Source organism: Nyctibius grandis, chromosome W, assembly GCF_013368605.1.
Source record: "Nyctibius grandis isolate bNycGra1 chromosome W, bNycGra1.pri, whole genome shotgun sequence".
NCBI lineage: Eukaryota > Metazoa > Chordata > Aves > Nyctibiiformes > Nyctibiidae > Nyctibius > Nyctibius grandis.
In genome coordinates, this window is record NC_090694.1 from 16,411,455 (window position 1) to 16,483,543 (window position 72,089).

The window sequence follows — 72,089 nt, forward strand, 5'->3', positions numbered from 1 at the left end:
GTGTAGAAGGGCACTTCTGGTGTCACTGGGGGAGTTCTGGTATGGAGATAGAAATTTCCGGTTGGCAGAAGAATACTCCTGGCATCAGACAGCAACTTCTGGTGTACAGGCATCAACTTCCGATGTCAGGGAGGTCACTTCTGGTGGTGAGGGAGCAACTTCCCGTGATGTCATCTTTGATCTTTTAAATTTGCTTTGCTGAGGGACAAAGACTGATTTGCCAGATCCTACATGAGACATTATTAGAAGGTTTGTGAGATAGAACCAAGGTTTCCTGAACTAATCTACTTGATAATAATGCCTTAAAAATACTCTCACTAGTCTTTCTATTGCATAAATAATTATTTAACAAGGGGGTTAACAGGGGGGTTTGTCATGCTGTACTGCATCAACTAACTGTGAGACACATTCACTGCTTTTTTTCAATTGATTTCATCAGTTTTCCACCCACAGGAAGCCTCCTCAACAATCAGAAGAGCACTAATCTGCTCTGTTCCCCTCTCTTGCCCTACCACCACCTCCCTAGATCAACTTTTAAACCATTGATTCTCAGATCCAGCTCAAGGTCTCTTTTTGGGATAGGGAAAAATGTTACTGTCCCAAGGATGAGAATAATATAACTTCTTTTGCCCTCATTCTTGATGCCACAAAGTTCAGTTGTGCTCTAGCTGCATTGGGCCTACAGCTGGAAGAGATTAGTGGCATTTTGGGTTGCAGGGAGTGGGGAGATGATTAGGGCAGGCTTTTGGGAAAGCTGTAAGATGGGCAATTTTTGCATACGGAGATCTTCCTTCTCCACTAAACCTCCAAACCCTCAACCCATTTGATTTTAATCAACAGTAAGGGCCTATCCCTTGTGACTTCATTTGCAGTGGCTGCAAAGAAGGTGCCATTGGCCCAGGCCCCATGCCAGAGCATAGACTATATGCTACCTGCAAAAAAGGGCAGCTAGGACTTCAGGATGCTTTTGAGCCCAGAGTGAGTTTTGTGCAACAGACAGGAGCAAACATGATTCATGAAACTGGACAGTTTCTTTGCAATCATGTCTAATAATTATTTCATAGATCATTACAAGGAAGAAGACATATATGAAATCCTATGTGCATTCCTTTAAATGACCATACTGTGGGTTTTTTTTTAAGGTATGGTCCTTCTGTTACCCTTTCCCCCCCTCCCCCAATCTTATGAAGCTGATGGTTCATACATGCTACAGCCACTATTGGTGACCTTTGAATGGTTAGGAAGCCTCTATCAATCATAATCAATCATCCTTGGCAAATTTCAGTCTCTATAATTGTCGTGGTTTAACCCTGGCCAACAACTAAGCACCACGCAGCTGCTTGCTCAATTCCCCCACAGTGGGATGGGGGAGAGAATCGGAAGGGTAAAAGTGACAAAATTCATGGGTTGTGATAAAGACAGTTTAATAGGTAAAGCAAAAGCTGTGCATGCAGCAATGTAAAATAAGGACTTCATTCACTACTTCCCATCGTCAGGCAGGTGTTTAGAGCCATGTCCAGGAAAGCAGGGATCCATCACCTGTAACAGTTACTTGGGAAGACAAATGCCATCACTCCGAACGTCCCCCCGTCCTTCTTCCCTGCAGCTTTTATTGCTGAGCATGATGTCATATGGTATGGAATATCCCTTTGGTCAGTTGGGGTCAGCTGTCCCAGCTGTGTCCCCTCCCAACTTCTTGGGCACCCCCCAGCCTACTTGCTGGTGGGATGGTGTGAAAAGCAGAAAAGGCCTTGACTCTGTATAAGCACTGTTCAGCAATAACTAAAACATCCCTGTGTTATCATCACCATTTTCATCACAAGTCCAAAACATAGCACCATACAAGGTGCTATGAAGAAATTTAACTCTATCCCAGTCAAAACCAGCACAGACACAACCAAAGTCATCAAGCTAAACTCAATCTCTGTGTAAATTCACTTAGTGGGATAAACAATGGTGGCATATGTAATTGCATTCATTTGGTCTCATGACTGGAAAACCTCAGGGCAGACCTACATCTGCTGTTAATTGGTAGATCTCTGCTTGTGTTTTAAAAATATACTGCTAAATTTGTTTTCTATGCTAAAATGAAACCAATATACATTCTAAACCTAACAAATGCAGATATTAATGATAAAATTGCTTTTGAGAGAGATGCATATATCAACATTCTCTAAAACTAACTTACACATAATAGAAAAAAAGGCCTGTTAATTCAGTTTCTTTGCAGGGATGGAAAATGAAATGTATTGTACTTGCCATGCATATAACCCTACGGTCTCTTCCTAGGATTACTAAAAGTGGCATCAAGTATCACATCTGAACCAGCTACTCACAAATGTTAAAAGAGAGAGCTCTGGCAGCTATCATTATCCAGATCCAGATCTGGTATTTAGGTTATCTTAATAGCTATTTTTTAGCAGACAACAATTCAAAAGGAATCACCTTTTACATTACCAGATATTTCTGAAATAAACTCAGAAGTCATGTAAAGAACAGGTGCAAAGATATAGTAAAGGAGCCCTCTTTTACAGTAAGAAAACAGAGACATCATGGCTACCTTTAGAGCTTGCATATTTATTGAACAAATCCTACTAAAATAGCTAAAATACATTGAGTACTTACAGTGCATTATTAAACACCACATTGTTACAAAAGCCTGCATTTTCAGCGGTACACAACTGCAACTATACATAAATGCTACAAATGAATATTATTTCTTGTTCTATATACAGCACAGTAGATGTACCTAAACTATTGGAAAATAAAATATACATGAAGAGAGATATAGAAAGTGGGGAAAGGAAAGAAATCTAGGAAGTGCATTGTGTGAGCTGACACAGGCAGGATGCAGGAACAACCACAAAACCATGGATAAAATGCAAAGAGCAAATTTATTCCCGTTACCTTGTAAACCAGGGGATCTCCGAAGCAGCACCCGGGGCAAAGGCACGCAAGCGGGGACGCAGGCACCGTGGAGCTCGGTTCCTGCTAGAGAGAGAGCGAGGGATTCTGGGCCTGCTGCTTTCACCTGTATATTAGGGGTTTCTTTCAGGCGGTAGTTTTCCACTGTGCTTTGATCTTGCTCACAGCAGGGCAGGAATCTCAGGCATGAACAATTAGGTGCCCCTGAGCCTTATCACAGGCCTATGTTATCTGAATGCAGATGTCCTACTTGTCCAGCACACAAGACTAAACAACAGTTACTAGTATGATATACGTTTTTTTCGACACCCCAGGTGCAAGTCACTTGAGCGTGTTTACAATCCTCCTCGCCAATCTTCCATTATATTCCCACAGCATGCATGCATTGGTATTTAACAGTCAGAAGCTAAACCAGAACAAAGCTTGCCCTGTAAAAGGAAGAGATAAAAGACAAGAGTTACCTAAAAAATTAAGGTGGGCTTTCATACTGTGTCTAGCACAACAACATTCCATGAGTAGATGATACTATTTAGCTTTGTGTTGTTTTGTATTGTTAGTTCTCTGGGAGCAAGAACAAAAAAGTAAAATCCACATGTTGACAGTACTTTGGAAATGTACCCTTTCCCCCTATTATCATCTATTTTATGGATTTGAAGAAGACATTAAAACTTGTTCTTTCTTTCAAAAAGGCTTTAAAAAAAGACAAAAAAAAATAAAAGAAATTTGAAAAGTGATGAAAAATTATTGCTTGTCTTTCTCCAAGTTAGGTGGATAGGAATCAGAAAGGGAATTTTAAGTAAATTAGAGTTTTGTGATTGCTCCTGCTATAACTACGTTTGTGAGTGTACCCTGATAGGGAATCAGTTCCTTGCTTGTACACTTTAAGTAGTTACTCACCTACAGCACTGAATAAGAAAGCCACACTGAAGAAACAAGTAAACAAATCAGTCCAGTCTAAAGAACAACGTTCAGAAAAACAAAATACCAACACCTTCTCAGAACATGGAAATAAAAAAAATAATACAATCAGAGCTACCTTTCCAAGGAGCATATTTAACGTCTAAAATAGCACCATTCATCAGTGTCTCAAATCCTGTGGCAGCATCACAATCACTTACCACAAGGAAACCATGAGTTTCATGCTACTTCTATACATCAAAAGAGTACATGGATAAAATATAGAGATATACAGACAATCGATGAAAATAAACTACTAGAATTGTTACATCTAAATGAAAAAAAAAAGGGGGGGGACTCAGCCTCTGCAAGAAGCAGTTAGGGATGGTGGAAACAGAGAGGGCGAGCAGTTTACCAGTTGCATGTGAGCTGTGGAGTTTGAGTAGTGGAAGACGTTGCTGTGGTAGAACCAGGCCTGAAGGCCCATCTATAATGTTTGTAAACATGGATTCACAGTGTGAAATTCTGAGAGCTTTCACTTGAGTCAGAATGTTAAAAACTATTTTAAAGCTACACATTTATTCCACTATTATTCTTTAAAGCAAGGCTCAGAGTCCCATAGTTTCTTCTTACACTTGATGATTTACACAGAAACAATTACTGATATATGACAACATGACCTCATCAAACCCATAGAACCATATGTAATACAAATGGAAGAATTATGACAGAAAAGAGGAGAGGTAACTGATTTTGGTGAAATCATGTCCATAGCCATTTACTGGAGTCAGGAATGCCACTTCAGCCTCACTTCTTGCGATTTACTTCCTTTGAGATAGGAAGATATCCCTGCAGAGAGGAAAAACAATATTACTCTGCTTATACAAAAATCTGTCTGATGGGATCCTCCTTCCTTTTTCACATCCTAAAGTTTTTATAGTCCTTTAACTGTAGTTTAGAAGTAAACACCTACTAAACATAGCTTTATCAACTGTAAATATTAGTGGCATAGGGAGGAAAAGATTGTTTAAAAATTAGGCAAGCCTTGGAACATCTGAGGAAACGTCTTTACTTTGAGCTGAACAAGTGTGCCCTAGCAGCCGACATACAGCTGAGCTGGGGAATTCGGCCATTTGTTGCAGCTGGGGAAGACCCCAAAAATCCTATCAAAGCTACAGGGGAAGAAGTTATGGAGTGACAACCCTTTCCCCAGCTCACCATCAATTGTACATGCTACACTATTACTCAAAATGATGTTTCTTGCTACCACCAAACCAACCAATTTCTGTGCCCTTCACAAGAGCTGGGACGGCTCAGGCCTAAAACTGCACCTGCACACGTTGCATATGCAGTTATTTTGGCATACAAATATGGACAATAACTAGCAATTATCCATTTTTCACACATGAAGCACAAAACACAATCACAGTGTCTCAATATCATGAATGCAAAACTCATGGCCACAAATCTACAGATGGCATTGAGCCCTTTAAAAATATAACTCAGTACTAGCGTGAGTAGCCAAAAAAATAATGTTAATGGTATTATATACCAATGAATCACAGAATCACAGAATCAACTAGGTTGGAAGAGACCTCTGGGATCATCGAGTCCAACCTTTGACCTAACACCCCTGTGTCAACTAGACCATGGAACTAAGTGCCACATCTACTCTTTTCTTAAACACTTCCAGGGATGGTGACTCCACCACCTCCCTGGGTAGCCCATTCCAATGCCTAATAACCCTTTCTGTGAAGAAATTTTTCCTAATGTCTAACCTGAACCTCCCCTGGCGCAGCTTGAGGCTATGTCCTCTAGTCCTGCTGCTAGTTGCCTGTGAGAAGAGGCCGACCCCCACCCTGCTACAACCTCCTTTCAGATAGTTGTAGAGAGCAATAAGGTCTCCCCTGAGCCTTCTTTTCTCCAGGCTAAACAATCCCAGTTCCCTCAGCTGCTCCTCATAGGACATACCCTCTAGACCCTTCACCAGCTTTGTTGCCCTCCTCTGGACTCACTCCAGCACCTCAATGTCTTTCTTGAAGTGAAGGGCCCAGAACTGGACACAGTACTCGAGGTGTGGCCTCACCAGTGCTGAGTACAGGGGGACAATTACTTCCCTAGTCCTGCTGGCCACACTATTCCTGATACAAGCCAGGATGCTGTTGGCCTTCTTGGCCACCTGGGCACACTGCTGGCTCATGTTCAGCCGGCTGTCCACCAATACCCCCAGGTCCTTTTCCACTGGGCCGCTTTCCAACCACTCTTCCCCCAGCCTGTAGCACTACATGGGGTTAGTGTGGCCAAAGTGTAGGACCCAGCACTTGGCCTTGTTGAAATTCATGCCATTGGTCTCGGCCCATCTAACCTGTCCAGATCCCTCTGCAGAGCCTTCCTACCCTCAGGCAGATCAACACTCCCACCCAACTTAGTGTCGTCCGTGAATTTACTGAGGGTGCACTCGATACCCTCATCCAGATCATCAATAAAGATGTTAAACAGGACTGGGCCCAGTACTGAGCCCTGGGGGACACCACTAGTGACTGGATGCCAACTGGATGCGGTACCATTCACCACCACTCTCTGGGTCCGGCCATCCAGCCAGTTCTTAACTCAGCGAAGAGTGCACCTGTCCAAGCCGTGGGCTGCCAGCTTATCCAGGAGAATGCTGTGGGAGACAGTATCAAAGGCTTTGCTGAAGTCCAAGTATACTACATCCACAGCCTTTCCCTCATCCACGAGGCGGGTCACCTGGTCATAAGAAGAGATCAGGTTGGTCAGGCAGGACCTGCCTTTCCTAAACCCATGCTGACTAGGCTTGATCCCTTGGTTGTCCTCTGTGTAATTGCACTCAAGATGATCTGTTCCATGACCTTGCCAGGCACCGAGGTCAGGCTGACAGGCCTGTAGTTCCCAGGATACTCCTTCCAGCCTCCAGTCATCTGGGACCTCCCCGGTTAGCCAGGACTGCTAATAAATAATGGAGAGCAGCTTAGCAAGCTCTTCCGCCAGCTCCCTCAGTACCCTTGGGTGGATACCGTCCGGTCCCATAGACTTGTGAGCGTCCAAGTGGCACAGCAAGTTGCTAACTACTTCCTCTTGAATTACAGGGGGTCTATTCTGCTCCCTGTCCCTGTCTACTGGCTCAGGGGGGCAGTTGCCCTGAGGATAACCGGTCTTACTGTGAAAGACTGAGGCGAAGAAGGTATTAAGCACCTCAACCTTTTCCTCATCCCTGGTCACAATGTTCCCCCCCGCATCCAATAAAGAACGGAGATATTCCCTTGATCTCCTTTTGTTGTTTATGTATTTATAAAAACACTTTTTATTATCTTTTACTGCAGTGGCCAGATTGAGTTCTAGTTGAGCTTTCACCTTTCTAATTTTCCTTCTACATGAACTAGCGACATTCTTGTACTCTTCCTGAGTTGCCTGCCCCTTTTCCAAAGATCATAAACCTTTTTTCCCCTAAGTTCCTGCGAAAGCTCCCTGTTCAACCAGGCCGGACTTCTTCCCCCACAGCTCATCTTTCGGCTCATGGGGATGGCCTGCTCCCGCACCTTTAAGATTACTTTCTTAAAGTATGTCCAGCTTTCCTGAACCCCTTTTTTATCAAGAACTATTTCCCATGGGACTCTCTGAACCAGTGTCCTAAATAGGCCAAAGTCCGCCCTCCAGAAATCCAAGGTAGAGGTTTTGTTGACCCCCTTCCTTCTTTCCCCAAGAATTGAAAACTCTATCATTTCGTGGTCGCTGTGCCCAAGACGGCCAGCAACCACCACATCTCCCACCAGACCTTCTCTGTTTGTAAACAGCAGGTCTAGTGGGGCACCTCCCCTGGTGGGCTCACTAACCAGTTGTGTTAGGAAGTTATGTTCCACGCACTCCAGGAACCTCCTAGACTGCCTCCTTTCCGCTGAGTTGAGTTTCCAGCAGACATCCGGCAAATTAAAGTCTCCTACTAGAACAAGGGCTAGTGATCATGAGACATCAGCCAGCTGCTTGAAGAATAGTTCATCTGCCTTTTCATCCTGGTTGGGTGGTCTATAACAGACTCCCCACCAGGATAGCTGCCTTGCTGGCCTTCCCCCTGATTCTTACCCATAGGCACTCAACCTTATCATCACTATCCTTAAGCTCTGTACAATCAAAACTCTCCCTAATGTAAAGGGCCACCCCATCGCCTCTCTTTCCTCTCCTGTCCCTTCTGAAAAGCTTGTAGCCATCCATTGCAGCACTCCAGTCATGCAAGTCATCCCACCACGTTTCTGTGATGGTGACTACGTCATATCTTTCCTGCTGCACAATGACCTCCAGCTCCTCCTGTTTGTTACCCATGCTGCATGCGTTGGTGTAGATGCACTTCAGCTGGGCTATTGGTTTCTCCCCCAACTCTGGCATTCCTGGCATATACTTCGCTTAATTGCTTTTTTTATATCCCAAGGTCCATTTTGTGACTTCACTTGGCCTCCAATATGGCAAGTGTGTCTTAGTTATGAAAAACTGCCTCATTATTAAGAGAATCTTTCAGAGCTTAGACCTCTCACCTTTTAAACACCTTACATCTTAAGCAGCTAGCATACACTAATAAGTGACTTTGCTATAATACTTCATTGAAAAGAGCATTTATCCTTTTCCTATTGGCACTCTAAAGGTACTATAGTGTATTATCACGGTCTCTGGACAAGTAAAGAAATGGTGCCATGTTAGTTAGCTATCTCAGTTTTTTGTTAACCATACTTAAACATTCTGCACCACTGGCTAAAGTCTATGCTTATTTAGCAAAGCGCTTAAATATATGTTTTGGTTTAAGCATCAATAGGAGGACTAAAGGCTAAATGTGTGACTAAAATACTTTGCTGATGATATGTCACAATGGGATCTTAAAAAAATTGTGTTTAACTAGTAATATACTGTAAGTTGTTGAAAAAAATTTTAGTGACTGCACAAAGCATGTTCCCTCAGAACTCCAGAAAATTACATCCTTGCGATAATCATAGAATCATAGAATGGTTTGGGTTGGAAGGGACCTTAAAGATCATCTAGTTCCAACCCCCCTGCCACAGGCAGGGGCACCTTTCCACTAGACCAGGTTGCTCAAAGCCCCATCCAACCTGGCCTTGAACACTGCCAGGGAGGGGGCATCCACAACTTCTCTGAGCAACCTGGTCCAGTGTCTCACCACCCTCACAGTAAAGAATTTCTTCCTAATATCTATTCTAAATCTACCCTCTTTCAGTTTAAAACCATTACTCCTCATCCTATCACTACATGCCCTTGTAAAAAGTCCCTCTCCAGCTTTCTTGTAGGCCCCCTTCAGGTACTGGAAGGCTGCTAGAAGGTCTCCCCGGAGCCTTCTCTTCTCCAGGCTGAACAGCCCCAACTCTCTCAGCCTGTCTTCATAGGAGAGGTGCTCCAGCCCTCAGTAATATTTTTTGCTTTTTTGTTGACTAAATTTTCTACTTGTGTATCATTACAGGCATGTATTATAATTATGTATAATACTTGTGTATTATACATGCAAACAGGCATATCACACAGACCAAAGATCTGGGCTAATTTCCAAAAGCAGTGTTGGGTAGTTCATTTTCAGCTGTGAAAATGTCACGGTTTATAGCTGGGCCGGCTATTAAACCTGCGGCAGATGCTCTATGTTATCCCCCCCCCCCCCCGCCCCTCCCCCCAAAGGGAAAGGGAAAGGGAAAAGGGAGAGAGACTTACAGGTTGGAAAGTTAAAACAGTTTTAATAAACTATAATAATGGAAAAGAGTATAATAATAATAATAGAAATAATCAAATATATACAAATATATATACAAAACCAAGATCGAGCTCCCCTGAAGTCAGCCACGTCACCACCGGCACTGCAGGGCAGGCTCCGGGAAGGCCCAGGCTGGGCCTAGCGACGGTCGAGAGCTGGATTCAGGGATGCACAGATCAGGATCGGGGGCAGCAGGAAAACAGACGGAGTCCTCCTTGGACACCGGCCATAGCAGAAAGAGAGCGAGACCCTCGTGATCCCCCTGCTTTATACTGAGAATGACGTGTATGGGATGGAATACCCTCGTTGGTCAATTTTGGGTCACCTGCCCTGTCTGCTCCCCCCTGCAGCTGCGACCCCCCTTCGGCTCTTCACTCATAAGCAGTGAGGAATTCAGCAGTGACCTTGGTTTCTCTAAGACTAAGTACAGCAAGAGCCTTACTGCACAACATCCCTACCGGTGCCTCAGCGATAACTACAAACTTCGAGCGTTATCAGTCCTGGAAGCAGACACTGTCTGCAAAACATGCAGTTAGTTTCAGAAAGTGCAGTTACTTAGAAGAGACTTAGCTGAAAGTAAAAATCACTGAAAGGAAAATCGGCCTGGTTTAGGCCAAACCAGGACAGAAAACAATCTCAGTCCTGAAATTCTGCCATACAATCATAAGATAAAAAGTCCCCTATGACCCTTCTAGGTCTGGAAATAAGTTATTGCAAACTTTTTTGCATCTTTTATATGAAATTAAGAGTTTTAAAAAATCTATTCTTTTATTCTTTCAGTAGTTCAACCTGTTTAGATTAACAATGAGTACATAAAACTGTCGAACTCAAGGACTGAGTACTTTCTGAAGTTGTCTTCAGCAGTTTACCCTGATTAATTTTATAAGCTTGGTGAAAAAACAGACACTCAGTTGTTAAAGCTGGAAGCTGGATTGTGTGCAACTAATATTCAAGTTGCTTTTGAAACTCAATTATGAAAGAAAATTTGGAGCTAGTTCTAAAAACTGGTCCTCCTAAGCATATGCCAAATATCTTTTGAAAAATTACATAAAACCTAGAACAAATGCATGGAATTTAAAAAGCAGGAATCCAATCACTTTAAAGAAAAATGTATAATATTTTTCTGACTAGTTCAGAAACCATTATCCCTTTTGATATACTTTTTCAAAGCTATGTACAACACGAAAAACATGGCTATTCATAAATCCGATATAATGCAGCATTGTTACTAACTATGCTGCACTGTTCACAGCTTTATAGGAATAAATGTTTCAGGAGCAACTGTGTATAACGACGAATGACAACTCAGGAAAAACTGCTAACTTAAAAAGCGTGAATAAAAATTGACTAGTTAACACACAGCTGATTAGGAAATCCATTTAATATGTGTGACCATATATAGCACATTCATCTTAATCTAGCATTGCTATCAGCCTATTTAGCTGAACTTCTGAAATATTTTAAACGTCAAGAATGACAGTACTGTCATATACGTTAATTTAAAACTAAGCATGCTCACATGAATCTGCAAATCTGATACACACAAATGTAGCCTAGCTATGAATTTTAGGACTTAGTTTATAAAGAAAAAGTGTGGAAATTATAGTGTTATCCAGATCAAATAGCAAAATTTTGTTAACAGGGATCTACAGTCTAGATAGCAAATGAAATTTAATCAAAACAGTTTTCCATGTACTCTCTCCTTTGCTTACCTGCCAATATTTTTGCCAGATTTTGAGTCATTAATCAACAAGAATATGAGAATAAAACACACATGTTCTGAGTAATGGTTTTATTTTCCTATTCAAATTTCATGTCCAATTTGAGGTTTATGAAACCAGTTATGGTAACAAAACAAAACCTTATCAATGTTGTCTGATATGCCACATTTTCTGCATTTATGTTAACAGGGTACTTACTCCTTGTCAAACTCAAATGAAGACTGCCATCTCTGTATGCTTGCTACTCAAGCAGAAACAAAAAACTTAACAAAAGAAAAATAAAATAAAGAACAAATCACCCCTTCCCTCCTCCTGCATTATCATTGACTTTTTCCTCTATATTGCTACGTGAGAATTACTAAAATCAAGCATTCAAAACTCAGATGTCAAGCTGTTTAAAATCATGACACAGGCTTAAGAAACATGAGCTTTTGAAAATTAGCATGTTTTCTTTTTGGTATGTAAGACAGAAAGAGTCCATGTTTTCTGCAAGTCTGAAGGCTAAAAACATAATTTTAAAATGAAAGCTGAAATCCTCACTTAACTGTCAAGGCTTTAAGAAAAACATAATATCATGAAACTCATGATGAAATCATGAGAGCTGGCTACTCTCTTGAAGCAGTTATAAAATAAAATCTAATGAACTTTCACAGTGGGTTTTTTTTAGAGAAAACTTTCATCTTAATAAACTGTTTGTTAGATGAAAGAGATTACATAAATAACTTTACCTTTGGAAATTCCCCATTCCCAGGGCTGGTTGGAAAGAGTTTCTGGCTAACCCAAATCGTTAACCTTGGTTGATAAACCTGTAGTGACATAAATAAATATAATTTCTTACTTACAAAAGGATATCCATTAAATGCAATCAAATGGTGTTCATGTGACACATCACATTACTAGAACTGAAAGTCTAATGTCAGTTGAGTTTGGCCCAGAGACCTAGAGCTGTGTTTTATGCTCAGTATACATTTTTTGAGTACCCTTGACAAGATCTGTCCCTAGAGTATTTCAACTATATTGTATATGGCAATCTGCATTCAACAGGCTTTTTTAAACAGTATAGGATGCATCTTTTTGTAATATGGCTTTTAGAATCTCTTTAAGAAAATCTGTAATATGGCAGGATCTACACATATAAAAGGATGTCTGTTACTATTAAACTTATTTAGGATTTTGTGAGACCACATACATGCCCACTCTCTTCTGCCGACTCCTGTTATACAACATCCATGGTAAAGGACATTACAGACTACTGTCTTATTGAGGGTCTGGAGGAAGAAAAACCAGGATGAACAACTCCCACAATACACTCCTGAATTACAGCTGTGCACAGCACCACTAGCAGCCATAATTCACTGGCAAGACTAATGAAGATTATTAACTTTGCTGAAGACTGCAGGAGACAAGGGGAACACACCTTTGATAATCCTTTCACAGCGAACTATGAACTGGAACTTACTACTTTTTGAGGTCATTGAACGTAGTTATAATCCTGTGTTAGTACCTTATTTTTTTAGACATTAAAGGAATTCCAAAACATTATAAAGGACATGATAAAATAGCTGGCAGCAGGATTTAATGGTTATGGTACTGGCCTACAACTGCTCTGTGACAAAATGTACACGCAACCACAGGAGAGAGGATCTGGGCTGATACATTCTACCTGAGACACTAAGGAAAGAGCCCACTTTCCCTAGGTCTGCTCTGAAATCAAGAGACTCCCATCAGAAAAATGGGTGAGATTCAAAGCAGGCCACAGACTACAGTGGGAACCTAGAGTGAATAAATGCCAATTATGATGAATCTGAGCTGCAGACCTCCTGTGCTTCAGTTTCTCAGCTTCAGGATGAGGACTGGAGCATTTTTCCATCTCTCTCTCATTAAACACTGAAGTGCTCAGGTACAAGTTGCATATGACACTGAAGATTTTAAATTTATTTTCCTGCTGGGTCTGCCTACTGGGCCTTTGGTTTGTGAATTAAACTCTTTCTGTGCAGTGGCTGAATGTCAAACTGTTTCAAGCTGAACTACTTTATAAGTTACACCCTTCAAACTTGTTTGTACTTTGAGACTCAAAATTTACCTTGTCACTTAAATTCCTAGTGAACTGGCTTTTATTCACCTGCTTGCCATTGTATCTACATTGAAACCAGAGAAATGTTTTCATTTTTGCGGAGTTGCATGTTGACAATTACTAGTCACAACTGGACTAAATGAATCTTGAAGAAATTATTAGAGGATTATTTAAATCATCTTTTCAAAGAAAATCCTGAACTCTACTGTAAAGTAGGAAATAGAGGAGAGAAATTTAAAACACAGAGCCTAAGGTAGTGCCTATTCTGATAAACTCTCCTATGATTTTCCACAATATAAAATGCAGCACTGTCTCCTGATTAAAGCATCAAATTTTATGTTCTATTTTAGCTTACTATATGATCTCAAGCAAGTAAGTTAAGCTCTCTGGGTTTGGCTGACATAGGGATAACTACTACACAGCACAGAGTACTCTGTGAATTCATCAGTTAATGTTCACATTGAATCTTTGAGACACTCAAATGAAAGATACTAAGTAACCCCTAAGCTCTCCTGTTACTTATAATCACTGATTACCCATCCTGCAATTATGCCTTGATTTTGTTGTTTAGTCATATCCTTTGTATGAAAATGCATGATATGAATCAGCAATAATGGTTCAGTTCTACCACAGGACATGCTCAAACCTGTGAGTATACAAAAATGCATATTTTCCTATAGAAGGAATGAATTAGCAACAGAATACAGTATTACACATTATAATGAATATGAGCTTCTATATTTTCTGTGAAGTTTGAGATGGATTCAAGTTATCCTATAGACCTTGTCACCCCTATTAATAATTCACTAGGAATAAAATAAGCACCTGCAGTTAAATGATAAAAAGGAGCATCTAGACTTGAATTCATAAGAACTTCGAGGGACTACAGTTTGAGAACGGGTTTTTGGGGTGAGGTAAGGAAAAGGTGTAAACTGTAAAATATACTAAGAACTATGCTCCAGGGTTAAACAAACCAAACAAAAGAAAAAAAACAAATTATCTTTCACATTAATTTCCTCTATGGACAAAATATTCTGTTAATGTCCTCCTTTTTTTAATACCTTCTTCAAAAACATCTACTGTGGCCACCATTGGGAGATAATAATCACATGGACCTACTCCATGTGTAGTAACTGCTGTGGTATAACTGTATCAAAGTCCTTAACCGGGCAGCCAAAGGACTGTAATTACCTGCCTTTTGTACAACACTGAAAGGCTGGGTAATCATAGCTTGGATTTTGGCTAAATGAAGGAAGATTCTGGAATGGAAAAAAGATGCCAGTGTAGAAAAGTCCACTCAGGACTCACTACAGTCCACAAGGAAAAATAAAAAAAAAGGATGTCTTGTGCTACATCCTCTTTAAAATGCAGAAACTACTTAAATGTTCAGATATGCTGGTTACTAGGGTGTTATAAAGACCCAGTGAGAACTTTTAGTCAATTACAGCAGCTCAAAACAACTAATATTAATGTTTCATGATGAGCCATATGGAGCAAAAAATTGCAAAGCAATGTTCCATTACAGAGTAGGATGGAAGGCTTAAAATATTCCAGCTGTTAGCATGAAGCAAACACTTCTAGATAAATGCTTTCATTGATACACACCATATTTTCATTTCTCAGTATTTCCTGCATGATTACTATGAGAGTACAGGCTTGGATAATAACAATTAACAAAAATAACAATATTGGAAAATAACAACAAATAACAAAAATAATCAGGATTCAAAAAAGAATTGGACAGATGGACTGAAAACTAAAGTACCTGCAAGTCTAGATAATGTATAAGAGCAGTATGCTGACTCAAACTGGTAGCCTCAGTGTTTGATAATCATTAGTAAAAATCCAAGTTAGTAAACTTCATCCATAAGCTATTGGAGTAGAACACTCCTAAACATCTGACTAACAACATTATATGCCTTGGAAGCATTATTTTCTGGCAGAACATGTGATACACAAAAAAAAAATCACTCCCATTTTAATAAGGGGAAAAGGAACCCACTGATCTGGTAAATGCTGTGTGAGACTGTTCTGCAACAAGAAAGCAGTTCTGCCTGAGAAATTGAGGCCAACTTCAAACAGGGAAGATGGTTTTAACTTTTTTAGCCTCTGTTTTCTTAAAAGTCTAAAAAAAAAAATCAAAATTAAGAATAAAAATCAGAAAAAGCAAAGGTAAAGGAAATGTCCAATTGATTTACCACCTATAACAGCATCAGGACAGCAAAACTACTTACTGCTACTTTGTTCAAAATAAGAAGGATTTCTGAGAGTAGGGTCTTCTTTTCTCTGTTCAACAAACTGAAAATATTCTTTTTGCTATTGCAAGGGCTCTGTTTAACCAGCATTTCAAAACCCTAACACCTATCGCAGTCTACAACTTCCTCAAGGGGAGCAGTGGAGGGGGAGGTGCTTATCTCCTCTGGTGACCAGCAATAGGACATGAGGAAATTGAATGAAGTTGCGTCAGGGGAAGTTCAGATTGGACATTAGGAAAAGGTTCTTCACTGAGAGGGTAGTCGATCACTGGAACAGGCTCCCCAGGGAAGCGGTCATGGCACCAAGCCTATCAGAGTTCAAGGAGCACCTGGATGGTGCTTTTAGTCATATGGTTTAGTTTTATGCAGTCCTGTGAGGAGCATGGAGTTGGACTCGATGCTCCTTATGGGTCCCTTCCAACTTGAGATATTCTATGATTCTATGATTCTATTCTTCCATTTTGAGCTACTGGTCCTCTTATAAAGCTTCTTCCTCTTTATGAGCAATAGAAAGGGAGCACAAAGTTTTGCCCATCTTCAAAACTGATACGTAAAATAATTGTAAAAGAGCTGGACTAAATCTACTGTATCAGTCACAACAAAATGCTAAAATTAATTTCTTGCTCCCCGTTCTTCATTCATACACATCAAGAGCATCTTTCAAACAGTCAGATACAGCCATCAGGAAAAAGAACAGACTTAAGATATCACAAATGTAGGTTTTTAGTACAATGAGCACACTCCTGTTAAGCATTTCCAAGGTTTTTATATTTAAGAAACAAACAAGGAAAGCCCCCACAGTTACTTTTTCTATCTTTTTTTTTTTCTTTTTACCATGACTGAATTCCTGTTCATCAAGTCTCATTCTGATATTCAGGATTTCAATTCCACTGTAGTCTGGAATTCTGACCTATGAGCTTGACAAAGAAAACCAACTGCTACAATTCCAACAGAAACCACCTTTTGACAAGTTTCAGATAAGTTGTTTATCATGTAAACCAGTTCTTTCAAAAACAAAGAAACAAAAAAACTGATGAAAATTCTCAAGAAATTCCTAGTTCCAAAGAAAAGGTCACCAACCTTAGTAATCCTTCACTAGCCTACTTACTTAGAAAAAAAAGAAAAAAAAAGAGACAAGCTTTACTAGATGGATTAGTAGCTTAACAGCAGACACAAATGGCCATGTGCTGAGGAACAGAGGAGTAAAATGATACATGTATGTGTTGAAGAGAAGGAAAGAAAGTGTCAGCATACTTCTTTCATGGCATGCTCTTCCCCTCTGCAGTGCACTAAAATTTCACTGATGCAGTTCTGAGTACTGGGGGCCCTGCACTTCTGTAGCAGCGCATAATCCAGAATGGAGAGAAGTTGTCCTCATACCATGCTCCTGTGGGGACAAACCATATAGCTGGAAAGGAACACCACTCCTCATTTCCATATCTACATTCCTTTAAAGTAATTGTGAGAAGTGAAATATGACTCGTGTCAGAATAAAGGGGAAAAAGTAGAGACTTCTTGGCAATGTATAAGTAAGTGACCGCAAAATACTAAGCCGCTGTCATGAGGAGAAACTAACACTTAAGGGTTAATAGCAGAACCATCAGGACCATTGTTTAGCTTAAGCTATATATCTATAATCTTAGCCCCTAAGTAGGAACTAACTACTAACCACAGGAAAAACATAAGATACGATAGAGTAGAATGTATACAAGGAAGGGACTCGTCAAGGAAATCACATAACTGCTGTCAAAAGAAAGCTGGTCTCAGCAGGTTTTGCAGTTGGAGTAAAAAGTGCACAGCGAGGAAGACATACGGCCTTCATCCCTGAGACCCCAGCCCACGACCACCAGGAGAAACTGCGCGTGCGCAACCAGGAGGAATTAAAGGCGGAGACTATGGAAATGATTTCTCGGAGCTCATTATAATAAAGACCGCCTTTTGGGGGACAGTCATGAATATGTATAGGTGTCCTTGAAATTATGATGAATATGTAACACTTTACTACATAAATACAAGATGAATTACTGTGAAAGGTGCGCACGATTTTGGTGGGATTACCCCCCCGTGCTGCCCAGCGCTGTTTTGCCTTTGCTTTGCAATAAACCGAAATTATGATTGGCGTTTCAGACTGAGGCTCGTTTCTCACAGTAATTAAGAGATTTTTTTCATCACTGTTCCTCTGTGTTGCAATGACGCAAATCAATGGTATTAAAGCTCCTAGAGAAAAGGTTGTAGTTTTTTTCCTTTTTGGCTGGTCTCAGCATCACTGAAAGTGTCTAACAGATTTTCTTTCCCCGTTAAGTTGAGTCCTGATGCATTTTCTTGTGCAAAAATTATAATATAGTTGCCTGCTAAGTGGAAACAGATATTTCTTTGCAGTATCTTAAGTTTCTTAGTTACCAGCTGGTTTGAGCTGCAATGACTTTTCCCAGCATATAGTACCATCCACTTTTCAATCCCCCAAATGCATCCTACTACAGTAAAAAGTTCTATTTAAAACCAAGAGCCCACCATCACCATCTAAATGCATAAACAGAGCCTTCACTAAAAATCCTGTTTCACTGCTACTTGAATATCAGATAAATCATTCTGTTAAAAAACTAATTCATTTTAAAAAAATTGGAAGAAAAACTTGTGCTAGGATCAATGCATGTTTTATCATTAACTTCAGTGCAAGAGGTAAACTAGTGCTCCCATCTACAGTAGTTTATTTTTAACATTGTGAGAGGAACATTATGAAAGCATATGATTAACATCCACCATGTTCCAAACCTAGTGTGCAAGATTTAATCCATATAACAACTGTCAGCTGAATAGTTGCTGCTTCTCAGTTTAGTTCGATGGCAGTCTGCTCTCAATCAACTTCCACCTTCTGAATCTTCTGGAGAAACACACACCAGTATAACATCAAGAGTGGTCATCATTACTCCTTATTTCAAAGACTAAGTCACTGAAGTTTTGATTATTTATTATATTTAAGAAGCTGTAGTCACAATCAAGTGGGATGTTGCTATCTTGAAAGGCTGATTTAGAAACAGGCTCAGCGAGGAGGCTTTCCCTATTAAACTAACAGAAACCACAAGTTTCCCAAGTTAAAATGCATACTTAATTAACAATTTAAAAACAATGTGAACAACTGGTTTAGCAGGTGTGAGATCTCCCAACTTTGTTAACTTGATCGCTTTTTTTGTGTGGCTCTGCATCACAAGTCTGAGCTTGAGGTACAGCAAGTTATCTCAAAATAACCTGTCTTCACATTTTAAATATACTGTCAGGGTAGCTCTAGCAATGGAGAGTGGCCTAGCAATGACTTCCGCCAGCTCCCTCAGCACCCGCGGGTGCATCCCATCAGGGCCCATGGATTTATGGACATCCAGATTGCTTAATTGGTCCCTGACCCAGCCCTCATCAACCAAGACAGATTCCTCCTCTATCCTGACTTCTTCTGGGGCCTCAGGGGTCCGGGGCTCCTCAGGACAGCCTCCAGCAGTATAGACAGAGGCAAAGGCGGCATTCAGTAACTCCGCCTTCTTTTTATCCTCTGTCTCCAGGGCCCCCACCTCATTCATCAGTGGGCCTACATTGCCTCTAGTGTTGGCTTTACCTGCAATGTATTTGAAGAAGCCCTTTCTGTTGTCCTTGACCTCTCTTGCAAGGTTTAATTCCAAGGAGGCCTTAGCTTTCCTAGTTGCCTCCCTACATCCTCTGACAACAGACTTATATTCCTCCCAAGTGGCCAGCCCCTCCTTCCATGATCTGTACACCCTCTTCTTCCACTTGAGTTTGCCCAGCAGTTCCCTGTTTAACCATGCAGGTCTCCTGGTACCCTTCCTTGACTTCCTACCTGCTGGGATGCTCTGATCTTGAGCTCGGAAGAAGCAGTCCTTGAATGCTAACCAACTATCTTGGGCCCCCTTACCTTCTAGTACCCTGTCCCATGGGATTTCCCCTAGCAATTGCTTGAAAAGGCCAAAGTTGGCCCTCCTGAAGTCCAGGGTTGCGATTCTGCTAGCTATTCTGTTCCTGCCACATGAGATCCTGAACTCTATCATCTCATGGTCACTACAACCAAGGCTGCCCTCAACCTTCACCTCTTCAACCAGACCCTCCTTGTTAGCGAGGATAAGATCCAGCAGCACTCCTCTCCTAGTTGGCTCATCCACCATTTGCATCAGAAAGTTATCATCAATGCACTGGAGGAACCTCCTGGACTGAGGATGGCTGGCTGAGTAGGCCTTCCAGCAAATATCAGGGTAGTTGAAATCCCCCACAACAACCAGGCCCTGTAATTGAGAGACTGCTCTCAGCTGCCTGTAGAAGGCCTCATCACCCTCCTCATCCTGATCTGGTGGCCTGTAACAGACACCCACAACAGTATCACCCCTGCCAGCCTGCCCCTTAATTCATACCCACAAACTCTCAACTCGCTCCTGATCCGCCCCTGGACAGAACTCAATACATTCTAGCTGCTCACTCACATAAAGAGCATTGCTGGACTCTCTCCAGTATGTCCATGTCTCTCTTGAACTGGGGAGCCCATAACTGGACACAGTACTCCAGGTGTGGCCTCACCAGTGCTGAATAAAGGGGAAGGATCACCTCCCTTGACCTGCTGGCAATACTTTGTCTAATGCAGTCAACTGTCTAATGCAAACAACTGTGAACTACTTTATTCCACCAATAAATTTCAGTGTATAGACTCTGAAACTATAAAACATTACAAAAATCAAAATACAAATAAGTCAAACTCAAAAACCAGTGTAACCCAACACCTTTTTTTCTTCATTTTGTTTGTCTGTGTACTACAATGGCAGCTTTTCTTATTTTACTTGATATTAACATACACACACAGAAAAACAATAAGAGGCCTGAGTATTAAAACAATATTTAAGTTTTCAGTCAATTACTTGTGAGTTCATCATTTGCTCTTCAAACACAACCAGGTAATGAAATGTTTAATTAGTAACTATTTGTATTTACACTTAATGGCAACTGCAGAAGCAGATGCAGAACCAAGTCTCTTGTTACAAAGTTAGGTGAACACAGAGTATGGCAGCAAAATTCAGGACCAAAGGCTGCATGCTCAAGTTCTTAGGTAGTTTCATACTCAAGACTGACAAATTACTGGGTGCAACAGAGAAGGAAGAAAAAGCACTGTCAGAGTAGCCATAGGCTGACCAAAAGTCTGTTTAGCTCAGTATCCTTACTCCATTAAGTTTTGTTCCTAAGGGAAAGACCGGCAAGAACAGTGGCCAGCAGTATAATCCCAAAGAAAGAGTAAGAACAGAGAAAACCCAGACTAACGCTTTTCCTGTATGCTCTCCCAGTTCCCTACTGCCAATCTTGGGGTATACAAAACACATACACCAAACTAAATCCCAAAGTATGTTTCATTTTTTTCTGTTTTATTTCCTATAAATTTTCTAAATTAATAGCCTGAATATTGCAACTTACAGAAGAATTAATACACTGTTGTTGATTAAAACTTTTGTGGGTTTTTTTAAATTTTGTTTAAATTTCTCACACATACCAAAGATGACTAGAAATCCACAATGATGTTGTTCTCCAACTGGCAGCAAGCACACTACCTCTGATGACTACTTTCCTGCAGAGCCCAGCAGTTAGTCTTACCCCTCATGGGATACCAACCTCTTGCCCAATCAGCATATTTCAGGCAAGTATTAAAGACCCCAGTGGTACTCTTGGAAATGAGAGACGGAACCACAGCCAGTACTTATCACATTAAAAGAGATGTAACGGCCACAGGTGATGATATTGTAATGGATGCTTGAAAGCATTATGGCACATTTACCTGCACAGTCACCATATTACCATCATCTACATCATTTAACACATACTGCTTTACTGTTACTCAAAATATAAAAGCACAATCTAAATGGTATCATATATATTATGTATGTTATAAATAATAAAATACTTATGGATTCTGGAATTTATCTAATCAGGTGACATAAAGGAAAATAACTTTGCCTAGCAAGTATTATTTTGTATCTGTTCTTGTTTGTTTATTTAATTACTTAGCTGAGAAATTAAGGGTAAGATAATTCACCAATATTTCCAGAGGGCTTTTTTCCTGCCAGCAGTAATAGAGTTATTTACTTGTACCCTTTAATGTTGGAAGATTTGTCACAGATATATTCTTGTCAAAATAAAGAAAGATTTGTTCCTCTCTAACTTAATCATTTTGAGTAGCTGTATGATGGTAATGTGTGCTTTCTAAACATCAACGTTTTAAGAATTTAAGAATTCTTTCTGATAATGTGCATATTAAGCCAAGGCTTATACTACCTTCAGTGAGAATATACAAATTTCTTTGAACTTTTTTTAACATATATCCCACAAAGGTGTGCTATGCAAGTAGACAGACAAGAAGGTTACAGTTAACAAAATTAATCCAGAAACATTTCTTCTTGCAGGATGAAAAAAATATTACATATTTTGAAGGTGTTTTTTTAATGCAGTATTTACAGAAGGAAACATCAACAACTCACACAGGAACATCTACATAGGGATTCATTCAGTGGTGCTACAGTGAATTTGCCAGATCAGAAGCCTAAACTGAATTTCATGTAATATTCAAACAATGATTCATAGTATCATTCCACATTAAACATTTGAAAAGAACATTTTTGCACCTTTACAGATTGTACCCTCGACCAATATGGTTTAATAAAGCATCAGAGTGAAAAAATCTTTGAAATAAAAGGAAAATACAAACATTTAAAAATATTTTATTAAAATATCCTGTCCCAGTCAATGATGCTAACTGAATTATTTTATGAGATTGTTCTAGGACTGTTAGGTGTAGTCTCTCTTTCTTTAGGCATACACACAATGCTCAGAGCTCAGGTGTGGGATAGCAGTATTATGATGCAAAAAAATTGTTTATTGGTGAAAGCTTTTGCTCCCAACACTTGAAAAGCAGCATCATGACTGTGTACTATTATAAGTTGTATATGAATTCTTATTTCTGATTTTTCAAAGATTTCAGCCTTTGTGAAAAAGTTTCAATAAAGATTTGTCCTGGAAAAAGACAAAGTATTATTTAAATCTCCAATTCCATGTGTCAACACTGTCCTGTTCAGATACAGTATGCTGGTGCATGATTATAAAATGTTAGCATCTAGAGTGTGCATGTTTGTGACTGTATAGACTCCCATATATACAGCTACTTTGCTTTTAAATGTGCATATGAATTCTACCACAGAAATACCCACAGTATCTGCTTTGGACAATGACTTTTTTTTTAAACTCTACTTCAAATTGTTCTAGCCATAATCAAGTAAAGGCATTTTTTTTCTACACAATTGAACAGCTGAATTAGCAAAAGTATTGCAAAAAGTGAGCTTTTATTTCTGCTTATTTATTTTGTAAGTAAGTTGGGAAGGCCTTAATTCTCCCTAAGTTTTTCAGTAACCAAGTATTGTAGGACAAATTGCATAAAATGTATTCTTCATTTACAATACATAAGCACACTAAAAAAGCATAATATACACATTCAGATGGCCAAAACTGCTTAACTGTCATACCTCTCAGTAACTTCTCTTGACCAAATTCTCCCCATGGCTACATATAAACAGAAAAGGATCTGATCTATTCCTAAAGCTCCTATGCAGTTCTGAACTACCATAAAGGAGAATTCAATTCCAGTTCCAGACTCAGTAATAATCAACAAAGTAGTATAAGTTTTCTCATGCCAGAACCAGAAGTTACTTTTGGAGCGAGTCCAGAGGAGGGCCACAAAGATATTACTGAGGGCTGGAGCACCTCTCCTATGAAGACAGGCTGAGAGAGTTGGGGCTGTTCAGCCTGGAAAACGAGAAGGCTCTGGGGAGACCTCATAGCAGCCTTCCAGTACCTGAAGGGGGCCTACAAGAAAGCTGGAGAAGGACTTTTTACAAGGGCATGGAGTGATAGGATGAGGAGTAATGGTTTTAAACTGAAAGAGGGTAGATTTAGAATAGATATTAGGAAGAAATTCTTTCCTGTGAGGCTGATGAGACACTGAATCAGGTTGCCCAGAGAAGTTGTGGATGCCCCCTCCCTGGCAGTGTTTAAGGCCAGACTGGATGAGTCTTGAGCAACCTGGTCTAGTAGAAAGTTGTCCCTGCCTGTGGCAGGGGGGTTGGAACTAGATGATCTTTAAGGTCCCTTCCAACCCAAACCATTCTATGATTCTACATTTGTCCAGTGTTTATCTAGTATTCGATTGAACTTAAAGCCTCATCCTAGTATCGCATTCTTCTTATTCCTCAGAGCATATAAAAGGTACATAACAATGTTTGCCTCTGTCAGACCGATCCCAGGCTCCAATTTCCATAGATTATCCTAAAGCTATGAACAGTTGTTCCAACTAAAAGTCATTTTATAGACACAGAAAATTACAGAATGTGTAAAAGTATCTGCAGATAACCCACTGGAAAAAGGTTCTTAAATGGGTAAGTTGGGATGAAATCTTAAATATAAGCTTTCTCATATACACATCTTCAATTAACTTAAATGATTTTATACATTTCCTTGTGAACTGCAAAAAAGAAATGGGATGATGATTTTTTTCCCTTTATCCAATGCAGATTGTCATTTCTTTCTCTCACTTAATGAAAAAAAAGCTTTCCCCCAATTATCTTTCTCTCCAAGAGGCCATTTAGGAATAGTGTAGCCAGCCGGTCTAGGGAAGTAATCGTCCCTCTGTACTCGGCACTGGTGAGGCCGCACCTTGACTACTGTGTCCAGTTCTGGGCCCCGCACTTCAAGAAAGATGTTGAGGTGTTGGAGCGAGTCCAGAGGAGGGCGACCAAGCTGGTGAAGGGTCTGGAGGGTCTGACCTACGAGGAACGGCTGAGGGAGCTGGGGTTGTTTAGCCTGGAGAAGAGGAGGCTCCGAGGTGACCTTATTGCAGTCTACAACTACCTGAAGGGAGGTTGTAGTGGAGTGGGAGTCGGCCTCTTCTCCCAGGAAACTAGTGATAGGACAAGAGTACATAGCCTCAAGCTTCGCCAGGGGAGGTTCAGGTTGGACATTAGGAAGAATTTCTTCTCAGAAAGGGTTATTAGACATTGGAATGGGCTGCCCAGGGAGGTGGTGGAGTCTCCATCTCTGGATGTGTTTAAGAAAAGACTGGACATGGCACTTAGTGCCATGATCTAGTTGACAGGGTAGTGTCAGGGCAACAGTTGGGCTCGATGATCCCAGAGGTTTCTTTCTACCTGGTTGATTCTGTGATCCCATTTTTCTCTTTTTTTCCCAAGTAAGATTATAAAATGCAGAGAATGCAAATGATAAAATAACCTCATAACTGATTCAGTTCAGACAAGGATACACTACAGGAAATGTTCAACCCAAATGACCTCCCTTTAGGGTCTTTTCTTTGGGATGATGTAGCTATACTGTACAATAATTAGCCTCTGAGATTCCACAGCACTAGTGCTTTAGAAGAAAGCCATCTAATCATGGTGAGAAGTACAATAATGAGCTGCTCTAGAATTTTTTTTTCTTTATTTTCAAGTAGGTCAAAATTAAATTATAAGGGATGTATCCGTTTACTGATAGATGCTTTTATTAGTTAGTGATAAACCTGCCATTTAAATTCCTTAGCACCTGCACTGCAAACTCTCAGTATTAAACTTGAAGTCCAGAAATGAAATGCAATGGGAACAGGGGGGAAAGGACACACTGGAGTGCTTTAAAAGAAAAAAAAACAGATCACTTTGTTTTTAAAGAAAGAAATCAAACAGGCCTTTTATACAGTTCACAAAGTGTTTACCTTAAAAAAAAAAAAAGTCTTTTTGGTTTTGCTAAAGGTCTTCTTGGAGGTCACAGAAAACTGGACAGAAAACTGACTGGAGGTCACAGAAAACTTTGTACATTATGACATAGAGCACTTTCCAGGAAGGTGGTATACTGAAATTCTAACATTTTAAATTAAAAAAAAAAAGTTTTAAAAAATTATCTCAGGACTTTATAGATTGCAAAGAAATATAAAAGGTTCCTTCTTTCTTCAAGGGTCACTTTGTAAGCAAATAAATTTTATACAATTAAGGACAGATCCTTAAATGTCAGATGTTCTTGTGTAAGATGGCTCAAAATATCCATGCGTTAAAATTGTCAGAACAATACAAAGTACACTCTTTTGCCTTTTTATATTGATTATGTTAATATTATACAGCTCCAAGAAAGATTTATTAACCAGGTATGAGCAAATCATAATTCTAAGTCTAGGAAAAAGAGAAGCAGCATTGAAAACTAACCTTCTACGGTGCTCATTTTTACTTGTAAGGAGTTTAAGAAATATTTTATGGAATAAAAACGTTAAGAAACTGAAAAGTTAAAACAACGGAGTTAAACCAAGTATTAATTTGTTCTCACTCAACAAGCTTATTCTAGCCACTTTTAATTTTACTGTGTGACTAAATAATTAAGGTACCTTCAGTTTAGCAAAGGAAATAGTTTGATTTTTTCCCTTTCTAAAGTTTAGTTCAGCCTGGTGAAATGTAACAGCTAAATTCTCAATGACCAGTGAAAGCAGAATACAGCCTTTGCATATGTTGTTATATTTTTAAAAAGTAAAAACTTTGACAATTATGTATTTCAGTGTAGAAAGTGTTGATTACTTAAATATGCAGAGAAGAATTTTTCCTGCAAATTAGAATGGCTAAGGAGACACTTGGAATAAATACAAGAACTACGCCAAAGACAAGTGTGTCCACTACTGCAAAGAAAGTATGTCAGTGGTCTGAGTTCATTATATTTAGTATTATTGTGCTAAAAATGGTGGTAGGGGAAGAGAGTCTGCCAAGTCTCATATTTTAAGCAACCTTGTAAACTGGGGCAAAATCTAGTCTTAGATTGAAATTCTGATCAACAATCACATTTGGATAGTTTTAAGTTGTATTTTATCTTCTGGCCTGGAGGCTGGCTTTACAAAACTGATTTCACTGACTGCTGCAGAAACCTTGCTTTTGTAAAGCCAGCCTCCAGGCCAGAAGATAAAATACAACTTAAAACTATACAAATGCAGAAAATCAAATGTAATTACCCATTTATTTAATTTTCTTATTGTTAGTTCTGCAGTGTAACATAAATTAAAATTTCATTTGTCTGTTTTTGAAAAGTTTTCTATTTGTTGTGAAAATTCCTAATTCCACCTTTTTTTTTTGTGATTGTTGATCAGATTTTCAATCTAAGAACCATCTGCGGGTAAAAATCAATGTCTATTTTATGCCTAACAAAACCTGAAATAATATTTAATTCCATAGATTTTTCATATATTGCACATAACAGCCTCCATACCATCTCAAAATGTGGGCTCATTGTCACTTTGGCGTTGGTAGGAAAAATTTCCTTATCCAGTATTCCACAGCTGTGTGAACAGAATATATTTTAACATGATTTCTATTCACAGGGAATAGAAAATCAGAATCGGAAAATCAGAATAGAAAATTTAAGTGAATCATTTCCCTTTTAATTCCCCACCCCCAACTACTCATTTATATATGGATGAGCAAAGCATTTTGGTAAAAGTAGATTCCAAAATAGACTAAAACTCCAGGATTTGCAAGTTTATTTTTGCAGATAGGAATGCTATAAAGCAAGGAGCCAAACAGAAAAAAAGCTATATAATAGATTACATATTTTTTTTTTAAACATACTTTGCTTCATCCCCTCCCCCAAGTCAAAACAACTCCAAAGACTGAGACAATTTTAATAATTTATGCAATTAATTTAACCCCACCTTTATAAGACTATGTCCTTGAGAGCCTCACACTTTGTAAAACATTTTGTGCTAATACACACCCTATGCAATGCTACTTCAAACAAACTGTTACCCCTGTAGACATTAGCAGGTTTTTGACTATGAAAGTAGTATGATGTAGCACCCAAAATATATCACATTTATGTCAATATATGTATTCAGACATACTTCAGTAATAGTTGCATTTTCAATCAAGAACGTTATATGACTACAGAGCATCTAATCTACCTAATTCTGCTTACCTTACATACCCTTTTTGTAAAAAATTATTTTCTTTGTTCTGCTTACTGAGACATAAAACCATTCTCGGAGAATACCATGTATAGAGAATGTTTACATGTATAATATGTTTCATCATTAAAATTAGGTATTCATCAGTAGTAGTAGCTCACAGTATAAAAAATGGGACAGCAAATCAGTAAAAATATAAACATAATTAGTAGTGAAGGAAATGAATGACTGCTACAATACTGTTCAATAAATAAATTCCAACTAAGTGTTTATAAGTTCAGTTAGGCTGAGGCCTATCCTTTTTTTCTGGAACAGATTCCTACCACAAAGAAAGGCTATACTTCTGGAAAATTTATTAAATAATAAGAAAAATTAGTTGCCATCTTATTTACTTCCCTGACAGAATAACATTAAATCTGTTTCATTTACTAAATGCAATGACTTATTTCTTCTTTTTTGGGGGGGGGGGGAAGGTGGAGTTGAAATAATTGGATATTGCTTTGTCTGTATGTATTCCTACATGTGCTATGTGTATTTTTCATACTTTGCTAAACATTTTTCATTTTTTAAATAAGCTAATTAAATAAGCCTTAGTGCACAAAGAGGATTTCATTTTTTTTTTCAAAAAACCCATGAAAATCAAAGATCCAACATACGGAGGTTTCCAGAGTACATCAATCATTGTATGGCAAATCCCCATAATCTCAAAAAGTATTTCTTATGTGGGTCATATTTATAAATGGCTGTTGGGAATGGGGAAAGAAGGTTTGTATTTATATTTATATATTATTTGCTAAAGCAACTAACTCTTACCATTTTTAGATTCTGTTAAGTCTTTGGATTGAAGTTTCTCTCAAGTACCACAAGGAGAACAATCTGAAAATAATTTTTTTAAAAAAAAAAAGAAGAAAAAAACATGTAATTCCAAGTGTCACAACATTTTAAAGGCTTTTTGCCAGCATAATAGTGAATGAGCCAAGTATAAACTTCAGTGATTAAGATTAAAGTGATGCAAATTATTCTAACCAGATCTTCTGTCATGCTTATTTGCACTTCAGTGGTCTGTAGGCTTAAACATAGGACAAAGGAATCCCTGATACCTGGATTTGCAAACCCCTATGCTATTCTTAGCAGTTCCTACCTCTCTGAAGAGCACTATACCTAATGGTTAACACACTTACAAATCACCCAAGTGGACAAAAATCCACCATCCTAGGCTTATGGTAAAGGTGGTCCATTGTTCCCAGGCATACTACAAAGTGTTGGGGGTTTTGCAATGAAGAAACAAGTATAATAGCGTCAGGCTTTCACAATGCAATGGCCCAGAGCGTAGGCATTACACAACCTACAGTTTTCTCTCCCTTTATTCCACGCATACACACTCCTACTTTAAATAGGAAGGGAAAAAAAAAAAAAAAAAGAGTAGGCGCTATCTCATTTAAATGGCACCTTAAATTACTACTCTCTTAATTGACTGTATTTGTAGCATAACTCCTTTATCAGTTTTCATATAGTGACAAAAATTAAAGTTCTCTTCTACTGATTATATATTTCTTACCTATAGTGTGTATGTATGTATGTAATTAGGTATGAGTCATATATTTACATATAAACACATACATACAGATTGGATATAAAATTGCAAACTTATATCTATATGTGTACACAGAAACATTTGGAAGAAAGCACATCACTAAATGTACACCAAAATGCATTTGTTTTGTTGTTGTTGTTGCTTTTTCAAAAGAACCACCCAAAATTTAACTGCTGCAAATGCAAAAATGAAGAAGGCTGTTGCAAGAATGACTGCTTTCTAAAAATAAGCTCCAGCAGTTTGAGAGGAATCCAGAGATAGGGCAGAGAAGAGGGAGATTTGTTTTACAAGGGAGAAGAGACAGAAAACCAATCTGAGAGCCTTTCATGCATGCTAAAAAAGCAAAGTGCATTATGTTCAAAAATGCATTTTGGTGTTTTTGAAGTGCAATAGCGGGAAAAAAAAAAAATCCCAACGGATTTAGAAAACCACTTCACATCTGCCCTTGAATGTGTGCAGAAAAATCCCCAGCCTAGAAATCCAGCCTTAAAGGATAAAGACAGTTAAATATATATACACTGCACATTTCTCATCTTCTTTAAGAAAGCCTATTTGAAAATGTGTACTGAATGGGGGGGGGGGAAGTCAAGCTGCAGTAAAGTCCAGCTAAGGGCGAAAGGAAAAGAAACAAAGATAGATAGAATTAATTTTAAAAAGAAAACAAACACAAAAAAATCCCCAAACACAACTGTAGATTGGAATTGCATATACTTACAGACAAAAGCCCCAGCTCCCTGCTCACTTTCTGTCCTTTCTACATGATCTGAAACACAAATGTGGATTAAAAAAAAAGGCAGCATGCTACAGAATGGAATTTATAGTTGGGGGAGTGGAGAGAGGGTAGGGGGTGTGGGAAGAATGACTGCACCTCTTCCAAAGTGCAGCCTTCAAGAAAAAAAGAAAAAGGAGTGGGGGTGACTGGAGGAAAGCCTGTCTCCCTCTCTCTCAGGATAGGTTTTGGCTGCCAGTGCTGGTTATATTGAACAATGAGCTAATTCTGATGGTAGCTGGCTGGCTGTCAACTCACCCCCCTCTCCTCCCATCCCCTCCTTACACATACACACTCCCGCTACTTGCCTGCCTGCTTCCCCCCGCCCACTGCTGCTAAAACAGACTGCTTAGTCTGCAATAATCCTCAACCCCACGTTCCCCAGCTGTCTGGGAGCCAGGGCAGCACCGCCCCGCCGCGGGCCGTGCTCCGCCGGCCGCCGCAGCCACAGGCAGGGCCGGGGTCGGGCGGCGTTAGCGCCTCCCAAGGAGTAGAGCTGCCATTGCCTGCGGCGCTGAGGGGCGGAGGGGAAATCGTTGGTGTGCCCGTCTGTTGGTGTGCTGGCCGTTAGTGTCCCCCCGCGCGGGCGGGGCCTGGCGCTCCCCTCACAGCAGGGACTTGGGCGGCGGCCAGGTGCGGAGCAGTGAGCGGCGCCGGGGGAAGTAGCAGCCATATACTATAATAATAACCTTGCAGCAGCAGCAGCAGCAAGGGGCATCTGAGGAGAAGGGGAGGGAGACAGAGGCAGCTGCCCGCCGCTTCGCCTCATGGCTCCTCGCCTCACCTCAACTGAGAGGAGAGAAAATAGTGGGCGGGAAGGACGGGATGCTGTGCCATGGCACAGACACGCAGGGACTGCAGCGAGGACAAGCCTCCTAGCCCCCTCAGCAGCATGGGCAGATGCTGAGGAGGCTGCCCAGGGAATCGAGCTAGCGGGGTGGGCAGGGTGCTGGGTCCCTTGACAAGCTGCTCCCTGGAAAGGTGGGTGCCACAGGGAACCTAAGACCACTGGGCACAGTCAGCCTGGAAGTGAAGGTGCACACAGGGAAAAAACCTGTCTGCAATGCCCACTATGAAAAGGCACACATCCAAGTGTGGAGAAGTTCAATAAAACCAGGGAGAGAGACTGGAGAGGCCTGTGGCCACCCAAAAGTGCAAGTCCAGTACACACAGAAGTGAGCATTAAGTGCCCATGCAGCAGTGCCTGCAGCCCCGGAGAGCTCAGAGGGATGCACAGCACAATCACACGAGTACACTGAGCCCCAGGCAAAATGGCCTAAAAGCTGGGGACTGGGAGAGACATCTGGGGGCCTGATGGGATCCACCTCTTCCAATGGGGGAAACAATTCTTTGCTTGTAAACTGGCAGGACTGATTGAGAGGGCTTTAAACTAGAATCAGTGGGGGAAGGGGATACCAACAGGAGAGCTGAAGGTAAGCCAAAGGTTGGCATGGCATTGCCTGAGGGTGGCAATGCTAATAGGAGCATTTATGCTGCTCCAGGGAGCACTGAGGGCTTAGGAGCACATCTGAAATGCTTGTACACCCACACACACAGTATGAGAAACAAACAGGATGAACTGGAAGCGTTGGTCAGTTCCCAGAGCTATGATGTCTTTGGTATTAGTGAGACTTGGCAGAATGTCCCATGACTGGAGTGCTGGGATGGAGGGCTATAGGCTGTTCAGGAGGGATAGGCAGGGCAGGCGAGGTGGAGGAGCTGCACTATATGTAAGGGAGAGGTTAGACTGTACAGCCCTTACAGTTAGAGATGATGTGGGTGAGAGCCTCTGGGTGAGGATTAGGGGGGTGGAAAACAAAGGAGATGTTGTAGTGGGTGTCTACTACCGATTGCCCAGCCAGGATGTTAGCACTGAGGAGTTATTATATAGGCAATTAGGATAAATTTCTGGATCAGTAGCCCTTGTCCTTATGGGAGATTTCAACTTCCCAGACATCAGTCATTTTAGTAAGGCTTTTGATACTGTCCCTCACAGTATCCTTCTGGACAAGTTGTCCAGCTGTGAGATCAGCAGGTACACGGTGCACTGGGTGAAGAACTGACTGAATGGCAGGGCTCAAAGGCTTCTAGTGAATGGGGCTACATCTGGCTGGTGATCGGTCACCAGTGGTGTTCCTCAGGGCTCAATTCTAGGGCCTGTTCTGTTCAGAATCACTCTGTGTAAGCACTGCTCAGCAATAACTAAAACATAGTATTATCAACACTATTTTCAGCACAAATCCAAAATATAGCCCCATACTAGTTACTATGAAGAAATTTAACTCTATCCCAGCCAAAATCAGTACATTCTCCACCCCTTATTCCATACCATTTCCGTCATGTTCAGGTCCCACACTATCCAATACATCCTCATTAACCACCCCTTCCCCTGTAAAATGTTTGTAAAATGTCCATAAATTTTCTTAAAATGTTCATTTAGTTCATTTGGTCTATGACTTTGGGCTCCATCTGTTATGGTATTCACTCAGGACAGGAGAGGTGGTGTGTTGTGTGGAGTTTTTGGGCACCAAAACCAGTTCAAATGGGGTCACTGCTGCACTTGCACTGCTTCTTGTGAGGCTTGTCCTCCATTGGTTCAGGTGGTTCCTGCTATAGTAATTCCTATAACATGCAATTCAAATCACGGGTTACAACAATTTAAAGGTATATCCATTACAGTCTCCATCCCTGATCCCTTTGGACTAGGCCATAAGGTTTAACATTGCAATGAATTCCTCCTCTTGCCTCTAGGCTGGCTAGCAGCAAGAGGTTCCTGCTATAATACCTTTTACATATGGCAGCTACAGCAGTAGTGACAAGTCTGATGCTTCCACCCAGATGGAACCGGTAAGGAAGGAGACCTCAGTACAGGTGGTAGGTTGCAATGAATGCCCCAACCCTTCTCCTGGAGAAAAGGTAAGTATCTGCATAAGGTGTGCATGGGTTGAAGATCTGTTACATGAAGTGGCCGAGTTGCAGGAAACAGTTAAAAGGCTGCGCAGTGTTAGAGGGGCCGAGACAGAGATAGGTAGGTGATTTCAGTACCATGCTCCAGTAGAGGACACCACTGAGAAAGATGCACCTTGGACCCTGGTGACCCACAAAAGCAAGACTCTGCTTCAGTCTCCAACCTCCAGTATCACAACCAAAAACAGATATGAAGCTTTAACAGCTATAGATACCCACGAGCAAGGTATACAAGGAGAAACTGTACCAGCAGCACACAGTGGATACCGTAAAAAGAAGCTACGAGTGCTTGTAGTGGGTGACTCTCTGTTGAGGGGCACTGAGGCACCCATCTGCTGGCCTGGCAGGGAGTCACGAGAGGTATGCTGCCTTCCGGGTGCTAAGGTCCGAGACATTCCTGAGCTGGTGCCACAACTTGTCAAGAGCACAGACTACTATCTGCTGCTTCTCTTTCATGTGGGCACGAATGGCACCACAAGCCAGAACCTGGGCAGAATCAAGGAAGACTACAAAGCCCTGGGGGTGCAAGTGGAAAATATTGGTGCCCAAGTTATCTTTTCCTCCATTTTACCAGTTAGAGGAAAGGGGGCAGCCAGAAATAGACGCATAACGGAAATCAACTCTTGGCTTCGTGGCTGGTGCCATCATGAGGGTTTTGGCTTTTATGATAACGGGACATTCTTTGATGACTATAACCTGTTAGGGTGGGATGGGATCCACCTGTCTAGAAGAGGCAAGGGAATCTTTGGCAGCAGGCTGGCCAACTTGGTGAGGCAGGCTTTAAACTGAAGGACTTGGGGGGGGCGGGATCCAGAGTGGCAATGCTCATGCCATGGCATCCAATTGGGGAATAAGCCAGGCCAACCAGAGCAGTGACAAATGTTCCTTAGCTGCTTCCCAAGATGAGAACCAGAAGGCCAACTACCTCAAGGATGTGTATAGCTATGGTGGATCCTCTTGCACCCCTCCTGGGAAACCTGCATGCTTGACTACCTCTCTGAAATGCCTGTACACCAATGCACGCAGCATGGGGAATAAATAGGAAGAACTGGAGATCTATGTGCAGTCGCAGGGCCATGATCTCATTGCAATCATGGAGACATGGTGGTGTGGAAGATCCTCGGTCTGCAAGCAGCTGTGCTTTACTTGGGGAGCAGAAGATTCGCTTGGGAACGATGCATTGAAAATAGTTTTTGCTTGCCTTTAAGATAAAGGAGCCGAGACCAGTTCACAGGGCCTTTTGAGGCATGAAAGAAGTAAACGTGTTGAAGGTCAGTTCTGAACACAGAGCTGAAAACAAGGAATGGTTGTTGATGTTTTGAGCCCAGAACAATGTGGCTCTTCCCAGAATGGGTGATGAGTGCTTAGTGTGTGAATGTTGATGTTATCTTGAACTGCATAGTCCGGCTCCTGCATTGTAGCAGTTAAATAGGGTAGTAGAATAATAACAAAAAAGCCTTAGGCCTTTCGGCTTCAGGCCCTTGCATCCTCAGTCTCAGAGTTCGTACCTTCTTTTCCGCCCGCTGCATGGTGGGATAGATCACATGACTGGAATGCTGTCGTGGATGGCTATGTACTTTGTAGGAAGGACGGGCCAGCAAGGCTAGGTGGTGGAATTGCCCTTTATGTGAGAGAGCAACTGGAATGTATCAAGCTCTGCCTAGGGGTGGACGAAGAACGAGTTGAGAGCCTATGGATAAGAATTAAGGGGCAGACTAATATGGGTGACACTGTTGTAGGGGTTTACTACAGGCCACCTGGTCAGGAAGAGGAAGTAGATGAGGCCTTCTACAGACAGCTGAAAGTAGTCTCATGATCGCAGGCCCTGGTTCTCATGGGGGATTTCAACCACCCTGATATCTGCTGGAAAGACAACACAGTTACGCACACACAGTCCAGGAGGCTCCTGCAGAGCACAGATGATAGCTTTTTGACACGGGTGGTGGATGAGCCAACGAGGAGAGGTGTGCTACTGGACCTTGTCCTAACAAGCAAAGACAGTCTGGTTGGGGGTGTGAAGGTTGCGGGCAGCCTTGGCTGCAGTGACCATGAGATGGTAGAGTTCAGGATCCTGCATGGAGGAAGCAGGGCAATACAGGCCCGCTTGGAACTAAATCTGGCAAGGGACATCAAGGACAACAAGAAGGGCTTCTTCAGGGATATCAGTAGCAAAAGGAAGACTAGGGAAAATGTGGGCCCACTGCTGAATGAGGTGGGTGCCCTGGTGATGGAGGATACAGAGAAGGTGGAGTTACTGAATGCCACCTTTGTTTTAGTCTTTACTGCTAAGGCCAACCCTCAGGAATCCCAGGCCCTGGAGTATCAGACGACGTCTGGAGAAAGGAAGACTTTCCCTTGTTCGAGAAAGATCCTGTTAGAGATCATTTAGGCAAACCGGACGCTCACAAATCCATGGGCCCCAATGGGATGCACCCACGAGTGCTGAGGGAGCTGGCAAATGTTATTGCCAAGCCACTCTCCATCATCTTTGAAAGGTCATGGAGAACAGGAGAGATGCCTGAGGACTGGAGGAAGGCCAATGTCACTCCAGTCTTCAAAAAGGGCAAGAAGGAGGACCCAGGAAACTACAAGCCAGTCAGCCTCATCTCCATCCCTGGAAAGGTGATGAAACAGCTCATCCTGGATGTCATCTCTAAGCATGTGGAGGAAAAGAATGTTATCAAGAGTAGTCAACATGGATTCATCAAGGGGAAATCATGCTTGACCAATCTGCTAGCCTTCTATGATGGCATGACTGGCTGGGTAGATGAGGGGAGAGCAGTGGATGTTGTCTACCTTGACTTCAGCAAGGCTTTGACACTGTCTCCCATAGCATCCTCATAGGAAAGCTCAGGAAGTGTGGCTTAGAAGAGTGGACAGTGAGGTGGACTGAGACCTGGCTGAATGGCAGAGCTCAGAGGGTTGTGATCAGTGGTGCATAGTCTAGTTGGAGGCCTGTAGCTAGTGGTGTTCCCCAGGGGTCAGTACTGGGTCCAGTCCTGTTTAACTTATTCATCAATGACCTGGATGAAGGGACAGAATGTACCCTCATCAAGTTTGCTGATGACACAAACCTGTGAGGAGTGGCCGATACACCAGAAGGCTGTGCTGCCATTCAGCATGACCTGGACAGGCTAGAGTTGGGTGGAGAGGAACCTCATGAAGTTCAACAAAGGCAAGTGTAGGGTCCTGCACCTAGGGAGGAATAACCCCATGCACCAGTACAGGCTGGGGGTTGACCTGCTGGAAAGCAGCTCTGTGGAGAAGGATCTGGGAGTCCTGGTGGACAACACGTTCACCATGAGCCAGCAATGTGCCCTTGTGGCCAAGAAGGCCAATGATATCCTGGGGTTCATTAGGAAGAGTGTGGCCAGCAGGTGGAGGGAGGTTATCCTCCCCCTCTACACTGCCCTAGTGAGGCCACATCTGGAGTACTGTGTCCAGTTCTGGGCCCCCCAGTTCAAGAAAGACAAGGAACTACTGGAGATATTCCAGTGGAGGGCTACGAAGATGATTAGAGGACTGGAGCATCTCTTACAAGGAAAGGGTGAGGGAGCTGGGTCTGTTTAGCCTGGAGAAGAGAAGACTGAGAGGGGATTTATCAATGCTTACAAATACCTTAGGGGCGGGTGTCAAGAGAATGGGCCCAGACTCTTCTCAGTGGTGCCCAGCAACAGGACAAGGGGCAACAGGCACAAACTGAAACACAGGAAGTTCCATCTGAATATGAGGAAAAACTTCTTTACTTTGAGGGTGACAGAGCCCTGAAAAAGGCTGCCCAGGGAGGTTGTGGAGTCTCCTTCTCTGGAGATATTCAAAACCTACCTGGACGCAACCCTGTGCAATGCGCTCTAGGTGAACCTGTTTTAGCAGGTTGGACTAGATGACCCCCAGAGGTCCCTTCCAACCCTAACCATTTTGTGATTCTGTGGCATACAAAATCATGTAACACTGCCATCATACAACTGAAATCATGGCTTATTTTTCACCCAGGATTAAATCACCATTAGGAGAAAATGCCCTCCTACAGGACCGGCTCAAAGGAAACGGAACATGTCACGAGGTATCCTGTGGTTTGCCCTGTGTGATTATGGGGAGGACATGAGCAGATGGCATGGACAACCTACCAGTACCCTACAGGCACGAGTACGTGAGTTGCAAGCTAAAAGAAATACCAGAGAGAATTTTCCTAGGAGGATGGCTGCTCCAGTTACCAGTGAGCAGGACTCCAGTCAGGGTAGATGGGCCTCAGATCCCTTTTTTCCAAGAGTGAATAGGGGAAATGAAGGTCCAATCCCCATGAGCAGCACGAATCCATTCCTTAATTAGGGGGGCCCTGCCTCCAGCCAGGTGGAGGAGAGGGACAACCAAGTTTATTGGACTGTGTGGATTCGATGGCCTGGCACATCAAAACCACAAAGGTATCGAGCCCTGGTACACACTGGTGCACAGTGCACCCTAATGCCATCGAATCATAAAGGGACAGAATCTGTCAGTATTTCGGGAGTAACAGGGGGATCTCAGGAGTTATCTGTATTGGAGGCCGAAGTGAGCCTAACTGAAAATGAATGGAAAAAGCACCCCATTGTGACTGGTCCAGATGCTCCATGCATCCTTGGCATAGACTACCTTAAGAGAGGGTATTTTAAGGACCCAAAAGGGTATAGATGGGCCTTTGGTATAGCAGCTGTAGAGACTGAGGACATTCAGAAGCTGTCTGCCTTGCCTGGCCTCTCAGAGGATCCTTCTCTTGTGGAGTTGCTGAAGGTTGAAGAACAACAGGTGCCAATTGCTACAGCCACGGTGCACTGACGACAATATCGCACCAATCGAGACTCCCTGATCCCCATTCATAAACTGATTAGACAATTAGAAAATCAAGGAGTGATTAGTAAGACTCGCTCACCCTTTAATAGTCCTGTATGGCCAGTGCGAAAGTCTAATGGAGAATGGAGATTAACTGTGGACTATCGTGGCCTAAATGAAGTTACGCCACCGCTGAGTGCTGCCGTGCCAGACATGCTAGAACTTCAATACGAACTGGAGTCAAAGGCAGCCAAGTGGTACGCTGTTGGGGATTGGCTGCATGACAAAGGTCATGGCTCATTGGAACAACTGTACGAGCAGAGCAGATTCTGAGGCGAGCAAGACTAGGCCTCAGGCCCTGGCCGAAACTGCAATTCATGCTGATGATAGCAGAACGGCAAGGATACTGAGACCTTGACAGGGATAGTAAACAACTAACTAAAGGGGGAGTGAGAGCCGTGAGAATGAGAAGGAAGCACAGCTGGCTAACCGCAAGTAGGAGGGATATGCAAAAGTAACTTGTAGAGCTTCAGCCAATCAATAGTTGACTAGTAGGCATAATTAAAATCCACTGTATAAATAGATGCTGTCTGGGCTAATAAAGTGACGCATGCTTTATCACTCATAATGAGTTGTCTGCGTGTTGTTCCTCCGCTACTCGCAGTACGCCACCATAGACATTGCTAATGCATTTTTCTCTATTCCTTTGGCATCAAAGTGCAGGCCACAGTTTGCTTTTACCTGGAGAGGTATCCAGTACACCTGGAATCGACTGCCCCAGGGGTGGAAACACAGTCCTACTATTTGCCATGGACTGATCCAGACTGCACTGGAAAAGGGTGGAGCTCCAGAACATTTGCAATATATTGATGACATCATTGTATGGGGTGATACAGCAGCAGAAGTTTTTGACAAAGGGGAGAAAATAATCCAAATTCTTCTGAAAGCTGGTTTTGCTATAAAAAGAGGCAAGGTCAAGGGACCTGCCCGGGAGATCCAGGTTTTAGGGATTAAATGGCAAGATGGGCGTCGCCAGATCCTGATAGAGGTGATCAACAAAATAACAGCTATGTCCCCACCAACTAACAAAAAGGAAACACAAGCCTTCTTGGGCGTTGTGGGTTTCTGGAGAATGTATATTCCAGATTACAGCCAGATTGTACTCCTTCTTTATCAAGTGACCAGAAAGAAAAATGATTTTCAGCGGGGCCCTGAACAACGACAGGCTTTTGAACAGATTAAACAAGAGATTGTGCATGCAGTAGCCCTTGGACCAGTCCGTATGGGACAAGATGTTAAAAATGTGCTCTACACCGCAGCTGGGGACAATGGTCCTACCTGGAGCCTCTGGCAGAAAGTGCCAGGGGAGATTCAAGGTCGACCCCTAGGATTTTGGAGTCGAGGATACAAGGGCTCCGAGGCCAATTACACCCCAACTGAAAAAGAGATACTGGCAGCATATGAAGGAGTTAGAGCTGCTTCAGAGGTAATCGGTACTGAAGCACAGCTTCTCCTGGCACCCCGATTACCAGTACTAGGCTGGATGTTCAAGGGTAAGGTTCCTACTACTCATCATGCAACTGATGCTACATGGAGTAAATGGATTGCATTAATTACACAGAGGGCTCGAATAGGAAACCCTAATCGCCCAGGAATCTTAGAAGTGATCATGGACTGGCCAGAAGGCAAAGACTTTGGAATGCCACCAGAAAAGGAGGTGACACGTGCTGAAGAAGCCCCACCATATAATGAACTACCAGAGGATGAGAAGCAGTATGCCCTGTTCACCGATGGATCCTGCCGCCTTGTAGGAAAGCATCGGAAGTGGAAAGCTGCTGTATGGAGTCCTACACGACAAGTCACAGATGCCACAGAAGGACAAGGTGAATCGAGTCAATTTGCAGAGGTAAAAGCCATCCAGCTGGCTTTAGACATTGCTGAACGAGAAAAGTGGCCAAGGCTGTATCTTTATACTGACTCATGGATGGCAGTAAATGCCTTGTGGGGTTGGTTAAAACAGTGGAAGCGAAGAAACTGGCAGCGCAAAGGTAAATCTATTTGGGCTGCTGAATTGTGGCAAGATATTGCTGCTCGGCTAGAGAAACTAGTCGTGAAGGTACGTCATGTAGATGCTCACGTACCTAAAAGTCGGGCAACTGAGGAACATCGAAACAACCAACAAGCGGATCAGGCTGCTAAAGTATTCCAAATAGATTTGGACTGGGAACATAAAGGTGAACTATTTTTAGCTCGGTGGGCTCATGACACTTCAGGTCATCAAGGGAGAGATGCAACATACAGATGGGCTCGTGACCGAGGGGTGGACTTAACCATGGACTCTATTGCACAGGTTATCCACGACTGTGAAACATGCGCCGCAATTAAGCAACCCAAACGGTTAAAACCTTTGTGGTATGGGGGGCGGTGGTTGAAATATAAATATGGGGAGGCCTGGCAAATTGACTATATCACACTCCCTCAAACCCGCCAGGGTAAGCGCTATGTGCTTACCATGGTGGAGGCAACCACCGGATGGCTGGAAACATACTCTGTGCCCCATGCCACTGCCCGGAACACTATTCTGGGCCTTGAAAAGCAAATCCTGTGGCGACATGGCATGCCAGAGAGAATTGAGTCAGACAATGGGACTCATTTCAAAAACAGTCTCATAGATAACTGGGCCAAAGAGCATGGCATCGAATGGGTATATCACATCCCCTATCATGCACCAGCCTCTGGGAAAGTTGAACGGTATAATGGGCTGTTAAAAACTACCCTAAAAGCACTGGGGGGTGGAACCTTTAAAAACGGGGATAAGCATTTGGCACAAGCTACCTGGTTAGTTAACACCAGGGGATCTATCAATCGAGCTGGCCCTGCTCAGTCAGACCTTTTACATACAGTAGAAGGGGATAAAGTCCCTGTGGTGCATGAAAGGAATCTGTTGGGAAAAACTGTCTGGGTTCTTCCTGCTATGGGCAAAGGTAAACCCATTCATGGGATTGCTTTTGCTCAGGGACCTGGATGTACTTGGTGGGTGATGTTGCAAGATGGTGAAGTCCGATGTGTCCCTGAAGGTGATCTGATCTTGGGTGAGAATACTTAATTCTGAACTGTATGATGTTAATTGCTGCATAATACTAACAGTGTTCAATAAGTGTCTTTCAGGTTGAAGCAGTGGTGACAGACCAGAGCTAGCTGCAAGTGGCGTCCAGTAACCTCCTCGAGACTGACATCTTTAACCTGCAACCCATGGGCACGAACCATAACAAAACCATGTCTCCTGCCCTGAGAGACTGCTAGCCAGATGGAAACCCACAATCCTGAACTAAATGAACTTAATGAACATTTTTATAGAGATGAATCATAAACTAGTGATATCTGTATATATTTGAAAATGAAAAGTAGTGGTGATCTCAGTATGACGTGAATGGTATGGAATAAGGGGTGGAATGTCCTGGTTTGGCCTAAACCAGGCCAATTTTCCTTTCAGTGATTTTTACTTTCAGCTAAGTCTCCTCTAAGTAACTGCACTTTCTGAAAGTAACTGCATGTTTAGCAGACAGTGTCTGCTTCTAGGACTGATAACGCTCAAAGTTTGTAGTTATCACTGAGGCACCAGTAGGGATGTTATGCAGAAAGGCTCTTGCTGTACTTAGTCTTAGAGAAACCAAGGTCACTGCTGAATTCCTCACTGCTTACGAGTGAAGAGCTGAAGGGGGGGGTCGCACCTGCAGGGAGGAGCGGACAGGGCAGGTGACCCAAAATTGACCAACGAGGGTATTCCATCCCATACATGTCATTCTCGGTATAAAGCAGGGGAATCACAAGGGTCTCAGCCCTTCTTCTGCTGTTTTTGGGGGCCTCTGCCTGCTTGGGCTGCTTCTGCTGCTTCGGGCTGCTTCTGCGGCTTGAGCCTTTGGCCAGTGTCCAAGGAGGACTCTGTCCGTTTTCCTGCTGCCCCCGATCCCGATCCGTGCATCCCTGAATCCAGTTCTCGACCATCGCTGGGCCTAGCCTGGGCCTTCCCGGAGCCTGCCCTGCAGTGCCGGTGGTGACGTGGCTGACATCAGGGAAGTTCGATCTTGGTTTTGTATATATTTGTATATATTTGATTATTCCAATACTATTATTATACTCTTTTTCATTATTATAGTTTATTAAAACTGTTTTAACTTTCCAACCCATAAGTCTCTCTCCCTTTTCCCTTTCCCTTTCCCTTTCCCTTCTGGGTGAGGGGGAGGATTAACAGAGAGCATCTGCCACAGGTTTAATAGCCGGCCCAGCTTTAAACCGTGACAGATTTATTGGCGCCCAACGTGGGGCTCGAGAGAGGCTCCGACAGGTTGCTCTGATAAGTTGAATCCCAGCTCCGGCGGGAGGAGACCCAGAGAGCTCAGCTGACAGAGTATCAGATTTCTTCCTTTGAGATTTACGAGGGGTTGCAAATTAAAACAGATAGCTAAGATGGTAATGTCGCTTTTGAACGCTGTGTTATCTCGTCTCTTTATAAAGCCTTTTACAGAGTTAAGTGTAATAATACCTTGCTTGCCGTATGCGCTGTTTGTTACTGTTTATGTGCAGTTTATCACTTCTGGGCACTGGTCAAAATGCATTGTTTTGTTATGGCGTTTCATACTGATTTATGTCGTGATAAACTGGGCTGTTACTTTTCTGACCTCGGTAGCAGAGATTTCATCTGCGCACTCTAGGAGTCCTTTAGCTGATTGTGTTAATGATTACACTTTCAATTTTACTTCAGGAAATAGTACCTTCCCCTTTTCTGCCAAGCTGATTCCACTAGATTTTACAAAATTCGGATGGGGCTGTGTAGGTGGCATGTTTTTATTTTCGGTTGTCCTGAATGTGTTTCTGATGTGGTATACGATTAAATGTCGGTGCAGGGACAGCTGTAGGTGTTATGCTGTCACTACAGCCACTAAATCCACTCAAACCCCAGCAGCCTACACTGCAGCTGCTACACACCCCAAGATGGCCACTGCAGCTACTCAGACTCTAGCGAGTCTCAGCACTCCCATGACAGCCACTGCATCTACTCAAACCCCAGCATCTACCCGATCTGTACCAATCGCCCCTGTAACCAGGAAGAAATACCGAAAGAAATCAGCTCGTGAAGAGAAGGATGATGACTCAGAGCCTTCTAAGGCAGTGCCATCACATGACCCAGGTGAGGGCCCTTCTCAGGCAGCGTCAGGGCCCGACACAGATGAAGGTTTCCTTGATCGTCTTTTTAAAGCAGACCCATCACAGAAGAAAGGTCCTTCTAAAGCAGAAGTGGCTTCTGCTAAATGTGTATCCCAATGCTCGAAGTTCCCACCACCCATTGCTCTCAGTGTAGTTTTTAACAGTCTATTGTATCGTTCAGTTTTCCTGGAGGCTAGTGCGTGATAGGGGATGTGATACACACAGTCAATGCCCCGCTCCTTGGCCCATGTGTTTATGAGGTAGTTTTGGAAATGAGTCCCGTTGTCCGATTCAATTCATTCAGGGGTGCCATGTCACCATAAAACTTGCTTTTCAAGGCCCAAGATTGTATTCCAGGCAGTGGCATAGGTCACAGGGTATGTTTCCAACCATCCAGTAGTCACTTTCACCATTGTAAGCACATGGTGCTTGCCATGGCAGGTGTGTGGTAGTGTTATATAATCAATCTGCCAGGCTTCCCCATATTGATATTTCAGCCATTGTCCTCTGTACCAATAACGCTTTAGCCGCTTGGCTTGTTTGATTATGGTGCGTGCTTTACATTCATGGATAACCTGTGCAATATATCAATAGTCAAGTCCACCCCTTGATCATGAGCCCATTTGTATGTTGCATCCCTTCCTAGATGTCCTGATGAGTCATGGGCCCATTGAGCTATAAATAGCTCACCCTTATGTTCCCAGTTCAGGTCCTGGCTGCATAAAAAGAAGTGTGGCCAGCTTCACCAGTAGAGATGATTCTCCCCCTCTACTCTGCTCTTGTGAGACCCCACCTGGAGTACTGCATCCAGCTCTAGAGTCCTCAGCACAAGAAAGACATGGACCTGTTGGAGCAGGTCCAGTGGAGGGCCACAAAAATCGTCAGAGGGCTGGAACACCTCTCCTATGAAGAAGGGCTGAGAGAGTTGGGGTTGTTCAGCCTGGAGAAGAGAAGGCTCCGGAGAGACCTTATTGCAGCCTTTCAGTACTTAAAGGGGGCTTATAAGGAAGATGGAGAGAGATTTTTTACCAGGGCCTGTAGTGATAGGACAAGGGGTAATGGTTTTAAAGTAAAAGAGGGTAGATGTAGACTAGATATAAGGAAGAAATTGTTTACGATGAGGGTGGTTCAACACTGGAACAGGTTGCCCAGAGAGGTGGTAGATGCCCCATCCCTGGAAACATCCAAGGTCAGGTTGGATGGGGCTTTGAGCAACCTGATCTAGTTGAAGATGTCCCTGATCACTGCAGGGGGGGGCGGGTTGGACTACATGACCTTTAAAGGTCCTTTCCAACCCAAAACATTCTATGATTCTATGATCCACCTGACCCCCTTGAATTCTAGCAGCCTGGTCCATCTACTTGTTTCTATGTTATTCACTGGCACGATTCTTGGGTATGTGAACATCTACATGACGTATTTTACAACCAGGTTCTCCACCCGGGCAGCAACATCTCGCCACAATTCAGCAGCCCAGATGGGTTTACCTCTGCGCTGACAGTTGGTCTGCTTTCATTGCTATAGCCAACCCCATAGAGCATTTGTCACAATCCATGAGTCGGTATAGAGAAAAACTACTGGCCCTTTATCTTGTTCAGCAATCTTTAGGGCCAGCTGGATGGATTTCACTTCTGCAAACTGACTCAATTCATGTTTCCTTCAGCAATTTCTGCAACTTGTCGTGTCAGACACCACACAGAAGCTTTCCACCTTTGATGTTTTCCCACAATACAACAGGATCCATCTGTAAACAGGGCATATTAGAATCATAGAATGGTTTCGGTTGGAAGGGACCTTAAAGATCATCTAGTTCCAACCTCTTGCCACAGGCAGGGACACCTTTCCACTAGACCAGGTTGCTCAAAGCCTCATCAAATCTGGCCTTGAACACTGCCAGGGAGGAGGCATCCACAACTTCTCTGGGCAACCTGTTCCAGTGTCTCACTACCCTCACAGTAAAGAATTTCTTCCTAATATCTAATCTAAATCTACCCTCTTTCAGTTTAAAACCGTTCCCCCTCGTCCTATGACTACATGCCCTTGTAAAAAGCCCCTCTCCAGCTTTCCTGTAGGTCCCCTTCAGGTACTGGAAGGCTGCTAGAAGGTCTCTCCGGAGCCTTCTCTTTTCCAGGCTGAACAGCCCCAACTCTCTCAGCCTGTCTTCATAGGAGAGGTGCTCCAGCCCTCTGATCATCTTTATGGCCCTCCTCTGGACTTGTTCCAACAGTTCCATATCCTTCTTATGTTGGGGGCCCCAGAGCTGAACTCAGTACTCCAGGTAGGGTTTCATGAGAGCAGAGTAGAAGGGCAGAATTACCTCCCTCAGCCTGCTGGCCATGCTTCTTTTGATGCAGCCCAGGATGCGGTTGGCCTTCTGGGCCGCAAGTGCACATTGCTGGCTCATGTTGAGCTTCTCATCAACCATCACCCCCAAGTCCTTCTCCTCAGGGCTGCTCTCAATCCATTCTCCACCCAGCCTGTATTTGTGCTTGGGATTGCCCTGACCCACATGCAGGACCTTGCACTTGGCCTTGTTGAACTTCATGTGGTTCACACAGGCCCACCTCTCAAGCCTGTCAAGGTCCCTCTGGATGGCATCCCTTCCCTCCAGCGTGTCGACCACACCGCACAGCTTGGTGTCGTCGGCAAACTTGCTGAGGGTGCACTCAATCCCACTGTCCATGTCGCCGACAAAGATATTAAACAGGACCGGTCCCAATACCGACCCCTGAGGAACACCACTTTTCACTGGTCTCCACTTGGACATTGAGCCATTGACTGTAACTCTTTGAGTACGACCATTCAGCCAATTCTTTATCCACCAAGGGGTCCATCCGTCAAGTCCATGTCTCTCCAATTTAGAGACAAGGATGTCACGCGGGACAGTGTCAAATGCTTTGCACAAGTCCAGGTAGATGACATCAGTCGCTCTTCCCCTATCCACCAGCGCTGTAACCCCGTCGTAGAAGACCACCAAAATTGTCAGGCACATTGCTTTTCATTTTCTGGTAATTTATTGTAAATTTTAAGGAAAAGAGAAAAAAAATAACAAAAAGAGAGGAAAATAAAACCCAAGAAAGACAAGCGATGCAAATGAAAACAATTGTTCACCACCAACCAACAGATTCACAGCCAGTGCCCAAGCAGCAGCCCCCCCCGCCAACCTTTCCCCCTTGTTGGGGTCCGCGCGAGGAAGGAACTACAGCACACCAATATGATGCTCTAGTAGCTCCTTTATTTCGGTTAACACACTCTTTTATAACCTACATACTCTCTTATGTAACGGTTACACACTAAGCTATTGGCTACAAGTATTGTACACAATCTGGCTGCGTGCCACTTCTACTGTTCTAATTGGATACTTACTATAAACTTAAGCAAGCCACATCCTTATGCTTTCTTGCTATCTCATGCTGTTACATAACAGTGTACTGGTATGTTCTCTCTATAACTTTCCCACGGTCCAGGCCCCTACATCCCCTGTTTTATTGCTGAGCACAATGTCATATGGTATGGAAATTTAACTCTATTCCAGCCAAAACCAATACACCTGGTGTGGAAAGGCCGTCTGTTTCATATAAAACAATTTGGTTGCTAATACCCTTTTTCCCTACTCTTCCTGATATGGTAAGCAAAGGGATCCTCGGCAATCTCTGTCCTCAAGCCACGTGTCTCACAGCAGTGCACATTAGCAACCAGTACAACTCACTACCCGGTGCTGTAATCATCTTGCCTCCCTTCTGTGCAGCAAAAAGAAATATCTTCCTTCTTTTCCCTTGCTCTTATTCTGAGCAGTTTACAGCTAACATACTGCATAGCTGCAGTCTGGGATACTACATTGAACCTAAATGCTTACCGAAACAAGCAGTGATAGACATGGAAGAGAAACATCAGCAATATCTCCAAGCACAAAAAATCCAAGGACTTTGGCTCATAAAAGAAACCAGATCACCTTTCAGGGTTGATGGAGTTCAAACTCAGTGAGTTTGCCACAAAGGCTAGCTTCCAGGCAGATAAGACTGCACTGGGGAAGTGATCTGAAGCAAAAAGGGCCGACGAAAAGCTCTTTTTGGGGCTTTTTGAAGCCGGGAAAAGTCCTTTGCCTTTGCTGGGGGCTGTCTGTTGGTGGACGGGCTGCTGAGATAGCCTGGGTGGAGCCAGCACCACCCACCGTTGATCAGGTGATAAGAAGCCTCCGTCAGGGCAGCAACTGCCTAGAGGGTATAGGGTAACCAAACAATGATTGTGTGTGCCCTAGGGGAGGGCCTACAGCCATTTGCAGCTCGTTGGGCAGTTACAACTGAGCTGCTGTTTACAGCTTGTTGGGCAGGGCACTGATTCTCTCCCAGTATACAAGGTGAGTGGGATTGCTCCAAGAGACCCGGAGCATGGTAAACAGGAGAGGGCAAACAGGGGCATGGCATGGGGCAGTTTGCATGAGCAGGGCATGTGAGGAAGGAACCAAGGAGCTCTGAACCAGGGGGTGTCACCAGGAGGTATTTACCAGCTCAGTGAAAGAACAATGGTCTCCACCTGGCAGAAGACCAAAATGGATGTGGGAACCCAGACAGAGCTCCCACGGAAGGAGGCAAGGGTGCAGGTTGCAGGCTGCAGGGAATGCCACAGCATCCCCCTGGTAACAGGGGGCTGTGTGCACTGTGAGCAGGTAGATGATCTGCTCAGCCGAGCAGCACAGCTACAAGGCCAGGTTGAAAGGCTTCAAGCCAAAGTAAAAAGGCTTAGGAGCATTAGGGAGGCTGAAATGGAGATACACTGGTGGAGCTAGGCTCTGCCCTCCCTGCAACAAAAATGGGAGCACCTGCCAGATAGCTCCCAGGATCGAGGGGCCCCTGTACTCTGCCTCTCTTGATACCAGACGGTTCAAGTTAGCAACAGTTTAGCAAGAGTAGGCCTCAGAGTTAGCAACAGTTTAGCAAGAGTAGGCCTCAGAGTAGGCTCTAAAGGCTTGCTCTGTGTTACCTTTGTACAGAACAAACTTTCCTCTCAATAATCTTCCTTTTAGCTAAGAATAATATAGAATAATAATAATAGGTTCTGAAGTATCTACATGTTTTGTAGATAAAGTTTGTTTATGGGATTGATAACAAGGTTCTAGTAAACAAAGATTCATGCTGTTTACGCTTACTCTTAGATAAACAAAGGTCTCTGCTAATTATATAAGGCCAAAAGACAAGTAAAAATCACTGAAAGGAAAATCGGCCTGGTTTAGGCCAAACCAGGACAACAAGACAAAACAAAACTGTAAAGAACAACTTTGTGATGTCGAAATTAACTTGATTCATAAACTCTTGTGTAAGAGGAGAGATAAGTCCAAAACGATATCTTCTTCTCGGGAACACATGTACTTGTAAACAAGAAGGCCTCAACCACGCTTGCGCACAAGCACGATTTAAGGGGGATTGGGACCACCAGCGACCCCCAGAGACCACCAAAGACCCCTTCCCCAATTTAGTACGCATGCGTAAAGACATTATGTAATGCATTACATAATGTGTTATGTAGAAGTTGTTTTTTTAATTGGGTGTGTTTTTCCCTTGGAATTGTATATAAGGGGCAAGCTTTTGTTCTTAGATGTGCATGCTAGGAGGAGATATCCCCCATGCACCCAGCGCTGTAATAAACCAATGTCGGCTTTCTAAACTATCATTTGGTTTGGAGAGTTTTCTTGGTTACTATTTTCCGATAACACTCTCAGGTGGAAAACAGTAACCTAAGTGAAAGGAGTGAGTGGAGGCAAGTTTATGGCTGTGGCAAAAGGTGAGTGCCCTCCTTGCCCACCTTACCTCCCCAGGTGCCTCTGAGAAATAGATATGAGGCCCTGGTGGAATACAGCCAGTCCAATGGGGATGTGGTGGATAGGCAACCTATATCAGAGGTCTCACCACAGTCAGAAACACCTGTCAGGCATATAGCAACCTCTTCCACAAGGAAGAAGAGTTCTAGTTGTTGGAGACTCGCTCCTAAAGGGAACTGAGGGCCCAATATGCAGAGCTGACCCTCATCCCAGGAAGGTCTGCAGTCTACCTGGAGCCTGAATCAGGGATATCACCAGGAAACTCCCCAACCTGGTGCAGCTGACAGTCTACTACCCGCTGCTGATCTTCCAGATAGGTGGGGAGGAAGCTGCATCCCGTAGTCTGAGGGGGATGAAGAAAGACTTCAAGGCCTTAGGACAGTTGGTGAAAGAGTCTAGGGCGCAAGTTGTTTTCTCCTTCCTCCTTCCATTTTTGGGTGATGAAATTGATACCAGATGGTTTAGCAACGGTTTAGCAAGAGTAGGCCTCAGAGTAGGCTCTAAAAGGCCTGCTCTGTGTTACCTTTACACAGGATTAGCTTTCCTGTCAGTAATTTTCCTTTTAGCTAGAAAAATAGAGAATAACAATAGGTTCTGAAGCAAGCTGCATGTTTTGTAGATAGAGTCTGCTTATGGGACTGATAACAGTGTTATAGTTGTCAATGATTCTTGCTTGCGCTTAGTCTTAGAAAATCCAAGGTCTCTGTTAAATTCCTTGCTAATTATAAAGAAGGGCCAAAGACAAACAGGACTGTGAAAAACAACTTTGTGATGTCTAAATTAACTTGATTCACAAACTCTGGCGCCAGAGGAGAGATAAGTCCAGTGAGAACCAGAACAACATCTTCTCCTTGAGGCCACCTGCACTTGTAAACAAGAAGACCTCGACCACGCTCGCGCAGAAGCAAAATTAGGGGGGATTGCGACCACCAGAGACCCCCAGAGACCACCCCAGACCCCTTCCCCAATTTAGTACGCATGCGCAAAGACAATTACATAATGTATTAGCATATGCATAAGTTTCTTGGAATAGGTGGGCTTTTCTTGGAATTATATGAATGTTCACTTTTCTGTCATGTATATAATGAGTATGCTTTTGTTCCTAGGTGTGCATGCTAGGAGGAGAGATCCCCCATGCACCCAGTGCTGCAATAAACCAATGTCGGCTTTCTAAACTATCATTTGGTTTAGAGAGTTTTCTTGGTTACTATTTTCCGGTAACAGAATTTGGCACCCCAGATGGGACAAGCTCTCCGGAGTCTCCACAGACCAGAGGAATCGTGAGGACTCCAGCACGCACCGGAGTATTTTCAGGGAAGCCTCCCATTCCCTGGTCAGGTGAGTTTCCGAGATAGCTATCTGGGAGATTAATGACATTGGTTGTGAGTATTGGTACCGGTATTTTAACTTGGTTGCTTACAAATAAGTCGTACCTGAGTTAAGTACACGTTGTTAAGCTACTGGTATCGGTGTGTACAATTGTGATAATCCGTATGTTATTACGGGGATGCACGGAGTCTGGATTTTGGTTGAATATTGATTTTGTATATTTGTATATATTCATATATTCATTGCTGTTTAGTGAAACTGCTTTTGACTTTCAGCTTGCAAGTTTCTCTCTCCGTGTTCTCTGTTCCTTCCCCTTCGGGGGGGGGAAGGGGGAAAGGAGGGGGGCGAACGGCGTTTGCCGTTTGCTGTTTGCCACCGGTTTAATAGTCAGTCCAGCTTTGAACTGTGATAGATTTATTTGTAATTGTGGTACTTGTGTAACTTTGTTCAGGTATTCATGTTAATTTTGAAACTTTGTAAAATGGGAAACAGTCTGTCTACCGAAGGGGGGATTCTTAAGGGCTCTCCCTTGGGATGTATGTTAAGACACTGGAAAAAGTTTGGGGGTGATCCCCTCACTCGTAAAAAGTTAGTAGAATATTGTAATCACTGGTGGCCTTTGTATAACCTAGATGATAAGGAGAAAAGGCCTGAGAACGGGAGTATAAGTTACAACACAAGACTGCAATTAATGTTCTTCTGTAGACGAGAGGGAAAGTGGGATGAGATGCCGTATGTGAATTTGTTCTTTGCATTATGGGATGATTATGATGTGCGTAAGGAACGTGGTTTGATTGTAAGCGAAGGTGAGGTATTGGCGTTAGAGGCAGGGAAAAAGAAAAAGTGCCTAAGCGTTGTTGTTTAGCATGCAGCATCAGCAGGCAGTGCAACAAGTATAAGGAGAAAAGAGAGGAAGAGGAGAACGAGGAGGATGTTCAAATGTTAGTTGGACCGAGAAGGGATAGAAGGGATAATGAACAGAGTGATTCGGATAGTACCGACGGTGAAGCAGGTTTCAGTCCAGTGGCAGGTAGGACTAGGCAGAGAAATGCTAATATACAAGCCCCTCTTAGACAAGCAGTAGGACCAGAGGGGCCAGTTTGGGTAAAAGTGCCATTTTCTGTATCAGATTTAAAATCCTGGAGGGAGATGGCAGGGGTATATAGGGAGGACCCTGAATGGGTAGCAAAGGTTATGGAAACTATAATTGAAAATCATGATCCAGATTGGAAAGATTTGCAAATTATTTTGAATAACTTAGTGATTTTCAAGGAAAAATGACTTATTTTGGCCAAGGCTAGAGAGGAGGCTGAACGAGTGCATGTTCAAGCTGCACAAGCAGTATGGATAGATGAACATTTTCCTCCCAATAACCCTAATTGGGACCCCAACGTTCCTGCTCAGAGGTTGTTATTGACCGAATACCAATGATTGATTTTGCATGGTGTTCGGAATGCTATTCCAAAGTCAAAGAACTGGTCTAAATTGTATCAGGTCGTTCAGGGAAAGAATGAAGATCCCTCCTCTTTCCTTGAAAGACTAACAGAGGCTGCAAGAAAATACACCGATTTGAATCCAGAAAATGATGTAGATGCTGTCTCGTTAATACACATTTTTATGGGACAATCTAGTGCAGACATAAAACAGAAATTGCAGAAAACAGAGGAGGCAGATGCCCGCTCGCTAGACAAAATGTTAGAGAATGCCTGGAAAGTGTATAACAGAGAAAAGGTAGAAGAAGAAAGAAAGAAGAAAGAGGTGTTTAAAAACAACCAGCAACTGGCAGCAGCTATAGCCCAGGAAACTGGTAGGGTCAGAGAACAGAATTATCGGGGGGGGGGCAAAGGGAAGAAAATCCTCCGATGAAGTACCAGGGGCTGGAAAGCAATACAGAAAAAAATCAGTGTGCCTTCTGCAGCCAGAAAGGGCACTGGAAAAAGGAGTGTCCGCAATTAGGTTGGCGAGGCCTTGGGGAAATGCCAAGGAAAGCTGCTAACATGATGACTTTAGATTCAGACTGAGGAGGACCGGGGGAAGAATCGAAACCCTCCCCAACAGAACCCCTGGTTATAGTAAGGTTGGAAAATGAGAAAGTAAAATTTTTAGTAGATACAGGAGCTACCTATTCAGTACTAAATACATGCAAGGGTAATTTGAGTGATCAAAGCATGCCAATTATTGGTGCCACAGGGCAGAAAGATCAGCCATTTTTCCAGCCTTTAAAATTTGGAATTGGGAAAAGGGTGTTAACCCATCAATTTCTCTATATAACAGATTGCCCCATGCCGCTGTTAGGATGAGATATGCCAAGTAAATTGAATGCACAAATTACTTTTACAAAAGGAAAAATCCAAAACCATATCCCTGAAAATAAAGCTTTGGATGCCCAAGTTTTTATATTACAGAAGGAAGCTGAGTTACAGGAGATACCAGAAGATGCTGTGGCACCTCTCGTAGGGGCTTCAGGAACACCGGGACAATCCTGAGCGGCAGGATCAGTAACCATCCAGTCAAAACCAGATGCCGGACGGGTAAGACAAAAGCAAGTGAAACAAGAGCTTAGAGCATTTCTCGGGATGGCCAGATAGTATTGCCTGTGGATAATGAATTTTGGACTCATTGCCAAACCCTTATATGAAGCTGTACAAGGGAAAGGAAACCTCCTTGTTTGCACTCAGAGGTGCATTTGCAAAACTAAAAGAGACTTTAATGAGTGCTCCAGCTCTAGGCCTCCCAAACTTAGAAAAACCATTTGAACTATTTGTACATGAAAGATTGCATATTGCCCTAGGAGTGTTGGCCCAGAAACTAGAATCGTGGAAAAGACCTGTGGGATACTTTTCAAAACAACGAGACAATGTCAGTAAGGGATGGCCAGCATGCCTCCAAGCAGTGGCAGCTACAGTACTACTGATCCAAGAGGCCCGAAAATTGACGCTCGGGCAAAAGCTAACTGTGTTTGTGCCCCATGCAGTTACAACTGTTCTAGAACAAAAAGGAGGACATTGGCTGTGTCATGATTTAAAGCTGGGATGGCTATTAAACCTGTGGCAGACGCTCTCTGTTAACCCTCCCCCGCAGCCCACCCACCCCCCCCGCCGAAAGGAAAGGGAAAAGGGAGAGAGACTTACGGGTTGGAAAGTTAAAACAGTTTTAATAAATTATAATAATGAAAAAGAGTATAATAATAATAATAGAAATAATCAAATATATACAAATATATACAAAACCAAAATCGAACTCCCCTAAAGTCAGCCACGTCACCACCAGCACTGCAGGCAGGCTCCGGTAAGGCCCAGGCTGGGCCTAGCGACAGTCGAGAGCTGGATTCAGGAATGCACAGATCAGGATCGGGGGCAGCAGGAAAACAGACAGAGTCCTCTTCGGACGCCGGCCATAGCAGAAAGAGAGCGAGACCCTCGTGATCCCCCTGCTTTATACTGAGAATGACGTGTATGGGATGGAATACCTTCGTTGGTCAATTTTGGGTCACCTGCCCTGTCTGCTCCTCCCTGCAGGTGCGCCCCCCCCTTTGGCTCTTCACTCGTAAGCAGTGAGGAATTTAGCAGTGACCTTGGTTTCTCTAAGACTAAGTACAGCAAGAGCCTTTCTGCATAACATCCCTACCGGTGCCTCAGTGATAACTACAAACTTTGAGCGTTATCAGTTCTGGAAGCAGATGCTGTCTGCACAACATGCAGTTAGTTTCAGAAAGTGCAGTTACTTAGGAGAAATTTAGCTGAAAGTAAAAATCACTTAAAGGAAAATTGGCCTAGTTTAGGCCAAACCAGGACATTCCACCCCTTATTCCATACCATTCACGTCATACTGAGATCACCACTACCTTTTCATTTTCAAATATATACAGATATCACTAGTTTATGATTCATCTCTATACAAAAAGTTCATTAAGTTCATTTAGTTCAGGATTGTGGGTTTCCATCTGGCTAGCAGTCTCTCGGGGCAGGAGAGATGGTATGAGCTTTGTCACAGTTTGTGCCCACGGGTTGCAGGTTAAAGATGTCAGTCTCGAGGAGGTTACTGGATGCCACTTGCAGCTAGCTCCAGTCTCATCACCACTGCTTCAACCTGAAAGACAGTTATGAACACTGTTAGTGTTATGCCGTAATTAACATCATACAGTTCAGAATTAAGTATTCTCACCCAGAATTAGATCATCTTCAGGGACGCATCGGACTTAACCATCCTGCAGCATCACCCACCAAGTACATCCAGGTCCTTGAGCAAAAGCAATCCCACGAATGGATTTACCTTTGCCCGTAGCAGGAAGAACCTAGACAGTTTTTCCCAACAGATTCCTTTCATGCACCACAGGGACTTTATCCCCTTCTACTGTATGTAAAAGGTCTGACTGAGCAGGGCCAGCTCAATTGATAGATCCCCTGGTGTTAACTAACCAGGTGGCTTGTGCCAAATGCTTATCCCCGTTTTTAAAGGTTCCAACCCCCCACTGCTTTCAGGGTAGTTTTTAACAGCCCATTATACCGTTCAACTTTCCCAGATGCTGGTGACTGATAGGGGATATGATATACCCATTCGATGCCATGCTCTTTGGCCCAGTTATCTATTAGACTTGTGAGAAGTGAAATATGATTCGTGTCAGAATAAAGAGGAAAAAGTAGAGACTTCTTGGCAACGTATAAGTAAGTGACCACAAAATACTAAGCCACTGTGATGAGCAAAAACTAATGCTTAAGGGTTAATAACAGGACCATCAGGACCATTGTTTAGCTTAAGCTATATATCTATAGTCTCAGACCCTAGATAGGAACTAACTACTAACCACAGGAAAAACATAAGATAAGATAGAGTAGAATGTATAGGAGGAAGGGACTCGTCAAGGAAATCACATAAGTGCTGTCAAAAGAAAGCTGATCTCAGCAGGTTTTGCAGTTGGGGTAAAAAGTGCACAGCGAGGAAGATATACGGCCTTCATCCCTGAGACCCCAGCCCACGACCACCGGAAGAAACTGCGCGTGCGCAACCAGGAGGAATTAAAGGTGGAGACTATGGAAATGATTTCCCGGGGCTCATTATAATAAAGACTTTGGTGGGATTACCCCCCGTGCTGCCCAGCGCTGTTTTGCCTTTGCTTTGCAATAAACCAAAATTATGATTGGCGTTTCAGACTGAGGCTCGTTTCCCACAAATTTGGTGACCCCGACATGATTACCCCGCTACAGTGGGTCCCCGGAGACCACATATGGGAGGCGCCCCGCCGATTTTGGTGGCCCAGCTTGGACCCTAGGATCCTAACGTGGTGCGGATAATAGAACACAATAATTGCAAGGCAAAGGCAAGGTTGGAGCTCCCGGATGCTGCAGCTTGGCCCATAATTCTTGTGCATGAAGACCCGAATAAGAAAAAGGACTGTAAGTATTATTCAGTTGGGCGGATAAAGAGGTCAGTGCGTGGTGTGTGTGTGAGACGTAAATCAGTCAGTCCGAAATTTACGAAGCGAGAGCGGAGTCCTTCTAGCCGCGGTTCCGTCCCTCCGCGAGGAGATCAGCCGGCGAAGGGACGAAGCGAGAGTTGTGACAAGAGCAACTGGACCTTGGGAAGGGTCGGTGCCGGGACGGGTGGATAAGAGGGGACCCTGGGAAGGATTGGTGCCAGGTGCCAGGACAGTGGATAAGAGGGGACCTTGGGAAAAGGTCGGTGCCGGGACGGGTGGATAAGAAGGGACCTCGGGAATAATGGGACAGAGTTCTAGTAGAGGAACAAATCCCATGCGGGGGAATCCCCAGAAGAAAGGGAGCAAAAGTATACCAGAGATACCCCCAGACAGTCCATTGTGAGTAAAACTTGCAAACTGGGACAACGAAACCAGTACCCAGGATAAGGATAAAGTTAAAATGATACAGTATTGTATGATAACATGGGCCAGAGAGAAAATAAGATCAGATGATTTATACTGGCCTCAGTACGGATCCTTTGAAGGGTGGATCTATCAGGCTCTTAATTTACATGTAAACAGTAAAGAACCCTTCAGTCAGGAAGAAAGTGATCATCCGCGTGCTGGAAGGGGGAAATTTGGCCAAAACAAGCCGGCATATATAAACTCAAGGAAAAACCAGAATCTGAGGAATCAAAATGGGACCCTCTCAATCACTTACCCCCCCCTTACAACCCAGCCGCGGCGGCCCCGGCAGCGGCGGCCCCGGCAGCGGCGGCTCCGGCTGCGGCGGCTCCAGCCGCAGCGGCTCCGGCTGCGGCAGCCCCGGCCCCGATCCCGGCGGCGCCTCCTGTGTCACATAATACCCGACCAAGGAGGAACAGACAAGGAGGAAACGCGAATATATTAGTGATAGAAAAACAAGAGGGTCTGTCGGAAACAGAAACAGAGCAACCAGAAGGAAACACTGTAAATAATCAGGCTTTAATCTACCCGTTGAGAGAAGTCCCTCTGGGAGGGGCCCAAGGGGGCATAGGATATGTAAATGCCCCTCTAAGCTCCACAGAGGTACGAAATTTTAGGAAAGAGATAAAGAAATTATGAGAAGATCCCTTAGGACTGGCAGAACAGTTAGACCAGTTCTTAGGACCGAATATATATACTTGGGAGGAAATGCAATCAATAATGGGTATTTTGTTTTCGGTGGAGGAAAGACAAATGATTGATAAGGGTTGCGGGAATGAGGATTTGGGAACGAGAGAACCAGCAGGGCCCACCCGGGGATCAAAAGATGCCTATGGCGAACCCTAATTGGAATCACAATGCCACAGCAGATAGACAATACATGGCAGATTATCGTACCCTGATAATTAGGGGAATCAAGGAAGCGGTGCCCAGAGGGCAGAATGTAAATAAAGCATTCGATAGTCACCAGGAAAAAGATGAAACCCCTACGGATTGGTTAGAACGGTTAAGGAGGAACATGCAGCAGTATTCCGGGATAGATCCGGATAGCCAAGCGGGACGAATGTTGTTACGAGTAAATTTTGTAACACACGCGTGGCAGGACATAAAGAAGAAGTTAGAAAAATTGGAAGATTGGCAAGATAGAGAATTACAGGAACTACTGAGAGAAGCACAGAAGGTATATGTCCGGAGGGATACGGAGAAGGCAAAGGCGAAGGCTAAGATATTAGTTGCTACTATGAGAGAATCTAGTGAGATAATGGGATCCCAGAATCCTAGGGATCCACCAAAGGAAGGCAGAAGGAATCAGGGAACGCTGAGAGATAAGGCACAAAGCGGTCAGGACAACGGACAAAGGGAAAGGTCGACAAGAAGCGTTAGGGAATGTTTTTATTGTAACAAACCTGGACATTTTAGGAGGGATTGCCCAAAAAGAAAGAAAGACAAAGATAGAAAGATATTCAAAGAGGCTGAACAGGATTAGGGGTGTCAGGGGCTCTTCCTCCTGGGGAAAGAACATAAAATGGATTCCTTGATAAAACTAAAAATCGGACCCCAGGAGGAAATCTACAAGTTTTTAGTAGATACAGGGGCAGAACGAACATGTGTTATGAGAGCTCCAAAAGGATGTGAAATTAGCAAAGATACAATCCAAGTAATAGGGGCAAAAGGGGAGGGGTTTCAGGTACCAATAATAAAGCAGATACAAATAGAGAGTGAAACTAAAATTACAATAGGAGACATATTAATGGTTCCCGAGGCAGGATATAAACTTTTGGGAAGAGATCTCCAGGTTCAACTAGGAATAGGGATATTCCCGGAGGAAGGAAAGATGCAGGTCAGGTTGATGACCTTAAGAATGGAGGATGAAGAGTTAATAAATTCAGAGGTATGGGCAACTGAGGGAGAGGAAGGGAAGTTAGACATAGAACCAATTAAGGTAAAAATAGATCGTCCAAACGACCCCATACGAGTTAGACAGTATCCTATCTCGAGAGAAGGAAGACAAGGATTGAAACCAATCATAGATAAGTTAATCAGAGATGGCACCCTGGAACCTTGTATGTCTCCCCACAACACCCCTATCTTACCGGTTAGGAAGTCGGATGGTACCTTTCGATTGGTACAGGACCTAAGGGAAGTGAATAAGCGGACTATTACAAGATTCCCTGTAGTATCCAACCCCTATATGTTACTGAATCATATACCCCCCTTCCACATATGGTATAGTGTGATAGACTTAAAAGATGCCTTTTGGGCTTGTCCATTAGCAGAGGAGAGTCGGGACATTTTTGCTTTTGAATGGGAGGACCCTGACACTAGAAGGAAACAGCAATTAAGATGGACTGTCCTTCCCCAGGGGTTTACAGAGTCTCCGAACGTGTTTGGCCAAGCCCTAGAGAAAATATTATTAGGATTTGACAAGCCAGAAGGGATTGAGGTTATCCAATATGTAGATGACTTATTAATTACAGGAACCGAAGAAGAAAGGGTCAGAATTGCTACCATAGGCTTATTAAATTTTCTAGGTCAAAAGGGTTTAAAAGTGTCAAAGACGAAACTTCAATTTGTGGAGCAGGAAGTAAAATATTTGGGGCACTGGCTGGATAGAGGAACAAAAAGGTTGGACCCTGAAAGAATCAATGGAATATTATCTCTTCCCACCCCGACGTCAAAACGGGAAATTAGAAAACTATTGGGTCTATTAGGATACTGTCGAATCTGGATAGAAGGATATAGTGGATTGGTTAAATTCTTATATAAAAAACTTACAGAGGAAGAACCTGTGGGATGGGGTGAGGAAGATGATAAACGCTTGATGAAGATCCGGGAGACTTTAATTACTGCCCCAGTTCTAAGCCTCCCCTCATTAGACCATCCATTCCAATTGTTCGTAAATGTAGAGGATGGGGCTGCTCATGGGGTGCTCACCCAGGAATGGGCTGGAATGCGAAAACCTGTAGCATATTTATCAAAACTACTGGACCCAGTAAGTCGAAGTTGGCCAGTGTGCCTCCAGGCAATAGCCACCACTGCCGTGTTAGTGGAGGAAAGTTGAAAAATTACCTTTGGAGGGAAATTGATAGTTTATACCCCTCATGCGGTTCGAAACATACTAAATCAGAAAGTAGAAAAATGGCTGACAGATGCCAGAATACTGAAATATGAAGCCATTCTGATTCATAGCCCTGGTTTGGAAATGGCTGTAACAAATAGTCAGAATCCATCTCAATTCCTATTTGGGAAAGCTGAAGAACAAGTTATCCATGACTGTTTAGAATTAATAGATTGCCAAACAAAAACAAGGGAGGACCTAATGGATACTGAATTGGATGAAGGGAAGAAATATTTTATTGATGGATCCAGTAGGTGTATAGAAGGAAAGAGAATAGTGGGATATGCAATAATAGATGGAAACAGGATGGTAGCGATTGAAAAGGGAAAGTTACCTGCCAGCTGGTCGGCTCAGTCTTGTGAATTGTATGCTCTATATCGAGCTCCTCTTTTACTGGCCAGAGAGAAAGGAACTATATATACTGATTTGAAATAGACTTATGGAGTTGTACACACATTTGGGAAGATTTGGAAAGAACGAGGACTGTCGAAATCAAAAGGGAAGGCGCTGATACACGAGGGTTTAGTGAAAGAAATACTAGAAGCCTTAAAGTTACCTGAGTGTCATACTCAGATCACCACTAACTTTTCATTTTAAAATATATACAGATAACATTAGTTTATGATTCATCTCTATACAAAAAAAAAAAGTTCATCAAGTTCATTTAGTTCAGGATTGTGGGTTTCCATCTGGCTAGGAGTCTCCCAGGGTAGGAAAGATGGTATGAGCTTTGTCACAGTTGGTGCCCATGGGTTGCAGGTTAAAGATGTCAGTCTCGAGGAGGTTACTGGATGCCACTTGCAGCTAGCTCCGGTCTCATCACCACTGCTTCAACCTGAAAGACAGTTATGAACACTGTTAGTATTATGCAGCAATTAACATCATGCAGTTCAGAATTAAGTATTCTCACCCAGGATCAGATCACCTTCAGGGACACATCGGACTCCACCATCCTGCAGCATCACCCACCAAGTACATCCAGGTCCTTGAGCAAAAGCAATCCCATGAATGGGTTTACCTTTGCCCGTAGCAGGAAGAACCCAGACAGTTTTTCCCAACAGATTCCTTTCATGCACCACAGGGACTTTATCCCCTTCTACTGTATGTAAAAGGTCTGACTGAGCAGGGCCAGCTTGGTTGATAGATCCCCTGGTGTTGACTAGCCAGGTAGCTTGTGCCAAATGCTTATCCCACTTTTTAAAGGTTCCACCTCCCATTGCTTTTAGGGTAGTTTTTAACAGCCCATTATACCGTTCAACTTTCCCAGATGCTGGTGCATGATAGGGGATGTGATATACCCATTCGATGCCATGATATTTGGCCCAGTTATCTATAAGACTGTTTTTGAAATGAGTCCCATTGTCCGACTCAATTCTCTCTGGCATGCCGAGTCGCCACAAGATTTGCTTTTCAAGGCCCAGGATAGTGTTCCGGGCAGTGGCATGGGGCACAGGGTATGTTTCCAACCATCCGGTGGTCGCCTCCACCATGGTAAGCACATAACATTTACCCTGGCGGGTTTGAGGGAGTGTGATGTAGTCAATTTGCCAGGCCTCCCCATATTTATATTTCAACCACCGCCCCCCATACCACAAAGGTTTTAACCGTTTGGGTTGCTTAATTGCAGTGCATGTTTCACAATCATGGATAACCTGTGCAATAGAGTCCATAGTTAAGTCCACCCCTCGGTCACGAGCCCATCTGTATGTTGCATCTCTCCCTTGATGACCTGAAGTGTCATGAGCCCACCGAGCTAAAAATAGTTCACCTTTATGTTCCCAGTCCAAATCTATTTGGAACACTTTAGCAGCCTGATCTGCTTGTTGGTTGTTTCGATGTTCCTCAGTTGCCCGACTTTTAGGTACGTGAGCATCTACATGACGTACCTTCACGACTAGTTTCTCTAGCCGAGCAGCAATATCTTGCCACAGTTCAACAGCCCAAATAGGTTTACCTTTACGCTGCCAGTTTCTTCGCTTCCACTGTTTTAACCACCCCCACAAGGCATTTACTGCCATCCATGAGTCAGTATAAAGATACAGCCTTGGCCACTTTTCTCGTTCAGCAATGTCTAAAGCCAGCTGGATGGCTTTTACCTCTGCGAATTGACTCGATTCACCTTGTCCTTCTGTGGCTTCTGTGACTCGTCGAATAGGGCTCCATACAGCAGCTTTCCACTTCCGATGCTTTCCTACAAGACGGCAGGATCCATCGGTGAACAGGACATACTGCTTTTCATCCTCTGGTAGTTCATTATATGGTGGGGCTTCTTCAGCAGGTGTCACCTCCTTTTCTGGTGGCATTCCAAAGTCTTTGCCTTCTGGCCAGTCCATGATCACTTCTAAGATTCCTGGGCGATTAGGGTTTCCTATTCGAGCCCTCTGTGTAATTAATGCAATCCATTTACTCCATGTAGCATCAGTTGCATGATGAGTAGTAGGAACCTTACCCTTGAACATCCAGCCTAGTACTGGTAATCGGGGTGCCAGGAGAAGCTGTGCTTCAGTACCAATTACCTCTGAAGCAGCTCTAACTCCTTCATATGCTGCCAGTATCTCTTTTTCAGTTTGAGTGTAATTGGCCTCGGAGCCCTTGTATCCTCGACTCCAAAATCCTAGGGGTCGACCTCGAGTCTCCCCTGGCACTTTCTGCCAGAGGCTCCAGGTAGGACCATTGTCCCCAGCTGCAGTGTAGAGCACATTTTTAACATCTTGTCCCGTACGGACTGGTCCAAGGGCTACTGCATGCACAATCTCTTGTTTAATCTGTTCAAAAGCCTGTCGTTGTTCAGGGCCCCACTGAAAATCATTTTTCTTTCTGGTCACTTGATAAAGAAGGAGTACAATCTGGCTGTAATCTGGAATATGCATTCTCCAGAAACCCACAACGCCCAAGAAGGCTTGTGTTTCCTTTTTGTTAGTTGGTGGGGACATAGCTGTTATTTTGTTGATCACCTCTATCGGGATCTGGTGACGCCCATCTTGCCATTTAATCCCTAAAACCTGGATCTCCCGGGCAGGTCCCTTGACCTTGTCTCTTTTTATGGCAAAACCAGCTTTCAGAAGAATTTGGATTATTTTCTCCGCTTTCTCAAAAACTTCTGCTGCTGTATCACCCCGTACAATGATGTCATCAATGTACTGCAAATATTCTGGAGCTCCACCCTTTTCCAGTGCAGTCTGGATCAGTCCATGGCAAATAGTAGGACTGTGTTTCCACCCCTGGGGCAGTCGATTCCAGGTGTACTGGATACCTCTCCAGGTAAAAGCAAACTGTGGCCTGCACTTTGGTGCCAAGGGAATTGAGAAAAACGCATTAGCAATGTCTGTGGTGGCATACCACTTGGCTGCTTTTGACTCCAATTCATATTGAAGTTCTAGCATGTCTGGCACGGCAGCACTCAGCGGTGGCGTAACTTCATTTAGGCCATGATAGTCCACAGTTAATCTCCATTCTCCATTAGACTTTTGCACTGGCCATACAGGACTATTAAAGGGTGAACGAGTCTTGCCAATCACTCCTTGGTTTTCTAATTGTCTAATCAGTTTATGAATGGGGATCAGGGAGTCTCGATTGGTGCGATATTGTTGTCGGTACACCGTGGCAGTAGCAATTGGCACCTATTTTTTTTCAACTTTTGAGGAGAAGAAACACGCCTCCACACAATCCAATGAGAATCAAAGTGAAGACGTTTATTAAACATAAGCTGTCCCTTTTATACATTTTGTACTTTCCCTGGCTGTAAGCATGTGCATTGCTATTGGTTAATATTGCTAAACATACTCTTCTTTGATGTGTTGATTGGTCAGTGCTCTGCCACTGGTCATTTCTTAATTGGCTCCATCAGTTCTTGTTTCTTCTCCTTCGTGTTCGGCTCCCATCGGCTACTCCCTCAATTCTTGTTTGCTCAACTGCTGTTTTTCCTCATCTCTTCTCTCCAAGGTCGGCTTGTTGACACTAGCTACATGAATCTTGTCACGCAGCTAGGCCCTCACTCCATGCTCTCATACTTCTGGCTCATTACATGACCATTCTCCTCCAAAAACCCCTCTAGAAACTTTCAGCAACCCCACAACAGAAGGATCCTTTGAGAGGCCAGGTAAAGTAGACAGCTGTTTAATGTCTTCAGTCTCTACAGCTGCTATACCAAAGGCCTATCTATACCCTTTTGGGTCCTTAAAATACCCTCTCTTAAGGTAGTCTATGCCAAGGATGCACGGAGCATCTGGGCCAGTCACAATGGGGTGCTTTTTCCATTCATTTTTAGTTAGGTTCACTTCGACCTCCAATACATATAACACTTGTGATCCCCCTGATACTCCCGAAATACTGATAGATTCTGTCCCTTTATGATCCGATGGCATTAGGTTGCACTGTGCACCAGTGTCTACCAGGGCTCGATACCTTTCTGGTTTTAATGTGCCAGGCCATCGAATCCACACAGTCCAATAAGCTCGGTTGTCCCTCTCCTCCACCTGGCTGGAGGCAGGGCCCCCCTAATTAAGGAATGGATTCGTGCTGCTCACGGGGATTGGACCTTCATTTCCCATATTCACATTTGGGAAATAGGGATGTGAGGCCCATCTACCCTGACTGGGGTCCTGCTCACTGGTAACTGGAGCAGCCATCCTCCTAGGAAAATTCTCTCTGGTATTTCTGTTAGCTTGCAACTCACGTACTCGTGCCTGTAGGGTACTGGTAGGTTGTCCATGCCATCTGCTCATGTCCTCCCCATAATCACGCAGGGTAAACCACAGGATACCTCGTGACATGTTCCATTCCCTTTGAGCTGGTCCTGTAGGAGGCCGTTTTCTCCTAACGGCTGCAACGCGGGCCTGCGTGGGTAGAGAGTCAAGTTTATTCTCTATCCTGGACAGTTTGTCTGACAGTTGTTTAAATGAGTCCTGGTTTTCCTTAGTCAGTTTTTCCACAGCCGAGACACGGGCCTGCAGTGGGGAAGAAATACTATCTTCATACTGTCGCATACAGTTAGCCATTTTACCCACAGTAGATCGTGCCATATCATCTTCTCCCCATACTGATATTGACAATGTATGGGTATATGTCGGTGGAGCACTCTTCACAACCTTCCAGAACATGGATCGGTTGCATTCCACTTCATCAGGATCTACAGGATCTACAATTTCCCATGGGTGTCTATAAATGATCTCTTGCACAGCTAGTTCTCTAAGGTAGTTAATACCTTTTTCTATAGTGGTCCAGTTGCTTAGGTGGCTCATAACATCATCTTTATAGGGATACCTGCTCTTTACAGCTGACAAGAGTCGCCTCCAGAGACTGATAGTGTTTGACCTTCTTGCAAGCATCTTATCAATACCACCGTCTCTGGACAGGGATCCCAACTGTCTGGCTTCTCTACCATCCAATTCTATGCTATCCGCCCCATTATCCCAGCATTGGAGCAACCAGGTAATAATTGGCTCACCTTCATGACGGCTGAAGTCTTTCCTTATATTTTGCAGTTCTTTCAGGGATAAGGAGTGGTAGGTTATCTCTACATCCGAGTCCTCTTCCTGTGATTGTTCTGCTTTAGAAGGACCTTTCTTGTGTGATGGGTCTGCTTTAAAAGGACAATCAAGGAAACCCCCATCTGTGTCAGGCCCTGACTCTGACTGAGAAGGGCCCTCATCTGGGTCATATGATGGCTCTGCCTTAGAAGGCTCTGAGTCATCATCCTTCTCTTCACGAGCTGATTTCTTTCGGTGTTTTCTCCTGGTTACAGGGGCAGCATAATACCTACAGCTGTCCCTACACCGACATTTAATCGTATACCACACCAGAAATACATTCATGACACCCAAAAATAAAAGCATGCCCGTTTGAACTTCGCAGAATCTAGTGGAATCAGCTTGGCAAAAAAGGAGAAGATACTATCAAAATCAGCTAAAAGACGCCCGGAGTACGCAGCTATCGATTCGCGATTAAACCACATGTAAACACTGCCAAACAGCGCATATGGCAAGTAAGGTATTATCACACTGAACTCTGACAAAAACTTCATAAATAGAAGAGATAACACAACGTCCAAAAATGACATTATCATCTTAGCTATCTGTTTTAATTTCCAACCCCTCGTAAATCTCAAAGGAAGAAATCTGATACTCTCTCGGCTGAGCTCTCTGGGTCTCCTCCCACCGGAGCTGGGATTCAACTTATCAGAGCAACCTGTCGGAGCTTCTCTCGAGCTCCACGTTGGGCGCCAATAAATCTGTCACGGTTTAAAGCTGGGCCGGCTATTAAACCTGTGGCAGACGCTCTGTGTTAACCCTCCCCCCCACCCCAGAAGGGAAAGGGAAAAGGGAGAAAGACTTACGGGTTGGAAAGTTAAAACAGTTTTAATAAACTATAATAATGAAAAAGAGTATAATAATAATAATAGGAATAATCAAATATATACAAATATATAAAACCAAAATCGAGCTCCCCTGATGTCAGCCACATCACCACTGGCACTGCAGGGCAGGCTCCGGGAAGGCCCAGGCTGGGCCTAGTGACGGTCGAGAGCTGGATTCAGGAATGCACGGATCGGGAGCAGAAGGAAAACGGACAGAGTCCTCTTCGGACACCGGCCATAGCAGAAAGAGAGCGAGACCCTCGTGATCCCCCCGCTTTATACTGAGAATGACGTGTATGGGATGGAATACCTTCGTTGGTCCATTTTGGGTCACCTGCCCTGTCCACTCCTCCCTGCAGGTGCGACCCCCCTTTGGCTCTTCACTCGTAAGCAGTGAGGAATTCAGCAGTGACCTTGGTTTCTCTAAGACTAAGTACAGCAAGAGCCTTTCTGCATAACATCCCTACCGGTGCCTCAGCGATAACTACAAACTTTGAGCGTTATCAGTCCTGGAAGCAGACACTGTCTGCAAAACATGCAGTTAGTTTCAGAAAATGCAGTTACTTAGAAGAGACTTAGCTGAAAGTAAAAATCACTGAAAGGAAAATTGGCCTGGTTTAGGCCAAACCAGGACATTAAATACATGCAAGGGTAATTTGAGTGATCAAAGCATGCCAGTTATTGGTGCCACAGGGCAGAAAGATCGGCCATTTTTCCAGCCTTTAAAATTTGGAATTGGGAAAAGGGTGTTAACCCATCAATTTCTCTACATACCAGATTGCCCCATGCCACTGTTAGGATGAGATATGCTAAGTAAATTGAATGCACAAATTTCTTTTACAAAAGGAAAAATCCAAAACCATATTCCTGAAAATAAAGCTTTGGATGCCCAAGTTTTTATGTTACAGAAGGAAGCCGAGTTACAGGAGATACCAGAAGATGCTGTGACACCTCTCGTATGGGCTTCAGGAACATCGGGATGATCCCGAGCGGCAGGACCGGTAACCATCCAGTCAAAACCAGACGCCGGACCGGTAAGATGAAAACAAATGAAACGAGCTTAGAGCATTTCTCGGGATGGCCAGATGGTATTGCCTGTGGATAATGAATTTTGGACTCATTGCCAAACCCTTATATGAAGCTGTACGAGGGAAAGGAAACCTCCTTGTTTGCACTCAGAGGTGCATTTGCAAAACTAAAAGAGACTTTAATGAGTGCTCCAGGTCTAGGCCTCTCGAACTCAGAAAAACCATTTGAACTATTTGTACATGAAAGACTGCATATTGCCCTAGGAGTGTTGGCCCAGAAACTAGAATCATGGAAAAGACCTAATTTTGAACAGCTTCCACTACAAAGTGTGGGGCCCTGTCTGAAGATAGTCCCAAAGGTACCCCAAATCTCAGTATTATTTCTTTAAGCAAAATTTTTGCTACTTCTCTTGCCTTATTGGTGCGACAGGGGAAAGCTTCCGGCCAGCCTGAAAAAGTATCTATCATTACTAAAAGATACCGATACCCATTTTGCCGCGGTAATTCAGAGAAATCTACTTGCTAATAGTCTCCTGGGTTGGTTCCTCTTTTTGTCACCCCTAATACAGGTTTTCGGGGTAGGTGAGGATTGTTCTTCAAGCATAACTCACATTTCTTCACTATGCTTTTGACTATTCCAGCCATTTTTACACTTAGCACTTGTGTCCTCAGTGCCTCTACCATTGCTTCAATTCCCCAGTGAGTTTCTTGATGTTGTCTGTTAGCTAATTCACGCATAATTTCCTGTGTAACTGTTACTTGTTGTGAGGGAGTCACCCACCACCCTTCTTCATTTTTGTTTGCTTTCAGTACATTAGCCAATTGATCATCTTCTGGTGTGTATTGCGGACTCTTAGGTCCCAAATTTCAGACCTTTTCTTGTAAGAGTAGCAATACTTGACTTTCGGCCGCTTCTTTTGCAGCTTTGTCTGCCATCCGGTTTCCCACATGCACCAGACTGTCTCCAAATTGATGTGCTTTACAATGCATGATTGACACTAGTCTGGGTAAATTCATTGCTTGTAATAATTGCTGGATTGTTGGCCCATATTTGACTGGGGATCCCTGAGAGGTTAACAGTCCCCTCTCTTTCCAAATAGCTCCATGAGCATGGACTACTCCAAAAGCAAATTTTGAGTCTGTCCATATATTAACAGTTTTGTCTTTTGACAACTCTAATGCTCTCAGAAGGGCTATGAGCTCTGCTTTCTGAGCTGATGTATTAGATGGTAGAGCCTTAGCTTCAATTATTTCCTCAGCGGTTACCACTGCGTATCCTGCTTTCTGTGTTCCATTCCGCATAAAGCTACTACCATCCACAAACAAGTCCCAGTCTGCATTGTCCATTGGTATGTCTTTCAAGTCTGCTCTGCTGGAGTATGTCTGTTCCATGGTCTGCAAGCAATTATGTGTTAATTCTGTCCTACCAGGATCACCAGGATCCGTAGTCAGAAAGGTTGCTGGATTCAGGATGCTGGTTACGTTCAGCTCCACATCATCTTGTTCCAGAAGAATGGCTTGATATTTCAGCATCTGGCTCGGTGACAGCTGTCACCGAAATCGGGAATAAAACTTCTTAACACCAATGTAGCATTAAGAAGCAGGCACACCTTTATTGCAGTGCTGGGCGGCACGGGGGTAACCCTCCAAAGCTGTGCGCGCCCCCCTTGATAATTCATCTTGTATTTATGTAGTAAAATGTTACATATTCATCATGATTCCAAGGATGCCTATACATATTCATAACTTTTCCCCGAAAAGGCGGTCTTTATTATAATGAGTTCCGAGAAATCATTTCCATAGCCTCCGCCTTTAACTCCTCCTGGTTGCGCACGCGCAGTTTCTTCTGGTGGTCGTGGGCCGGGGTCTCAGGGATGAAGGCTGTATGTCTTCCTCGCCGTGCACTTTTCACCTCTCCTCCTTGGAAGGTGTAGTAGTCCCTTGGCTCTTGGTCAAAACTCCGTACCAGTTCTCGCTGGGTTTTGCACAACCATAATGTTCTGTACTATTCTAAGGATATGCTTAGGTAGTGTTGGGTTCCGGATTTAAGGTCCGCCTCCAAAGCAAATCTAGAAATAAAATGCAGACAGTCCCCGTCCGCCCCCCCTGCCCCCCGAGAGAGAGAGGGAGAGAGAGAGACCCGCCTAATTAGTAAAAAAGGAGCAAATCTAGAAATAAAATGCAGTCAATCTCCCTCCCAAGAGAGAGATCCGCCTAATTAGTAACTCCAGTGCAGCCCACGTGCGGCGTGCCTGGTTCAATGCAGACGCCCCCCACGTGGGGTCCGCCAAATTATCACCTGGTATGCTTAACCTGCTTGCAGGTTAAGCACCCCCAAAAATCCTGACCTGAAATAAAAACAGATTCGTGATCCTTGAGTTCGGACAAAGCACAACCGAGGCACGGTATCAACAAACTTGGCTCTGACTTTATTAGGTCCAACAATGAGGCAACTCAATATTCAAGGAAGAGAGAGAGAGAGAGAGGTAAAAGAAAGAGAGAAACAGAGAAAACAGTTGAGAGAGAAAGAATATTCACCACCCTGAGATCCAGCGGCGTCCCGCGGGAAATCCTTTGTTGCTAGTTGGAAGATGGCGGTGAGGGTCCCGCGTGGTCGAGCGATCCAGCCTCTTTTATAGAGTTTTTCGGCAGAGTCATGTGACTTGGAGCCGTCAGTCAACAGTTCGCACCAATCCCAGGTCCGAAGGCGGGACATGTCCGGTTCCTGCACCGTAGGATTGGCCCCTTGCCAGGCTGTCACCGGAGACACACATCCGGAGGCGGGTGGAGGGCGGGCGCCTAGCTTATTGCGTCATCGAGCGTTGCCGAGATCGGGCATTCCAGGCAGCCCCCACAAGATGTCGCCCGAGCACATGGTATACGATTTCTGAGACAATGCCCAAAAGGAAGGGGACAGATCCCCACACCACCCCGTGGCTCAGAAATCGTCGACGTATAGTCAGTAGTTCGATTCCAGGGGGTGTAGAAAGGTTAGGAAAGAAAAAGATAACAGGTTAAAAGAAGGAAAAGGGAAGAGACAAGGAAATGTAAAAAGGTAAGGATAGAAAAAGATAATAGGTTTTAAAGAAAGACAAGGGAAGAGTAAAGCATACAAGGAAATAAAGATAAGTCCAATGACTTGTGATTGGTATCATTCTAATAAACAGAATGAGTCACCTCTTCTTCTTTACAGAAGTCTAACAACAACAATATCATCAATAATGATAAATAGATTTGATAAAGTTATAGTGCAACTATAACATGTAAACAAAATGAGAAAAAGTTATACAATGTAACCACATTTCCATTATCATCAATTTTCAGGAAACAATTACAGTCATTTAACTTTGGCACAAACTCCTTCTTCTGTTAGCAGGTAATCGAGAACCAGCCAATCTTGATTGGCTCTCGAGCACCGCTGATTGGTTCATTGGTGTTTCAGGTTGCGGATCCATAATACTCAATAATTCGTTGGGGATCATATAATTTGATTCCCAGTTCTTAGCTGCCAATTTTTAGAAGTATGAAGCATATCATCCTAATATACCATACCCCAGTCCAATTTTTTGGTAGTATTTTGTATGCATGGTGCCCGCAAATCCAATAATGATCTTTCAGGGTTCGCATCCCATTTGCAAAGGACTTGGCCATGATCTGGCAGGGCGGTAGTCCTTTGACTCAGATGGTTCCCAGGCCAAAGGGGTTCCCTGTCACACCACAGTTAATGCAATTAATTTAATTCCATCCCCATTTGCATTACCATGCTCCTGCTCATTGTTTCCAAACACAATTTGTACCTAATATTTCCCCAAAGTGAGTGTAATCAGTGGGGGACCAGAAAATCTTCTCCCACCAGGGACTGATTGTAGCACCCTCCCTTTTGGGTGTAACTAATACAATAGCGACCAGGAGCAGGGTGTTGCATAGGCCAAGATGAGGGTGATTCTTTTCACAATCCACCCGTGAGCAAGAGAAATGGAGATCCACAACCAACTTTTCAGACCAAATGGTCCGCCACACACCCAGCAATTAATAAGATTAAAAGCTTGAGTAATCAATTTTCCCAACAACAAGAACTCATTTTCCCATGTTAAACCTGAGAACAAGGAAGCAAGGTTCTCGCCGGGTAGGCTTTGAACAGTATAGACAAGACAACATACAACTGCCCAAAACAATTTGTCAATGGTGATAAAGGCATATTGCAAAGATTATTAAAGCTATACAATTTAAAACTATACATTCAATCAAAACTTCCATTAAAAGTTGCTTTCTTCTTCTAGTTCTCTGAACTTCTATCTTCCGACCTGCAAAGGAACAGAAAAAGAAACTTCTCGGTCCTCTTAGTGAAAGGACCGGGTGAGGTTTTGGTTAACCATTGTCTGGTGGAATAAGCTGGGGTCTTGGGAGTGAGCAAAACCATTCTTTTAAGGCTTGGGTTATGCTTTCCCCAGCGACAGGCCAGCCCCGAGCCCGAGCCTTACAGTAAAGATCCTTGGCTCCCATATGTCCTCGTCTGATATGCAGCCACTCCAATAATCTCTCCCAATTTTCTATTACTGGTTCATTTTGTAAGGGAGCCAGACGAGACAATTCACCTGCTCCACCATTCCATCGACCAGCCAGACCATCACCGCCCTGATGAGAGGCCACCCAGGCTATGGCAAAATTCCCTCGTTTGGCAATTCTTAAAATGTCCTGCCACTTTTCCTTTTGGAAAGGAACCTTTATCTGGTTGACTTCCCACCCATTTTTCTCCCAGAAAGGAAGCCACTCGGTGCACTCCTTGGAGACAGTGAGAGAGTCAGTGTAGATGTAGACAAGAGAGGAAGATTGAGCCTCATGTTGGAAAACACTCCAAACAGCAACTAATTCACCCACTTGTGCACTACCTTCACCCTCTGTTACGATTTTCTCATCAGTCTGGGCTTGTAAGGCAGCGGCTCGATGCTTCCACACTTTTCCCTCACGTTTGGCTGAGGCATCAGTGAACCAGGCATTCACTAATTGTTTGGAAAAAGGAAGCACTACTTGTATGACAGGAGGTGGGAGGTTATTCTCACGACTTGGAGAGAATTCCTCCTGTATAGCCAATTTTTTAGGTGTACCTTCTGATACATTAAAGATGCCACAATAATGTTCAATTTGTGCATACCATTTCTGCACGGATGCTCGTTGTGCCACCCCGTCAGGGGGAGGGGTCCCTGCTATTTCCTTAAAGGGGCCTCTGAGAATGATTTGTTGCTGATGAATGGTGTGCTCAGCCACTAGTAGTGCTAAGCTTACCACAAATAATTCTATTATCCACAACACTCTCCTTCGAGATGTACTATCTCTCTTAAAATTCACCAGGTTTGGGCGAGAGGGCCTCGCTAGAGGACACTTTGCCTCCATACGCCTCACATTTTTAGGTCCTGATTTCACTGGACCATATTTTTGCCCATAGTTAATCAATTTTTGAGCTACTTCCCCCCACGTCCACACTTTTTGTCCTGGGATATAGCGATCCGGGGTTACAGCTCTGGTTAAAGCAGCTGTCACCCATGCACTCTGAGGGGTATTTCTGATAGTGCCTTGCAATTGAATTCCTA

The 72,089-nt window shown here is 43.5% G+C and overlaps 1 long non-coding RNA gene across 1 annotated transcript; it reads right to left on the minus strand.

Annotated features, from left to right (window-relative positions):
- Positions 1-2,561: 2,561 nt before the first annotated feature.
- LOC137675763 (uncharacterized) lies at positions 2,562-30,190 on the minus strand. The gene is made up of 6 exons (XR_011049987.1): positions 30,097-30,190; positions 29,944-29,991; positions 28,448-28,510; positions 12,030-12,107; positions 4,571-4,671; positions 2,562-3,353 (listed from the first exon to the last, which is right to left on the minus strand). It is a non-coding gene; the product is annotated as an uncharacterized lncRNA (long non-coding RNA).
- Positions 30,191-72,089: the final 41,899 nt, after the last annotated feature.